At 40.8% G+C, this 58,787-nt stretch overlaps 1 long non-coding RNA gene across 4 annotated transcripts; it reads left to right on the top strand.

Moving 5' to 3' along the window:
* The first annotated feature begins 22,732 nt into the window (after positions 1-22,732).
* LOC142026726 (uncharacterized) lies at positions 22,733-44,841 on the top strand. 4 transcript variants are annotated; one of them, XR_012648900.1, is made up of 5 exons: positions 22,733-22,818; positions 23,611-23,658; positions 25,095-25,157; positions 39,267-39,344; positions 43,163-44,841. It is a non-coding gene; the product is annotated as an uncharacterized LOC142026726 (long non-coding RNA). The 4 variants fall into 4 exon arrangements; XR_012648899.1 differs by lacking the exon at positions 22,733-22,818 and adding an exon at positions 22,874-23,209; XR_012648898.1 differs by lacking the exon at positions 22,733-22,818 and adding an exon at positions 23,330-23,506.
* The last annotated feature ends 13,946 nt before the right edge of the window (positions 44,842-58,787 follow it).

The following is a 58,787-nucleotide window of genomic DNA, read 5'->3' as shown; positions in this document are numbered from 1 at the left end:
TAAAAATAATGGCATCTTTTGGGTAGGAAAGATCAATATAATGTAATTGTGCACATCAGTAAAAATTGTGCCATATTGCACATTGTAGTGTAGTGAATTCAAGTGAAAAGTACTTGTTTTTCAAGATAGGACATTTAGTGAGGGAAACTGTAGTGATACTTTTGAACTAGAAAACATAATGTATAGGTGTTTTGCTAACCATTTCCTCATATTTGAGAAATGAGTGAACATGTTACAAGAATATCCCTTTTTGGAATGATCAAATGCTTCAATGTGAATGATGCTGAGCCAAGCACATGGAAGGGTGTAGCATAACTCTGCAGATGTTAGGGTGGGATACTGACATGCAACATATGAACACACGACATGATCTTGTGAGCACGAGTTTGGGATAGCTGTAAAAGGGGCAAATGGCTATGTTGCAGTGGACCTAGCCAGATAACTAGACACATGATCACCTAATGTTGGTTTTGTTAAAAAATAGCCTTTTCAGTCTTTGCTCTCAGCCTACCCAACATGTTCCAGAAAGTGCAAACTGCATCTCCTTGTCCCATACAGAAGTGTGTCAAATAAGAAGGACTTGGTGGGAGCTAGTGTCTAGCTCCCAGTTTCCACTGGGAGAGTATTTTCTCATGGATTCAGTAACAGTCTGTCTAGACAAGGTGGTACTGGGAATGTACTGAATATGTATCTCTACCAACAATCTTAACGGTCTTCTCTTCAAAGGGAGATGCTCACTTTTTGAACAGTTCTGGCAACCAGTCAGCCCCACAACACACAAGCAGTGTGTTGGCATCACAGATAGCTGCAACACCCATCTCCGGCTTTTCCTGTGATGAGCCTGTTTGCCAGCAGGCATCGTCCCTGAATTGATTCTGGACACTTCTGTATTTCTCTGTCGCCTAGTGCCAGCCGGAAGGTTGATGCCTGCCAATGTATACCATGATGATTTTTCTCTTAGTAAAAAAAAAAGAAAACATAAGTATCAAGAGATAGTGTTTTTCATCTGCTGATAATAACTGTGGCTGCAATACAGAGTTTATATGTTGGCCTGTGTACATTTCTGCTATCTTTAACTGATGATAAGGGCACAATTAGGGGTTAAATATTAAAAAAATCCCTAGTTAACAGATAATGATTAAAAATCCAGGTGTTTAGTCCCACAGAAACCTCTGCCTGGAAACTGTGCTTCACTTCACAGAATATTTCCAAGGATGATGCTAAGTGTTATATGCAGCTCCTAGTGCCATACACCTTTTATATTTTGGGTATTAGGAATGCATGCATGGTATTTATCTATCATATGTGAGCAAGAAAATAATATCTTGTCCACCTGGGAGTACTAGGGCCATTGGCTAAGGAGTATGAATAATTAGGTGTTTTTTAGTTCAGCAAAAATTAAGACTGACTCCTCCCAATTAATTTTTATTGCTTTCCTCCCCTGCCTTCTCACTGTTCTTAGCCCCTAATATGTTTGCTTAGTTTAGATTGGAAGTGTTATCTTTTTCAGTCTCTTACAGAAAATAATAAATAGGAGTAAAGGGTTAGATTCATGCTGTTGCTTCCCACTTCCAGTAGTAGGAAAGCTACTTCAACTCTTGCCTCTGTCAGGTTTATTTTCCCCTCTGCCTTCCAGAATAACATCTCAACATTCATTTGTTATGGCTTAGTGAGTACTTGCTTGTAACATGCACAGTGGGAACAGGAGAGGTGGAGGGATGCCTGCTTAGGTGTTGGTTGGGGGGAGGCTTAGGTTGGTCAATGTCTGGACGTCAGCTGGACCTGCTCTAGTCTGTGTTTACTTACTGAAGTAAGGACAGTTCCAAACCATACACACTGACGGTTCAGCATCCCCAAACATGCTGTAGCATGCTCTTTGAGACATTTTCTGGGGGGGAGAAGACCAGAAAATCAAGTCTCTCTCTCCCACATCCTAACTCACCATCAGGCTGTGCCCTCTTTCATGGTGAAGTTAATGCTGAAAATATGGGTTTCTTTTATTGCATGGAAAGTATTTGCTGAAATGGGCACATATCCGTGTAAGGTTCAGGGTGACTGAAGTGCCATATTTTGGTGAATAAACTCTGTGTACATGGACTGCACTCAGCTGAAGTCATGTGACTCTCTCGGTCGACACAGGTTCAGCTGCTCCACTGCCTGCGAGAAAACTGTCCCCTTCCACAGGGCCCTCCCCTGATGGGGAGATGGACAGTGCTGGGGTGCTTCATCCTGTTTTCCCCAAGATCCAACCTGCAGATATGAATCAGAAGTAAGACCTTCCTCAGGTTCTCGCTAGGACCTGCTGACCTTGATCAGTCCCAGACACATCATACTTCTCCACAGGAACTGTGAAATGGCCTTCTGCTCCTGAGAGATACCTCTGCTCCTGGAGGAGCCCACAAGTGGTGGTGGCCCTTACTCAGGTCAGTTAGATGTCACTTTGGCATTCTTTCATGTACATCTATAAATCTGTGTGTACTGAGTGAGGAGCACATTTTAACACTGCATCCCAGCAAAGGCCTCCAGAATTAAAAAGTTTCACATAAATTGTGGTGACTTCTGAAATGTTTTTACTCTTCTTTTACTCATTCCTTTTCTGTTGCCTCTTTTCCCCCCACTGCACCTTCTGCACACCTGGCTGTTGAAACCAGACACACATAAGTGCAGATATGTTTAATTCTGTCTAGACAAGCACCCTATTAAGCTGGGCTGGGGCAGCAGTTGCCATAGTGATGAAACAACTAAAGTCTTGTAGCTGAAAACAAGGTAGCAGGAGATTCATACTTCACAATATAGTGGCAACGTCAGAGCGAACCTACAGGATGAGAAACGGCAACTCTGTGTTAACTATTAGCAGAAGAGCCATAAATAGAAAGTGATACAGTTGATTAAGAACTAGACCTTTCTATTTCACAACAAAGGTGAAAAACCTGAGTTTTGAAATAAGAGCCTCAAAACTGCTCCTGAATGCAAAGATGACTAAGTTTGCAGTATTTCAGTTTCTGTTTGGTATAAAGCATAACCTTATATCATATGCTGCTTTTACTTTAACATTTGAAGTTAATGCTGAAGTTTTAGCTTAACAGGTGGTAGTTTTTCACTGTTAGAAGGGCCCAGAAAACCCTTTCTGGTTTTCACACCATTTCTGACTGAAACAGCGATGCTGGCGAATTGCTGGGGCAGGCTCCAAGAGAAACCACGAGATTTTTCTCACTGCAACAAAGATTCAAGTGAAAAAACTTTCTCCTTTTCACTCTATTGCGTAATGCAAAGACAAAACCACCTCTCATTTCTCATGGAAGAAGTTAAGCTACAGCAATCTGTTTGAGGGCTGCCAAGGGGAAGGGGAAGTGGCCTTGAAGCAGCAGCACATCATGCCTGCTCTTGCTCCCCAGCCGTCCCTGCTGTGGTGGTGCCTGGGACACAGCACTGCTGCAGCCCCACCATGGCTCACAACCCCCTCTTGCACCATGCATGGTGGCATGGGGTCCATTATAAACCCTGTTTGGTTGTAAAAGAAATCAAGCATGACGTTCACGTGGCATGTTTCCTATACAAATTGTTCTTATTTTCATCTGAAATTCCTGAAATATGCTTCATTGAAGAGAAAAATATTACAACAGAATTGTGTTTGGAGGTAATAAAGCAAGGAATTAGCATTTCAGATGGTATTATGGCATGCTTATGAGTTCCTTTTCTCTTCATCCCTTTTGCATAATATTTTATCAGACTGTTAGACGTTGCTAAGCTCTGTATTTTAATGTATACGTTAATGTACACGAGCCTGTGAGCTCTAAGACATGGAGAAAATATTTTCCTGATAGAACAAGTTGAAACAAATATTAAATTACCACATTTAGTCTTAGTCTCAAATTTTTCATCTATAGAGTGGAACTTTTCTCCATTTCAGAGACAGGCAGATGTGGGCTCGCAGATTTCAGGAGCAATAATGCACATGGAAGCCCAGATGTCTTAAACTCCTCTTACTGAGGTGTACACTTGACCTCAATACTGTTTGTTTACTTCAAAGGGAGGTGAATAAGCTGACCATTTCTGGAAGTTTCACTTCAAAGGGGAATCATAGGGGTTATAAATCACCTGAAAATTCCAGGAAACAGACTGACTAACAGATTGGGCTAGACTATTCAGTCATAATTATATTTACAAATACTTTAGAACTAAAAGATTAAAAATTAGCAAAAGTAAAGATGCTTATTAGTATATATGGATAAAATACCAGTATTTTCCCAACCACAAATCTAGTTTTATTAAAGTTTGGTTGTTGATTGGGATGAAGTGCATACCATTAGAGATTACTGTTTCCACCCATTTCTCATGTTAACTTTTGACCAGGGTCAAAAGTTTGCTATTTTTGCTGTACATTTGAGATGGCTTGTAGGTATAGTGAGATGTGTAGAAAGTACCGTAGCTGATTGTAGCAAAGGCAGCATTTTTGCCAGTACGCCCTGAACCAGGTCCCTAAGGAGTATAACTTGTACCACTCAAAAAACTTTTGCGACCGGATAACTGAATCTGTAAAATCCTTCTGTTCCCACAACACTGTTGATGAGGTATGTACGTTTTCCTGGCTCCCTGACAATGTACTTACCTGGCTAAAAGTTGCTGGTGTGGCCCACATATCAAAACTGAATACATACAGAGAGAACTGAGACTTGGCACTCTTGCTCAGATACACTGCTATAGGGTTAGGCAAATGTGGAAGTTAAGGGCATTGTCCTCAGGAGTGTGTTAAAGAAATTATTGTCAGTGCTCCTACTGAACTGTAAATACCCAGGTTAGTAACTTCATAACGTACGTGGGCATTTTGCTGTTACTGAGGATGTATCCATCTACTCTGCAAGAATGAGCTTCTTAAACACTGCAGTATCTACTGCTATTATTTCCAATAAATGCCCCTGTTCACGGATTAGCTCCATCATTATGAATAGTGACCACTGCGGGGGTGACTTCTGTATTATGTACTTACAGCATACATCAAACCCTTATTTTCAAGGCCCCATGGACTCTGGTTTTTTTGAAGCTGTTCACAAGCTGATTTTGTGCAAAATGAGAAATGTCTACGTAAAGGCCTCAGTTTTGACCTATGCTAAGAATTTTCCAAACTCATAAAAACTGCTAGGTCCTTATGCATGCCCCTGATTTCAGCATATTACTAAATTTCAACAAATTTTGCCACAGTAGTATTTTAGGTACACTTGGTTGGTCAATATATTTATATGTATATTTCTCAGTATATGTGCATTTACCAAAGAACTTCTGTTTTGTCAGTGTGTTTGACTTACCTTTGCTGGAATTTATAGTCTTTTAAATGATTCTTCTCTGGCTTCTAAGATTCAGATTCTAATTTATTAGAGCCTAAACTTTCTAAATTAGTTTGAATCTTTTCTCAGCAGAAGTGGAAATAGAAGCAATACATTTTCATTAACCTTTCATAATACAATTACAAAAGTTTCTACATAATTTCTACAAAGTTTCTACAAAGTCTTTATTCAAAAATATTATTGATAAAGGAATCATTATTTTCCCCAACCTACACTATTTTCAGCTAGGTTTTGCATCTGCTATTTCCTGTTTTGGAAATCAGTTTATTTTGCTTGCAGTTCTGTAAGAGAGGAGAAGAAGTCTCTCAAGTACATAAAATGTAATGATTGCTAAAAGTCTCATCCCAAGTTATTGAAGTCAACAAGAATCTGGCCAGCTTAAATGAGTTTGGATTAGGTCCAAGATGAAATGCAAATGATTCACTAACTGAAGAGGTCCACAGCTTTACTGAGTGCCTTTATGAGTACTGGGAAAGGCACTGTAGTTCCTGTGTATTCCTATAGTACCGATTGGTTTATCCCAACACCAATACTACTGCCAGAATTGGTATGTAATAAACTCTTAAGACAAGTTTTTCTGGATTGTTTCATTTAGCACTGATTGGTTCTCAGAGGAGAGGAAAAGAAACAGGAATTTACTTCAGGGAAACACAGGTATAATATACACTTTCAAATATTTATGGTGGCTTCATGTAAATCAATGATTATGACTGAGACCTTGTATGCTTCCTAAAAACTTATGTGCCTTGTTCTACATAGAATACCTTATGTATCTTTCCATTGACTTTTCTCGTAAAAGTCTATTCAATGTGTGATTTTTGTCCTTTACTCTAGTGGACAGCTGGAAATGTATTCAACCTTCTATTCACCACCACCTCCTGGCCATTTGAGTCCAACCTGTCCATCTTTTTTTGCATTCTGGAAAGGACAACCCAGAAAGAGAGCAGTGGAGATACTGATAGATTGTGAACACTTCTCTTTCAGTTCAGGAAGGAAGGCAGTCCATGTAATGGTAGATGCCTCAGAAATAACACTCGCCAGCTGTGGCATCCTTCCCTTTTTCTCCAGGACACTTTCCCACTCTTTTATGCTTTTCCATCCTGCCCTTAAATATCTCTGTCAGTTGATAATAAGAAATAGGGAAATAATCAGTGTTCTGGTTTCCTGAAAAATTTAAGACAAGAAATGAAGAGAGAAATTGGGAGAAGAAGGAGCAGAGGAAAATGGCAGAGAAATGAACCTCCAGGGTTATTGAGTCTAGCCTTTTGCTGTGACAGGTATCACAACATATAATCTCTTTCTGAAATGTATAAAATTCTGTATTCAATGTTGGTGATGCCCTTTACTTCCACCACTTCTTCTGTGGAAGATGTTGTTCCAGAAATTTGTGTTCATTCCTAGCACATGTCTGGCTACATCTTCTCCAGCTTGCCATTTGCCATCCCAGAGAGTGTCCCAAGCAGACCAGCTGCGATCAGCACTTCTCCACTGGAGTGAAAATGCTGTCCTTTGATGCAAATGGCCTCCTATCTCCTGCTAGCTCTGTCTCTGCAACCTTGATCTCCATTCTTGGCTCATTCTGAAGGTGAGCTGTCCCATTAATAGCTACATACTCCTTGAAGTCACAACAGTGAGCTTTTCCAAAAATGTATTTAATCTATAGAAAAAACTCTGAAAATCATCTTTCTCTGCCACCTGCTTACAGATGGCTAATGCTATCTGCTATGGTTAACAATGGTTCTAGCATGATTCCAGTTTTTATTTTTTATCTAGAGCAGCTCCAAAAAGATCAGTTCTCTCCTCTGACATTAAAACTAGTGTCTATCTCTTCTGCAGTGTGATGGGTTTGTTGTTGCACTCCACAGTCTTGGAACAACACAAACAACTGAAGGTCCTCAAGTTGACTAAAAATGCTTCAGAAGCTTGCAGATCACACAGCCTTCAGATAACATGTGTTAGTATGAGCTCAGTAGTAAAATTTATGGCATGGTGTAATATTGCTTGACAAAATATCTTTTCCTTTATCAGCTGATAGAAGTGTGAGTTCTCCTGCTGTTGCTGCCACATTGGAATTATGATTCTGACACTGTTGGTTTCATTTTCCCATTGTAAAAAGCATATGATGTCTTAGGGCTGAGTAAACAATCAAATAAGAAATGGAGCCAGGTTCTTCCCAGTGGTGCATGGGAAGAGGATAAGAAACAGCGGGCATGAGTTTAAATGAGTGGTTCAGATTAGACTAAAGAAAAAACTTTTTCCCCATGAGGGCAATCAAGCAGTGGCAGAGCTCACCCAGAGAGGTTGTGTAGTGTCTGTCCTTGGAGAGTTTCAAGCCCTGACTGGACAAGGCCCTGAGTGACCCTGTCTGACCTCAGACACTCACCCTGCTTTGAGCAGGAGGATGGACTAGAGACCTCCTGAGGCCCCTTCCAGCCTGAATTATTTTGCAATTATGTGATCCGATATAAAAATAACCAGAGAGGTTGCCACAATTTCACGGCTATGAAAGAATCACCTGCTACCAGCAAACAGATCCACTCTCCCTGCTAGGCTTGTAAGATAAATGTTTAATTAGAGGTGCCTCACACCATTCCCTGATGGATACATTATGAAGATGCTATCCAGATATGAAGTAAAGCAGTTTGCATGGCATGATCATTCTGTTATCGACATACACACAGTCTGCTTGTGAATATTTCTCTTCTGGGAGAAAAGAGCAAACAGACCTTGGTCATCATCCTACAGGCAAGAAACACATAGGCAAGGAAAAGTTTCTGAAGGAATCAAAACTTGCAGAAATTCAGATCTCGCAGAAATTCAGACTTGTGAATTATAACATGGAGGAGGAAATACAGGCCACTGAATCTAAGAGGTAGAGAAACCCAGAAGTCCGCTCCAGACAACAGGTGAACTGCTGTGGTAAACACTGTCTGAAGCCTTCATTTCTTTTCAAAACCTCATTAATGGCAAAATACATTGCAGTACAGTGAGACAGCTGCAGAAGTGCACTAAGGTGACCATTTCTGGATAAGGCAGTCTCTTGGCTCATAAACACAATGAAGCATTTAAAGTCACCATGGTTACCTTCGAATTCAAGCTATAGTTATATTCCAGTAAAATCCTGGGTCTGCAAACCACTCTGAGATAAGAATAATGAGCCCTTTATTAGTTGGGCAGATATACATCACTCTACCTATCAGGTTGTTGGACTTCCATTTGAGCTAAGCAGCTTGCAGCTGAGCACCTGTCATTCTGAGGCAGTTGGAAAGCAGAAACCTTGAGTTGTTTCGCTAAAGATGAAACTAAATTGAAAACTTGATTGAAAGCCCTGTTGAGTTCAGCTGATGCTGAATCAAGCTGCCAGACAAGACTGCCACTATAATGAAAGTACTGTAGGCCAAACCACCCAGTACTTTCCCCCCAGCCATATATTAAATCCAGGTTCAATGAGGAATTTGAGGGGTGCATCTGTGACAAATCAGTCCATACTTAATTAGTATGAACTGTGATGTATTTTAGAAAAAACACGCTCTTGTGAAGTGTTACCTTATATGGTTACAACCTGTACAGAGAAAAGTCAGGTGGAAAAGCTAAGAGTTCAGTTAGTTTGTTTAAAAATAAAAGTATTAAGATATTCTTTACTATTTTTTTTCACACTTTATTTTCTTAGATGCAGAATGTTTCAAATCAAAATGGATAGGATTGTTTTTTCAAGTACAGTTTTGCCAAGCAACTTTGAAAAATACTACCCAGAACCTCTGAACAACCCTAGAAAGAATCTGACTCTCAAAGAAATGTAACTATACTGTTACTAGTTTCAACTTTTAACTTGGGATTTAAAGTAATTAAATGATAATTTTTATATTGTGGTAGGTTTGAAGTCTGAATGTTCCTTACAAATCTATGACTTAACACACCATTTTTCTTGGTCATCCTAAAGACATCTAACAGAGAAAGCATGGTTGTTAAACACATAAAATGAGATTTTAATCTATACAATCTATCTTTAAATTGCTGTTGTGTGGGAGTACAAAGTCTGAACTGGGCCATTAGCCTTTTCCAGGGTAACAGACTATGGTCATGTAAATTCAGGATTATCACTTCACCATAGGATCAAGCAGCAGAATCTGAACAGTGATGAAAAGCACTTATTTATAACCAAATATTAGCAGTAAAAGTGAAAGGAAAACATACAATAGTACGTATTGTCTGTTTAATTTAAAGTTTTGAAACAATGCCTTTATTATGATAATGCAATGTTTCATGATACATAGTAGAGTAACAGAAGAGAACAATGAGACAGTCAGGATCCATTATGGAAGACAATACAAAAGCAAAAGGCACATGGTTACATGGCCCTCCATACTGCTGATGGAGTGTCACAGCACTGCCCCGAAGGGACTTTCTCAGTTTGTCTGTATTGCTTTTTAGTCCACCACTTTCCAATTGTGTCAGGAAATGCGAAAGCCAGTTACTCCTGATTGCAAGCACTGAGTGAAATAATATCAATTATGGACTAAGCTGATCCAAGTCTTTCATGCAGTTGTCAACCTTGTGTCAGATGATAGTCTAGCTAGATTCAGGAAGAGTAACCTACTGAAGACCTCCATAACCTATGGTTAAATACTGGACTTCACTGCTTGGTTTATTTTTTTCTTCCTTCTCTCTCTTCACCCTCCTTGCCTTTCAAACTTCCTCTTTTTTCCCAGGAGAACAGAAGTTCCTTAAAATGTGGCGCTTTGGCCTTAGGTACAAACATGACCAAATACAGATGAACAGTTAATTTCTCATAGGTCAGTCAAAGGGAGACTTGTACATTCTTACCAAGCTGTACTGATTTGCAGACCTGTACCAAATCAAAAATGCCAGACATCATGTGGATAAATGGAGTCAGTATCTACACCAGTTTTCAGGTGAGAGAAAAGTATCCAATTAAAATAACACAGAACACTTTAATCATATAGAAGATATTGAAACAACTCACTATATTCAGTGGCAGCTCTTCAATACAGTCTTTGCATTCTGTCTTGGTGCAATATATCACAGAATCACAGAAGGGGTATCTCCCAAGGATGGAGAACCCACCACCTCCCTGGGCAACCTGTGCCAGTGTTCAGTCACCCTCACAGTGAAAGGGTGTTTCCTGATGTTCAGAGGGAACCTCCTGTGTTTAGCTCTGTGCCCACTGCCTCTGGTCCTGTCACTGGGCACCACTGACAAGAGCCTGGCTCCGTCCTCCTTGAACCCTCCCTGCAGGTGTTGATATACATTGATAAGATCCATCCCGATCCTTGTCTCCTCCAGGCTGAGCAACACCAGCTCTCTCAGCCTTTTTTCATAGGAGAGGTGCTCCAGTTCCTTCATCATCTTGGTAGCCCATCACTGAACTCTCTCCAGTATGTCTGTGTCTGTCTTGTACTGGGGAGCCCAGCAGCAGACACAGAACTCCAGGTGTGGCCTCACCAATGCTGAGCAGAGGGGAAGGATCACCTCCCTCAACCTGCTGGCAATACTCCTCCTAATGCAGCCCAGGACACCATTGGCCTTTGTTGCAAGGGCATGTTGGTGGCTTATGTTCAACTTGGACCCAGGTGCTTTTCTGCCAAGCTGCTTTCCAGCCGGGCAGCCCCCAGCATGTACTGGTGCCTGGGGTTGTTCCTCCCCAGGTGCAGGACTTTGCGCTTCCCCTTGTTGAGCTGCGTGAGGTTCCTGTTGGCCCATTTCTCCATCCTGTCCAGGTCCCTCTGGACAGCAGCAGGACCCTCTGGCATATCAGCCCCTCCTCCCAGTTTGGTGTCATCAGCAAACTTGCTGAGGGTGCACTCTGCCCCATCATCCAGCTCATTAATTAAAATGTTAAACAGTATAATATTACAGAGCACTATAATATTATGTGTGACTGAATGTAACCCTTCAAACCTCAGCTTTGCTTATTCACTTCAGCGGTCACCAGCCATTCTTTACCTCAGTAAAGGCACTGAGCCAAAATTCTTCAGACTCAATTCTATTGTGTAAGTGTTTTATCAAAAGATCAACTTGATCAATTTGAAATACTTTTCAAAGTATTTCAGCGGTGAGTTCAGTTACCACATGCTTTCTTTGAAGAAAATAATAAAAGTGCACTAAGTTAGACAACACAAAGGAAAACATGCTACTCTAAGTGTCAGGGTCATTCCACAGTTACATCACTGACGTTACTACAGTAGAGCATGAGCACAGTGCCAGAACTGCACCCTTACAATAAACTGCGTTACCAATGTAATTACAGAGAAAAATGAAGAGCACTACTTATTTTTAGAAATAAACATGTAAACATTTTCTCAGTATGATATTAACATCTTAGTCTTCACATTGTTTCTGATACTTATGCATTGTAGTGTCAATAAAGAGCAGATCAGATGAAAATCTTTCCTTTTTTTGACAGCTGGAGGTCAGATTTTAAAACAGAGGGGGAACAAACAAAAATCAGCAAATAACAAAAGGATGTGACAGGGACCTTACTAAGTAGCTAGTTCAGTATTAAGCTATAAAGTGGACTCTTCAAGATTATATATGGCATTCTAAGGTCCTAAAATCAATAAATGGTTGGGCATGGAATCAGCTGGCGCCCTAGGGACAAAAGAAAAATGATACAAAGGTTGGTTTAAAGGACCAAAATACAATAGCAGCGAAAAGAACTATTATGTTCAAACATCTGAACCTCTTACATTACACAGGCTATAAGACTTGCCTGAATTAGTACCACATTTACGTTCATAACTAGACTCCTGCACTATAGCAACTTGCACACCAGATGCTGGGACTGGGTTCGGTTAGCCAGTTTGCTGTAAGGGTGAGTGGCCTTACTGGTCACATAAGGAGAGGTAAGCAGGGCTTCTTCACCCACTCCTCCAGGATTCCTTGCATTTCCTCTCATCAGTGTGACAGAACAGCCTAGTGGAAAGCTGCCATCTTTTTCCTCCAGCAGTTGCTGCTTTCTGGTAGGCACGGTGAATTTGGCAGTCTACCAACACCACCTCGGTCAGCTGTACTGCAAGTTTTCTGCTTCCAACAGGCATTAAGAGTAGATGGTGAGCTTGTCTGTGTAACCCAGGTGTGTCAGTAGCTGAGCTCTCTGAGGTGAAGTCTCTTACATCAACCCACACTAATATTTAAATAGAATACCCAGCATCTTCCTTGAGACTCTCCTGATTAAGGTTTAGACAGAGCAGTGACTGTCATCAAAGTGGCTTAATCCTGTATCTCTTTGTCAACACTGGAGAATGATGAGGTGCAGCACTGATCACTCTGCTTGGCTGATGTTATGCATCCCTGTGTTATGCACCCCTCCTTGAAAACTTTAATTGCAGCTCTTCTAGTTCTAGATACAAAATCTCTGATCTATGTTAAGCAGTGAAAGGCCAATAGCCACATAGCCTTTCAGTACATACCCATTTATTTGTGCACAATTACATTTTGATTGCTAGCAGTTAGCTGGGGTTTCATCCAGGCCATGGGGATTTTGAATTTCTCTCACTTTTTAATCAAACCATTATAAGTGCCCAGTCAAACACCAAACAGCAGTCATTGCATCAATTTTATTTGCTTTATCAGCCAAACCTGTAGTCTCAGTCAAACAGCTATATCAAGTTACCATATGCAAGATAACACTTTACCTCTCTGGCAGTGTAGATAGACCTTGAAGTGAGTGTCAGTCACGTATGCTTTAGAAATTCATAAAGTGCCCAACAGTTAATTAGAATCAGGATCGTAAATCCTTCATCAGACACAATTGGGTCAAGATGTGCACTGGTTTTCAAAGACAGAAAAAACCCGTAGTTTTTAATGAAGTGAAGAAGGATGGTATGTGTTCATTGCCTTTACAAATCAACTCACTTTGTAGGTGTGTAACTTCAGACCCTCTCATTGTGATCTCCACTGGTTACTTCACTTTAGAAAACTGCTTTTCTGTTTAAACAGGTGTTCCCATGTTGGCCTCCTAGCAGAGCAGCTTGTCCTTCTCTGCACAATCCTTCAAGGAGAAGCTGGTGGCAGCCATGCCCATAGCCTCTGGCAGTTCTCCACTGCTTCAAGTCCCCCGTGTGCTGCCTGTCCCCCCTTCACTGGCAGCACAGGAATCAAGAAAGCACCTTTGGACAACACAGGAAAATCCACAACAAAAAACTTTCACTCTTAATTACTAGCTTGTGTCTCTGTGGATCTGCCTTTGTTTTTTAAAATATAAATTATGATTAAAACTAGCTATTTACAAAACCATAGAAGTGAAGGGCAGCACAGCTTCATGGAGTCCACAGCTGGACTGAAAATTCTGCATCAACCTCTTAGTGGAGATTAGTAATTATTTTTTCATTACAAGCCTGATCTTGTTTCTTCTGTGCAGTCTCTGACACAAGACGCATTTCCTGAAGAAAGGTTGGAAATTAATTTGACAAGACATTTTTGAGTTCTAGGACTTTGAATGGAAGTATGTTTTTAATTTGGGAGAAAGTCTAATATTTTTGAAGTTTTTTTTTTTTAAAGGGCTTACAGTTTTCAAATGTGTTTCTTATTAGTTCTTCATAAAAGTAACACTCAGCATAACTTTAAAATTCTGGAACCCTTCACTATTGCTGATGGAGAGGGTCCTGCTCTGAGTATACATTTTTGCAAATGATGCAAACTCTGTGATGTGATCATAGAGTGTTCACAAAGATAGAACACTTGTCAGACATGCTATATATGAATGACTGAGTGGGGCCAAAGCAGGAAATTTCACATCATTAACAGCCAACATTTAACTTGAATCTTTCCTACTACTTGTCAAATATTATTCCACAGTTCTGAGGCCGTTTTTTTGCACTTCCATCCTAAACTTTCTCATACAGGTGTTTTGTTTGCTTTTTTTTTTTAAAAAGTGGAAGTTCCCCTCAGCTGTGTAATTTTCTTTTGATAGTGGTAAATTACAAGCTTTGAGCACTCATCAGAGTTTAGATTTGCTTCTACAACAGCTCTACATAACGGCAGAGTACCCTTGCTGAGTTAATAAAAACAACACCAAAAGGACCATCATGAACAAAGCTCTTTTTAAGTGCTGCCAGATACAAACCAAGAAAGCTTCCACCAAAAGCCACTTGAAATGCATTATTAACTTGTTAATAGCAAGCAACCATTGCCGTCTGCAGAGGTGACTACACTCTGGATTGTAATGTGCAGCTGCCTAGGCATACAATGACCTTCTGTCCCCAGTCCTCCACCTCCTGCACATGGTTTAAATACTTCAGTTGCAGCTGTTCAAGAGGAGGAAGAGCTAGTTCTAAGAAGAACAAACCACAATTATCCTCAATAAAAATAATGCGCGGTTAAAAATAAGCCAATAGAATGAAGGAAGCAGCATATTGTATTTTTATGGTTATTGTTGTAACGTTAAGTATGAAAGAGTGATTGCAGTCTTTTGGTCTCAGATCAAAAGTCCGTTTAGCCCAGCACTGCTTCTGGTAGTGGCAAAGCAGGTGTGGAGGGAGGACAACACACATACAAAAAACCCATGTCTGATAATCTACATCGGATATCTGGTAGGTGCCAGGTGGGGTAATTACCTCTCCAGGGACAGAACTGGATTTTCATTCATCAGTGTAAAATATGGCATCACTGAACCGATCTGCTAAATCTAGGAAGGACTTTGTCATTAGGAATTTTTTGTTGTTGTTGTTACAAAAGCATAGTTTCTTTTTATAACATGTTGGGATTGCTGAATCACAGGCAACCCAAGTAGTAAAATAGAGTTCTGCGAACACACACACACAGAGACACACACACACAGAGACACACAGAGACACACAAAAAGAAAGTATCTTTAAGGAAGCAGCTCCGTCCACCAATTTAAAAGGGATCTTTTTTCTTCTAACTTTAATCTTTTACTGCCTGGTTGTTTGGTCACTATTATGAGAACTACCAGGAAAAAAGAGAGAATTATTAGATGAAGTCCATTAGATATAATGGACTGAAGCTTACTCTCTTCAAAATGAATGGGACGTGTTTTTGGTGAAGAGTCGTGACTCTTTCCTGCAGAGTAAAACAACATAGCTTTAAGTGAAGTTCCAGATATACCCTGCAGGCATTTGAAAGAGGAAAAAAGTAAACAATGATACAGTTTGTGATAGAAAGCATAGTGCAATGCTTTGAAATAAATTAAAAAAGGAGTATTGTGAGGCAATCAAATTCTGACCATCTCTTTCTGTAGTGAGGAATTTATAACTCATTATGGTTAAAGGGAAAATATAATTTTTGGTTTTAGGCCTATGAAGCTAGCCAAAAAAAATGTAATTAATTCCATACCCATCACTTCCTCAGCTTCACATTTTCTTGATACAAGTCCTGAAAAACTCTAAAGGAAATGTTATGGCCTATAATACAGGATTAAGGGGTCCCTGAGCTGTAGCAATTTCACTTATTCCCTAGGTACTGTTGGGTACATTGGTGGATTTTTTTCCCTTTATATACTCCCCAAACACAAATATTTATGTTTGTGTCTGACCCAAACTGTGCTGCCTTTTATAATTGCTTTTACAGACCCTGCTTTACAGGTCTGGGTGCAGAAATTCCAGGGATATTTAATTGTTTTCTAATACAATCACATTATTGTTGTTGTAATACAGTGTGCCCAGACAGTGTAAACTCTCAGCGTGATTGGAAGTGGTGAACCTGAGTGTCTTTGTGCTTAATCTAGAATGAAATTTCCTTGACTGAATGTATTTACTTCCATTGTAGTGAGCAAAAAAAAATCAAAATCCAGACATTTGAAAATAAGCTGACAGAATTGATTCAAATCAAACTCCTGTCTTCTAATCCTGCTTTTCAAGAATTGGTGAACTAGCAACAATTGATCCTCTGTTCTTGCATTCTAGTCAAATTAAACTTAATCTTAAACTCACCTTTATAGCTAAATTTAAGTTGGGCTTAAACTCATCAAGTGTTGACTAAGATAATCTTGCAGGTTCTCACTAAATTGCTGAGCATAATTGAATACATGGCCTGTAATAGAAGAACTGTAGTTTGCATTTTTAATTAAATGAATTCTCATGGATTTAAAATAAGCATACTCTGTTTATGCTGATATTGCTTTGAATATTCTGGCAATCCAGCTGTACAACTGAAGGATTTACTGATTTTACAGGAAAACACAAGGCCAAGGTCAAGCCAAGTTCTAAACATTGAGTCATGCAATTCTTGGTTACTATGCAAGGTTTCTTCAAAATTTAATCCACTGGCCATGAATACGTCTTTTGATCTATCAGTGTTTAGTATTTTGGTGGAAATATTTTGTATGATTGGAGCTGGTAATAATAAAAATGTCCCTCCCAGAAGTAAAAAGCATATGCTCTGAAAAGACAAATTAGACAGACAAACAGATTCTAGGTTTTGTTAAGTGATTCACTAATTCACATAATTGTCCGTATCTGCATTTTGGGTCCGACTCTACAATAGCAACCCTAACTTCCTGTAAAACCTATGGGAATTGTGAACCCTGATTAGGGAATCATTATCCTGTTTTACTCAAACATAAGAATTAGGAGGTAATCGATGGACTTGTCGGGTAGGAGATATAAAATGAGACACAGCATTTTTTTTTCATACAGAACAAATAGGCACAATTTTTAAGAGCCAGTCTGACAACTGCTACAATTTAAACATGACTAGGGTTTGCTGGAGTTTACCAGATCACAGAGGCAGCATGTTTCAAGGGAGCACCCTTGAATTAGGATGCAGGAAGAGCATATGCAGGGGAAGAGTACCAGGCAAGCAGGCCATTGTAGGCCCCTTTTTTGCGCCTTGTTCTGCAAGTGCAAAGCAGGACTTTAGCTGAACTCTTAGGCCCATACTTGTACTGTGGCTGCTGTTTTCCAAGTGCACGACTGCAAAGCTGGAAATCATGAATTGCTATTGACTGAAATGAAATGAACACAGTCAGTACCGGTATCTTTTTGTTCCCTTCTATAGCAGTTCTTTTTACCATTTACTGTTGCTTTTTGAGCTCTGCTCACTTCACTGTGTCTCAGGGCTGAAATGCGCTCCATTTTTACATTTTTTTCTCTCTGTAGCCACAAATCATGATCATACTGCTTTTTCTTCTACAAGATTCTCAAATTATTTCTCTGTCTGGTCTAAGGGAAAAAAACACTTTACCCCAGTCCATACCAAAATCCCCTTGAATTTTAATGGATCTAGAAATTCACATTAACTTTGATATGCTTAACCACAGCAGGGTACTTAACCGTATACATTTAGGTAGCTTCATTGAACTCAAGGGGACTAATCTAACTGTACAGACCTTGCCACAATTTTCCTTCCATTGGTATATTTTTAAAGTATTCTGCATATTTTACATCTTCCTGTCAAGTGTTCAGTGTTAGTCATTATTGCAGAGGAATTGCAGCAGGTGAACCAATAATCCATTCTGGAAGTGTGACGAACTTCAGTTTGTTAAAAGTGAGCATGTTCATATAGCAGCTGATGTGTTCTTCCATCCAAGCTGTCCTCTGTTGGAGCACCAGCAAAAAATCCTTAACATTTGGTTTATTTAATGACAAACTGATCTTAATTGGAAATCTTCCAGACAAGTCAGTTTCATCAGTTATTTATGCATAGCTCATTTTGTTTGGTAATAAAAATAAATGAAAACAAAATTCTCATAGATTTGGAGATAAGCGGGAAAAAGAAACCCTCTGAATCCAGCCCCCAGCCCCCAGGAAACTAAACTGGAAAAGGAACCCACAGTTTACGTCCTCTTAAAAAGTCAGTTAATAGTCTTCCCCTCTAACTTTAATCTAGTTGCCACAAAAACATCACACATAATTTCTTACATCTATTTTATAATCTACATTGCTCCCATAATGGCTATGAAGATCTGTTGAAGTTTTTTTTATGCAGCAATGCACTTTCTTCCTTGAATTAATTTATTGATGAATAGAACTTAAGGGTAGGAATAGTGCAAGAGGCAGAAGAATTTGGAAGAAAGGAAAGCTGTCATTATATGCTGTATCTTTATGCCTACATGGCAAGTTTCTTTCCGGCGCTATGTGGTGCTTTTAGGATATATCCATGAAAGTGCTGCAGTGGTGCAGATATCATTAATGGAAGCTGCATATTCACAAAAGCTGCAAACAAGTGTAACCAAATTTGGGGTTTTGGATGGCTTTACGATGAGCTGCATGTACAACTTGGCTCCAGTTGCCAAACCATCAGCTTCACCCAGCATCTCACGTGCCTTCCTCCCACCTTATTTCAGGTGCTCTAGGCAATCCACAACCAATGCTTTACATGAGCAGGCAGGCTCTACCTCTGGCAGGCTTGAATCCAACTCATTTCCAGACCAGAGCCTTGTTAGTTTCACATTTTGCGCACCATGTTGGAATTGGATGGCTGAAGGATGGAGGTGAGAAGATGAGTGGGAATTGTGGCCTATAGTGTAGGATACAGCTTCTTTGCTCCCTGTCAGAACTGCGAAGGACAACTTCAGATTTTATGCCTATTAACTGCAAGCTATGGAGCTTCCCAGCTGCTGATTTATTAACAGTAAATCTTTGTTCTGATGCTTTTACCTTCCCCTCAGCTGTAAGGGCCTGTTCTGCTTTGTCTGCTTTGCAAGCCCATTTTAGGCTATTTGTATAATCATAATGCTTTTTAGGTCAGGGCTTTATCCATTTTAGGGTTTATAAGTCAGGCCAAAGAGAGAAATAAAGGGAAAAAGAATCAAAGGAAATGGTCACAGATGAGAGGGAGCAAAAGGAACAAACTTTTCCTCCCCATCTATAATTGACTGCAGAACAAAATCAGACTGGTTTAGGTAACCACAGGGTATGAAATCGGGCTTGGGGTTAAACCTATTTTCCTGAAGACAGCAGGACAATTTACCTGAATGCTACGTTTGTAATAATGAAGCTTTTTGTGAGTGATTAGAGACTAAAAGAGGGAAGGCTGTCACTGGACTCACAGTCAGGCTGAAGGTCCCAGCTGCAGGTGCAAAAAGATTTCCACTTCCTCACAATGAAGCATTTTAGAAAGAGCAATATTTCTCCCTAATAGGCTGGTCACCTATTGGTGTTTCTCAGCATCCTAATGCTCTTACCACTTTAACAAAGACATGATCAAAAAATGTATTCCTTTTGATGTATTTCTTGAGTAATAATTTCAGTAAAGTGTTTTTCAATGATATTTTCAGTTCAATCTTAACAGTTTTCTTGAATTGGTTCTTAACCTTTCCTGGCTTCCACCTCATTGCCTAGGGTCAACGTCCTCCATGTTAGGCTTTTGTCTCACAAACCTTGGACATGTAATTACATTTCAAGAACCAAGAGTGGCAGAACCTCTCCTGTCCCACAGTGGGGCCAAACTGCCTCCTTCTTTTCTCCCTTTTATTCCTCTTACCAGCTAAACCTTCATTTCCTAGTTTCCATCAGAGCTGCTAATGGAAGCTGGCTGAGGGAAAGGAAATTCAAGACACTACAGCAAAACTAAAAAGTGCAGACTTTGAGCAGATCCTAGCAACTTAGCTTGTCAAAGGCAACAAACAGGTAGGACTTTCCAGATACAGTCAAGTACAAACAGCACAGCACCTTAGCTGGGGTAAGAAACCAAGTCACTGAGAAGAAAATGAAGACTTTAAGGGCTCAGATGGAGGTTTACGCCCATCCACAACCATTCTTGGTGGTTCTGGTAGGAACTTTAGGCTGTGGGTAAGTTCTCAAACGGGGAGCGGAGGCGGGAGTATATATGGAGAAAGGACTACAGGGGCTGGGCACACAGGTCTTCGAGGCAGCAGGGGAGGGAGAAAGACACTGCAGTTGCAGCTGGGAGCTCATCTCTCTCCTCCCCACAACTTTTCAGGAAATGCCATGTAAAATGCAACAAGCTTTACACTAGCTTTGGCATGTTCAGTCCAGTTCAGCATTTGTCATCAATACCCCCTGCTCCCGACCCCTGGTAATGTAGTTAGCATAACTAACGCCATTTTATAGGGCAAGCAGCCATTCTTGGTGACTGAGGGGGGTCCCATATTCATTCCTTTCCCCTCTATATCAGGCCCTGAAGGTCCTGTGAAGCAAGCAGACAAACTAAACAAATTCCTTTTTCCCCTCCCTACCAGCCTCAAGGTTCCTGGGCGCCAGGGCAATTACTCCTTCTTTACTGGCCTTGAAGGTCCCAGGCACCCAGCCAACCCCGTGGTCATGATGACCCTATCACAGAACAGGGAAGCGTAACAGCACCCAGAACACTGACCATAAAATCAAGCAGTTACAAGCCCTAAGTGGGGAACTTGGGCTGGAGCTGCTGCTGGAGAGTGAGACAGGGACCCTCCGGCGGCCAGGGATGCCTCCATCATCATCTGCTTCCTCCGAGGACTGAGTGACTCATATTCTTTTATATGATTTTTGAGTCTAGATTGTGATTGTTATATTGATGCAGAAAACCACGTATTAAGATCTGACTAGATCTACAGAGGGTCCAGGTGATTAGAGGTCATAAGTTAAGTTAGGATCTAGGTGATGAGAAATTATACATTGTATTATAAATTCTGAATTATGCTACTTACGGATTGTACTATATTGATTCTGCTTGTAGAAACCTTGTGCCATCCTAATCATAATATCCTGCTAAGAATATAAAGCTTTAATTGTAACTATGACTTAGTGCCATCATCATTCTGCCAAGGATCCCTAAAAGAACCTGTCTGTCCCATCAGTGTCAGGTGATAGCATTGCCCACTTCAGCTTCTTGGGGGCTTCATTAATGCAAGCTTCCTACCTCCTGCACAGTTATGTCTTTGGTATCTAGTTTCATTCCCCAGTGCCAAACCTCTAGAAGTGGTGAATCTCGTTACACTTCACCAGCTAGGACACATACGCTGCAGGTCAGAAGATACACCTAAGCCAAACGGAACCCACTGCGCTTTACCTGAGCGTGTGCCGTGAAGGGCTGCTACCTGCACTGGGCCACTATTCGTTATTCAGCAAGAGTGTCACTACCTCAAGATACAGTTTAAATGTACAGCCTCTAATGCGCTGTGGAGAACAGACAGGAGCAGTAGTAACTATGTATTTCTGAGGCTAACGATCTGACCCTAATGCACTAAAGTTAGAATTACTATTGTAGCCTACCAGAGGTTTAAGTATTGGTGGCTGCTTACGTCCCACATTTTCCCCCTTCCAGCTGCCGAATTTTCCTTAAGGTGACAGGCTTGCAAATCATTCCCAGAGATGTAGTAGCTGTTCGGGAAGGTGCAGAGACATGCTAGCAAGCTGATTCCACTCAGCAAATGGAAGTCCTATGTGGACCACAGAAAAGTGCAGTTTCTTGGGGAGTTAAATGAAAGTGGATTTGAAAAACAAGGTTAATTGCTCAAAACCTAGGTAGGCCTAATGGAGAAGGCTTAATCTTCTGTTAGCCCGAAGCATGCAAGATTTCACACCATTTTAATCACCCTTTCCTCGGACATTTGAACCTTGAGGAAGGTACCCACGCACGCTGCAGGGTAACAGGGAACCCACTTCTCACCTCTCGCTTCTCTATTTTGGCCATATATCCCCGTGTAGCATTTTAGGGAGAGACACCGTGCAGCGGCGTGCAGTCTCTGCCGCTCTCCATCTACGTGCCGTATCTACGCCGCAACATTCCCCCCCCGTGCCTTTGAAGCGGGGGTCTTCACGCAGTCTTTTGTGTCGCGACGTTGCACTGGGCTATTTCGGTCCCTCGCCCTGTGCCCCTGCGCTCAGAACCGGGGCCGCTTACAATTACCGTACGAACTTACACCGCCCCTGCAGAGCCCGCGGGATCCCTCCCCGACTGACCGCGCTCGGCCCGGCAAAAACGGGTGTGCGGGCCGCCGCCGGACTGTGCCTCTGCCCGTCCCGCAGGTACGCGGGGGCCGGGGAGGCTGCCCTCGCAGTGCTTTGCGGGCCCCTGCACTGCGGGGCGAGTCCGTGCTGCGTCCACGCAGCGTCCCCGCCAAACGTCCCCGCGGGCGGTGCCTGAGCCAGCCCTTGCCGCGGGGCCGGCGGCACCTGCGGGGCCGCGGCCGCCACCGCTCTCCCCTCCCGCCGGCCCGCACCTCCGCCTGGCGGCCGGCCGCCCCGCGCTCTCTCCCGCCTTCCGCTGCGCCCCTCGGAGCGCGGTAGCCCGGCTGCCGCGGCGGCCCGCCGCACCCGACCCCCCCGCAGCCGCCCCGCTCCCGCCCTTCCCCGCGCCGCGCACCGGCCCGGCGAGCTGCCGGCGCTGCCGCGGCGAGCAGGTCGGCGGGCGAGCGAGGCCCGGTCGGCCGCCTTCGCTCCCGGCGGCCCCTCGCCCGCCCGTGTGGCGGCGCGGCGCCCCCTCCTCCCCGCCCACCCGCCATCTTCCTCCCTCCCAGACAGGCGCAGGCGAGGCGAAGCGGCGGGCGGCTGCCTCCGTCTCCCGCCCCTTCTCCTCAGATGCCCTTTGCTGCCGCTGCAGGGTTATTATTACAGTACGTGGCCGCTCCCTCCCCCGCCCCTCCGCGCCGCGCCGCTCCGCGCCGCTGGCCGGGCGCCGCCGCTGTGCAGCGCCTTGGCCTCGCTCCGCGCCTGGCCGCCGCCCAGGCCCGCGCCGCGCTGCCGCGAGGCGAGGGGGGCCGCCGGGCCTCCGCGCGCGCGGGCGGCGCGGGGACAGTAACGGCCGCGCGCCAACGGCTAACGGCTCCCCGCCCGCCCCGTCGCTCCCCTCAGCCCGGGGCGGGGGTTGGGGGAAACGGCGGCGGCGCGTCCGCGGCCCTGCGCCTCGGGGGCCGCCGCCACCGACCCCCGGCCCCGGCGCTGCCCGGCGGAGCGCGGCCTGGCGACGGAGCGGCCGCTGCCCTGGCTGCCAGACAGCGGGGGGACGTAGGGCTCGGGATTATTGCAGACTAAGCAGTCTGGCGCTGCAGCAGCGGGCGGGGGGGAGGCGGGCGGGAGCGGGCGGGCAGGCAGGGGGTGTGTGTATGTGTAAGGAGGGGACGGGAGGGGAGGGGGGAGAGCTGGCAGCCAGCCAGCTACCATCAGAATTAGCTCATTGTTCAATATAACCGGCACTGGCAACCAAAATCCAGCCCGAGAGAGAGGGGGAGAGAGAGAGAGAGACTTTCCCCCAGCCACCCCCACCCCTTTTTCTTTTTTCTCCAAGGCTGCACTTTGGAAGAGGTGCAGTCATTCTTCCCCACACCCCCTACCCTCTCTCCACTCCCCCAACTATAAATTCCCCTCTGTAGCATGCTGCCCTTTTTTAATCCACATTTGTGTTTCAGATCATGTAGAAAGGACAGAAAGTGAGCAGGGAGCGGGGGCTTTTGTCTGTAAGTATATGCAATTCCAATCCACAGAATTTTATTTTTTTTATTATTAATCCTCTCTCTCTCTCTCTTTCTCTTTGTTTCTTTTCATTTCCTTTTGTCCTTAGCTGGACTTTGCTGCAGCTTGCCTTTCCCCCTCTCGGTGCACATTTCCAAACAGGCTTTCTTAAAGAAGATGAGAAAACGTGCAGTATATGTATTTAACTCTTTGTCTTTATGCTTTAAGGCTGGATTTCTAGGCTGGGGATTTTTCTGCACACATGCAAGGGGAGATGAGAAGTGGTTGTCTAAAACTGCTTCATTTTTCTCGCTTTTGCACTCAGCGAACACCAAAATGCATTTTTGAACCTAATGCACTTAGCTTTTTTAGCATGCATGCAAGGATCTAGGATTGGTTTTTATCTCTTTTCTTCTCCCTTGTAAAACGAATCTCCCTCTTCTCCGCCCTGACACTGGATTCCTCTCAGGCTGCTGGGGTTTATTTTTAGAAAGCAGTCATTCTTGCAACAGCCTTCTGCATTTTTGCATGTGCAGCAGTTAAATTTTGGGTGGTTCTTTTGAGAAAAAAAACAAAACCAACCGTATTTTGGTGAACATTTAGTGATGTGCTTTCTTTCAATCGTTTCTGTGTACATTTATAGGTATATGCGTTCGCAGTTTTAAATCCAATATGTATGTGTGTGTTTGTGTGTAAACATATGACTCATACCTAATTACATTTCATACATACACACTATAGGTAAGAAATATGTAATCAATAGAAGAGAACTTTAATTTTTGTCACTATATGAAAACAGATAAAGGAGGTAGGCTACAAATTCAGTCAATTAAGAGAGTGGTAATTTAAGGTACCATTTAAATGAGGAAGGACCTACTCTCTCTTTTTTCCTCTCCCTATTTAAAATGGGGGGGGGGGGGGTGTGGAACAGAGAGAGCGAAAACTGGAGGTTATGTAATGCAGTGTCATTTCCAAAAATACCCACTCTCTGGGCCATTACATTGTGAAAGCCTGACACTGTTATACTTGTTTCTTGATTGCAAAAAACCACACTTTGTTGTATGCCTGGGAACAATGGACCACCTTTACAGTAAGCATAGGGTGACGGGGTTTTGTCCTCTTGACTGATTTTTAGGTGTGTTAACCATTAGGTATAGTGCTATTCAGAGATGTACCAAGTGCTAAGAATAGCATAGGGTTCTGCAAATCCAGGTACCAGGGATTCCTTTGTCCTATATTTAAGCCTACAGACCACTGAAGTGCAGAGACGCATGACATATAAGTATACATGTGGTTAGAATAATTTGCATGACTTTTAACCGCTGAAGCTTATACTTGGCTCACCCACTGTTATGCTGGCAAAAAAATAACTATTAAATAATGTGACAGTTGGAATTACTTTTTTTTTCTTCATTTTTTATTTTTTTTAAATTGTTTTCAGATTGTTCTCCTTGTGCTACTTGAGAGAAACTGCAATCCCAAGACTTAACAGAATCTAAAAATGGTAAGAATTAGTTGCTTTAGCAAAGAATTAGTATTTTTTTGTATAAATACAAACCTTCTTTCCCCATCCCCAACACTCATTTATAAACATGACCTTTATAAGACATACTTTCTGAGGCTATGAGGATTTGCCATACAATGACTGATGTACTCTGAAAATGTCCGTATGTCGGATCTTTGATTTTCTTTCATTTTTTGAATAAAAATCTGAAATCATCTTTGTGCAGTAAGGCTTGTTTAATTGAAACAAGAAGTATTTAGGTTACTATGAAAAATACACATCATAACACATGTAGGAGTACATGCAGACAAAAAAATATCCAATAATTTCAGCCCTGTCACCTTCCTCCCCAAAAGAAGAAATAGGTCATTGCACTTAGTAAGTGAAGCAGATTTAATGTTAGTCTGTCAGGGAAGTACCTAAGATGCAAACTAAATTTTCTTAATATTTGGTATTTTTTTCAGAAGGTTAGCCTTTCTTTGTGATACAAATCTGTTCCAGAAAAAAAGGCTAGGCCTCAGCCTAACTGAACTTACAGGCACTTAGTTGGAATGTATTTATTGAACAATATTCAACAATAACCCATTTACTTCAGTGCTAATTGCGTTTCTATTTTTACTGATTAAAGCCCATTTGTCATACTGAGATACTACTACTGACAATTACCTAATTTTAAGGATGAAATATTATACATCTAAATATTCTTTAAATATGGTATTCTCTGAGAAGGACTGTCTCAGAATCAGCAGGACAAAGAAAATTGGTTTTTACAGAAAAAGTACATAAAATAGGCAGAATTAGTTTAGATGCTGTGTAGTGATATAGCATTCTTGACTGAAGATGCAGCTATCACTGAAGCATGTCTGAATACATGTACTGACATAAATGTGATATATTTGGGGTGCTACATGATAATAACATGGTCAAAAATCTGTTAATTTGCATGGGGCAATAGCTCATCTGAAGAAGCGTTGCATAGGGTGTACATTAGCACAGAATATTTTCCAAAGTGTGAGGTTCTCAGGGACATATTCTTCTTAAGATAGGGTTAAATTAATTGCATTAATTAAATTATCCTTGTCTGGTTCTTTGGGGTTGTTTTGATTTGAGGGAGGAGGATCAAAGGATGTTTAAAATAAGCTAATATGTAAGTAAAGCATTTTTTCTTTTTGGCTCCTTGTTTTATATCATTCCTGTCTGCAAAAATAAACTTGCAAATTCTGGAGTTTTAGTCTATTCTGGAACCTACTTTTCATCAAAATGCTTTGCTCATCTGTGTATAAATGAATAGTTGGGGGTGGGGAATTAAAAGGGAAATGATTCACTTAAACTGTGAATAGAAACCATGTTAAAATACATTTTGTTCACACAATTGTAGAATATTGGATAAGGGAACTGTTTTCCTACCAACACCAAGGTGACAATCAGCCCACATTTTTAGATGGTGTGCAGGCTGTTATGTGCAATATATGCCTATCTATGGAACAAAAGATTATTTTAGGTTTAGTTAGGCATAAAATAGCCGCTGATTTTTACCAGCAGATGATTCTATAAATCTAGCAAGATGCCTATAGTAGTCAATGAAATCAGTTTTGTAAAGCCACTCTCCAGGCCAGAATATAAAATACCACTTAGAACTACTGAAATGCAGAAAATAAAATGTAGTTACACACCTTAGTCTAGTCCTATTGTTTGTTTTGCAGTGTAACATAAATAAAAATCTCCTTTGGCTTTTTTTGAAAATTTTTTTATTTGTTATGAAAAGGCCTAATTCCACTTTTTTTGTGACTGCTGATCAGAATTTCAATGTAAGAAAGACTAGGTTTTGCCCCAGCTTGCAAGGTTGCTTAAGAAGTGATACTTGGCAGAATCTCTTCCCCTACCACCACTCTTTTTTTTCCTTTCTTTCACTTTTGGCACAGTAACACCAAATATAATTTTAAGTCAGACCACTGTCATACTTTCCTTGCAGTGGTGGACAACTTGTCTTTGACATGTTTCTTGTACTTATTGCAAGTGTCTCATTAGCCATTCTAATTTGCAGGAAGAATTCTTTACATATCAACACTTTCTACACTGAAATACAGGATTGTAAAAGCGCTTACTTTGTTTTCAATATAACAGCATATGCAAAGGCTCTATTCTGCTCTTGCTGCTCAGTGAAAATTTAGCTGTTACATTTCAGCAGACTGAACTAAACCTTAAAAAATGGGGAAAAATGGCCTGCTTATTCCTTTGCTAAACTGAAAGTTCATCAATTATTTACTTAAGCTTACAGTGAAATTAAGAGTGACTAGAATAAACTTGTTGAGTGAGAACAAATGAATTCTTGGTTTAACTTCACTGTCTTACCTTCTTAGTTTCTTAATGTTCTCATTCCATAAAAAGTTTCTTAAACTACTTACAAGTAAAAGCAAATAACTTAGCAGGTTAGTTTTCAATGCTGCTTCTCCTTTTCCTAGACTTGGAATTAGGATTTCCTCATACGTGGTTAATTAATCTTTCTTGGAGCTGTATAATAATATCATCATCATCAATAATTTAAAGAGAAATAGAAAGGCAGAAGAGTGTACTTTCTATTCTTCTTATAATTTTAACTTATAGACATTTTGAGCCATCTTATACAAGAAGACCTGCCATTTGGGGATCTGTCCTTACTTGTATATAATATATTTCCTTAAGTGACCGCCTAAAGGAAGAAAGAACCTTTCATATTTATGTGCGATGTATAAAATCCTAAGGTGATTTCATTTGCTCTTTTCATTTGAAATGCTAGAATTTCTGTATGCCACCTTCATGGAAATTGCTGTTTGTCATAAAATACAAATTTAGATTCTAGTGCTAATTAAGGGGAAAAAAAAGGTTTAACTAAAAAGAAAAAAAAATTTGTTTTTAAATTGATGTGGCCTGTGTGATCCAGTCATTGACATAAAGGATCTTGTCAGAAGAGCAAGAGTAAGGAAGTCTTAATTCCAGTTTTCCGTGACCTCAAAGAAGACTTCCAGCAAAACCAGGAAAAGGGGTTTTTTTAATGGTAAATGTTTGTTTTTAAAGAAAGAAATCAAACAGGCATTTTAGACACTTGACAAAGTAGTCTGTTTGTTTGCTTCTAAAGCACAGAGGTGTGTCCTTTTCTCCTGCTCACATTGCAGTTCATTGCTGGACTTCAAGTTCAATTCCAAGAGTTTGCAGTGCAGATGCTGAGGAATTTAAACTAATAACACTAATAAAAGTTTGTATCAGTGAACAGCTACATCCTTGATAATTTAGTTTTGACCTACCTCAAAACAAATGAAAGATATTCTAGAGCAGCTCATTAATTTGCTTCTGACTTACCACAATTAGATGGCTTTCTTAAGCAGTAGTGGTGTGGAATCTCTAGGCTAGGTATTGTACAGTATAGCTGTGTCATCCAAAGCAAAAAAGGCCCCAGAAGGAGGTCATTTGGGCTGAACACTTCCTGTAGTGTATCTTTGCCTGAACTGGATCAGTTCTGAGGTTATTCTATCACTTGCATTCTCTGCATTTTGTAGTCTTGGGGAAAAAAGATAAAAATGGGATGATAACCCTTCAGAGAGAAACTGTTGGGTGAAAAGCTTTTCTTCATTAAGCAGAGAGAAAGAAGTTAAAAATTGCATTTGGTTGAAGAGAAAAAAAAAATCACCATCCCACCACTTCTTTTGCAGTTCATAGGGAAGTATACCATCATTTAAGTTAGATGAAGATACTTACAAGGCAAAGCTTACATTTAAGATTTCATCCCAGTTTAGCCATTATAAACCTTTTTCCAGTGAGTTATATGCAGGTATCTTTACACATCCTGTAATTTTCTTTGTCTATAAAATGACTTCACCTTAGCAGGAGAAACTGTTCATAACCTTAGGATTGTCTGTGGAGAATGGAGCCTGGGATTGGTCTGGCAGAGGCAGGCATTTTTTGGAACATTTTATATGCTCTGAGAGGTAAGAAGAATGAGATACTAGGACGACACGTTATGTCCAGCCTAATACTAGATACACACTGGACAAATGCAGCCCCTGGTCTGACATGAGAAAACTCATACTTCAGGTCTGGTACTGCAACTGGAATCTCCTTTATGGTGGTTCAGAACTGCATGGGAGCTGCAGGACTATATCAGATCCTCTTCTGTTCATGTGTAGCCATGGACAGAATTTGGTCAAGAGAAGTAATTGAGAGGGATGAAAGCTAAGCAGTTTGGGCCATCTGAATGTGTATATCGTGCTTTTTTGTTATGCTTATGTATTGTGCATGAAGAATACATTTGGTGTAGTTTGCTCAACACTACTTGATTCCTGAAAACTTAGGGAGAATTAAAGTCTTTCCAGCTTGCAAAATAAATAAGCAGAAATACAAACTCACTTTTTGGAATACTTCTGTCAAGTCAGCTGTTCAACTGTGCAGAAGAACCACCTTTACTTGTTTGATTATGACTAGAAAACATTGTAGTGGGGTTTAAAAAAAGTAATTTTTGTCCAAAGCTATAGATAGTGTGGATATTTCTGTGGTACACTTCATGTGCACATTAAAAGACAAAAGCTCTGTATATACGTGTTTCTACCCAGTCACGAACATGCATGCTCTGGGTGCTAAAATTTTGTAATTGCAACAGTGTACTTTATCTGAACAGAGCTGTGTTGACACATGGAATTGGAGTTTTACATAATACTTTGTCCAGTACAAACCTTTACTGAAATTTTTTCACAAAGGCTGAATTCTTGGAAAATCAGAAATAAGAATTAATATACAACTTGTAATACTACAGTCATGACATTGATTTTTAAGTCTTGGGATCGAAAGCCTTCACCAACAATCTTTTCTCTTTTTTTTGCATCGGAATACTGCTGCCCCACACCTGAGCTCTGATCCTTGTGTGTATGGCTAAAGAGAGGGGAGAGGGACTACACTTAATAGGCCTAGAACAACTTCATAAACATAATTCAGTTGGTGCCATCGACTGGGACAGGATATTTTAATAAAAATATTTTTAAATATTTGTATTTTGTTTTTATTTCAAATATTTATTCACCTCATTAAACCATATTGGTTGAGGGTGCAATCTGGAAAGGTGCAAAAATGTTCTTTTCAAAGGTTTAATGTAGAATGATACTATGAATCACTGTTTGAGTGTTACATGAAATTCAATTTAGACTGCTGCTCTGGCAAATTCATGGTAGCACTGCTGACTGAATCCCTATGTAGATGTTCCTGGGAGGATTCGTGATGTTTCCTTCTGTAAATACTGCATTTAAAAAAAAACAAAACCACCTTCAGAACAGGTAGCATTTTCTCATCCTGCAGAAAGAAGTGTTTCTGGATTAATTCTGTTAACACTAACCTTACTGTCTGTCTACTAGTGTAGCATACCTGTGTGGGAGTAAGTTGAAAAAAGTTAAAAGAAATTTGTGTATTCTCACTGAAGGTGGTATAAGCCTTGGCTTAATATGTACCTTATCAGAAAGAACTCCTGAATTCTTACAGTGCTGATGTTTAGAAGGCACACATTGGCACCACAGAGCTACTCAAAAGTCAGAGAGGAACAGATCTTCCTTCTTTGTTTTAACATGACTGTATCTGTGATAAATTGCCATCATGAAACAGTATGAGTTTAAATAACTCTATTCCTGTTGGCAGAAGAAAATCCTGTGGAAATATTGGTAAATGTCCTTACCCTTAATTTCTCAGCTGAGTGGTTATATAAGGCAATATGAACAAAACCCAGAAACAAATTTGGCAGGAAAAATTATTTTCCTGTGTGTCTCCTCATTAGGTGAGTACCAGAGCCCACAGATATTTTATTACTTTCAGTCTACAGAACATACACGATACAGTTTGTGGTTTTGTATTGGAGTAGCAGTTAAGCTACATTAAATGGTACTAGATGTTGGTAGTATGGTGGCTGCAGGTAAATGCAAGCACCTGTTACAGTATCATCAGCTATGGTTGTTACATCCCTTATAATGAGGTAAGTACTGGCTGTACAATGTGGTTCTGTCTCCCATTTCCAAGAGTACCACTGGGGCTTTTAATACTTGCCTGAAATCTGCTGGTTGGGCAAGAGGTTGGCGTCTCATGAGGGAAAAGGCTCTCGTGGCTGGGCTCTGCAGGAAAGCAGTCGGCAGAGGCAGTGAGCTTGTCGCCACTTGGAGAACAACATCGCTTGTTGGATTTCTGGTCATCTTTCTGGTATGTGTGAGAAATTTAAACAAAATTTATCAAACAAACAGAACAGTTTTAGTCCAAAGCACTGTATTAAGTCTTCTGTAAGTTATGGCATTCAGGCCGTTAATGTAGAAAATTTATAGGAAATTAAAAAATTTGGGGATTCAGCTTGGTGTATACATTTTGTATACCCCAAAATTGGAAGGAGGGAACTGGGAGAGCACACAGGAGAAGCATTATTCTGGGCTGTTCTTATTCTTTTGTAAGGATTCCCCTACTGGCCACCAGCTGTTCTTGCTGGTCTTTCCCTTGAGATCAAAACTCGGTGGGGCAAGGAGACCGAGATAAATGGACCTTTTGGTCAGCCTGTGACCATGCTGCTTTTCTTCCTCCTCTGTTGTTCCAGTAATTTGCCAGTGTTGGGTATGAAACTACTGAAGAACTTAACAATGCAGCCTTTGGTCCTGAATTTTGCTGCCATGCTGTGTGTTCACCTGACTTTGTAGCAAGAGACTTGTTTTTGCATCTTGTTCTGCAGGTACCATTAGGTGTAGATACAGATAGTTACTAATTAAACTTTTCATTACCTTATTGCAGTTGAAGAGTAAATTACAAACTCCTATCTGAAAACTCAAGTACTATTTTAATTCTCAGGCTTGCTACTGTTGATTTTCTGTGTGTGCATGTTAAGTAAAATAACAAAAGCTACCATTGTAGTGCAGAGGCAAACAAAATGTAATGGAAAAGGTGCTGGGTTGCACTGGGTTTTGAGTTTGGTTTTCTGGAGGGCTCATTTAGTTATTTCAATTTCTATAACGTTTTACAGTTTCAGAGTCCATGCACAGAAATTTACTGGTGGAACAAAGTAGTTTGCAGCCATTTTATTGCTTAATGGAACTTCTCATATAATATACATTTGTTTCTTATTATTGTTCTGGAATAATTGCATTTCTTTTCCTTTCAAGGAGTGTGATACTCTAGTGATGAGTATCTTTGTTAAATTCATGAATTCAGTCAGAAGTAGAACATTTATGACAGCATTCACAGTGTACCACTTGATTTCTTTTTCTCTTACTCTTCATATGCGTGGTAAATATTAACAATGCTTTGCAAAGGGTTTTGCATATTAATGAATTAAAAAAGCAGCATGAGAGCACTTGTAGCACACAAGCTAAATTCATCCTGACTAGTGCAGAAAAGTGCAAATTGATCTCTCTGCCTAAAAATTGCATTATGCTCAGGTGGTGCGGGGAGGATTCCTCTCCAGGGGAAAAGAAAGTGTTTTCTATAACTAACCTCATTCAATCATGTATGCCAGAAGACAGCTAAATTTTCTGTTGAGGGTTCTTACCAGCTAAAGCATTTGGCAGGAGTGTGCTGACTATGTACTCAAGCTTAGATTAGCTTGTGTTTTCCCCCTCATCAATGACATACTCGCTCAGTTTTGGAGGCCAGTAGTCACATAAGACACTGGGAAAGATGTGCCTGCTCCGAGTGCTTGGTATCTACCAGCATCCTTTCTTGCAGCAAGGGGCTCTGCAGTAGTAGAGCCCGTTAGTCTTAAAAGCATGTTTTAGCAAATTTTGCACAGGCACTCAGATAATTTTCTTACATATGTCATGGGATGCTGCAAGTACAGGTATAAAAGGTGCAACCTGTATAGTATGGATGAGGACAGGATTGAATTCTTTGAAGAAGCTGATACAGCTGAGCCAAGGTATGAGACTACATAGGAGCAGACACTTCAGTGTAACCTGGAGAATAGATGCTTTATGACGAATAAAATAAACAATAGATGAATATGAGAAGTTTTGTACTTAAAATCTAGAAAAACTGCTTCCAAGGTCACTTCCTTATGTTGTGTGGGGAAGGAGAAGATGACATCCTATTCTGTGAAATTGACAGAAATTGAAGAAGTGATGAACAAGGACTGCAAAAAACCCCTAATGAATAAACTTGCTAATTCATGTGCAGCATAGAGAGGGGGATGCAAGGAAAAGCATACTTGTCTCATTTAGGCTTTTTCATCTCTATGTGGTTGTGAGTTTGAGTCATCAGATGGGGAGGAATAAAAAGCAGCAGTAATATCTTCCCCATGAAAAGGCAGAGCCAGCAAAGGATGCTGATGCACAGAAGTCAAAGGCAAGTTCAGGTATGCTGTTGTCCTGCCATGTTCTGCTGATATACTGCCATATATTAATTATTACTGTAATGGCAGGTAAAGTCTCACCAAAAAGGTGGGCCACTTGGAGCAATCCCAGCTAGGAGGAGAATGATTGTATAATTCTTCATTAGTTCTCTCAAACCATTTATCTACATTTATCTGCTGTGTGGAATTAACCAAGTGAAATGATTGTAAATGATTCCTGCCCCCCCCCCCCCCCCCCCCCAATGATTTCTGAATGTTCATGGCACTGATGTGGAAAGCAGGACTGATCAAAAAACCTGCTGCCCTGACAGTATACTGAAAATGTGAAGACAGGTTGTTGGGGGTAACTGTCACTGTACCTCAACCAGAAGCTCAGACTTGTGATGCAGCGCCATGCAAAAAAAAATGATCAAGTTCACAAAATTGGCAGGCCTCACACCTGCTAAACGACATGTTCACAGTATATTTAGATAATTAAGCTAAGGTAATTAAGTTGTATTTTAACTTGGGGAAGTTGTTTCTGATGTTTCAATAGTGAAAGCTTCCTCGCTGAGCCTGTTTCAGAGTCAGCCTATCACAACAGTAGCATCCTGTTTGATCGTGAGTACAGCTTCTTAAATGTAACAAAGGTTCATCAATACTTCACCGACTCTTTGAAATGAGGAGCAATGACCCCTTTTGATGTAGCCCTGTCATTGCCCTCTCCAGAAGATTTAGAAGAAAAAGCTGATTGATAGCAGACTGCCACCCAACTAAACTCTTGAGAAGCAGCAACCATCCAGCTGACAGTTGCTGTATTTATTAAATCCTGCATGCTAGGTGTGGAACATGGTGGACATTAATATTATATGCTTTAATAATGTTCCCCTCACAGTGTTAAAAATAAAATGCTGCAGATGGGAGCATTAGTTTACCACTTGCACTGAAGTAAATGCATTTATCCTAGCACAAGCTTTCCTTCCAGCTTTGTTTAAAATGAACTAGGTTTTTTTTAACAGTGATTTATTTGGTGTTCAAGAAATGGTGCAGTAAGATTTTCTGTTTATGCATCTGGATTGTGATAGTGGGCTGTTGGTTACAAAGAAAACTTTTTACTGCACTGGGAAGCATTTGGGGATTGAGAAGTGCATGGTAGAATGTGCTGGGAAAAGTCACTACAGCTGAAACCAGCTGGTAACTAAGATACTTTTAAAGAAACTGCAAAGTTATAACTGTTTCAACTTAGCAGGCAACTATGTTATAATTTTTTTTGCAAAAGAAAGTGCATCAAGACTCAGTTTGGAAAGAAAATCTGCTAGACGCTTTCAGTGATGCTGAGACTAACTGCAAAGGAAGTAATCTACAACTTTTCCCTCTAGGAGCCTTAATACCATTGATCTATGTCATTGCAACACAGAGCAATGGTGGTGAAAAATCCCTGAACTACTTTAAAGAAATATAGGTACAGAAATGAGGAGCAGCATTCCCTCCTGTCTATACAGCCCATCCCCAGGAGAGCACAGTAGGAAGATGGCCTGTCTCTGTTCTGAATTAGACACTACAGACACACAGGGTCTTCGGTCCTTACAACTGCACAAGTGTAGTTTTAGTGCTGAGCATGCCCCTTCTCTTCAACACATACCTCTATCATGTTACTCCCCTGTTCCTCAGCACATGGCCATCTGTGTCTGCATTTAGAGTGCTAATCCATATAGTAAAGCTTTTCCTTTTATTTTCTTTTTTCCTCTCCTAGGTAGGTTAGCGCAGAATTACTGGAGATGGTCACCTTTTATTTGAAATTAGTAATTTCTAGAGTACTTCTCATGATTTCCTTTTTGTTTTGTGCCTCCCCCCCCCCCCCCCCCAAATTGGTTTATATGATAAAGAAGTCATCTGAAACTTCTCAAAAGGTGGTTGCTGATGTACTCAGATCAGTTGGTCTTCTTCATTAAGCTTGTAGTTTGGAAACTGAGACTACGGTTGGATTCAACTTCTGTAAGTCTTGAATGAGTCTTGATGAACAGGAATTCAGTTGTAGTCCACACGGAAAAAAAAAAAAAAAAAAAGAGAAAAAGTAAGTCTGGGGGCTTTCTTGCTTGTTTCTTAACTATAAAAACCTTGGGAATACTTAACAGGAGTGTGCTAATTTTACCAAGTTTAGCATGCCTTAAATCTGGGGGTTTTTTTTCCTCTTGATGGATGTATCTGAATGTTTGAAAGATGCTTTTAGTGAGTAGGAATGAAGAGTGGGTAGCAAGAAATTAATTTTAGCTTTTGATGTGACTGATACACTAGCTGTAGTCCAGCTCTGTTAAAATTATTTTATGTACCTGTTTTAAAGCTGGGCAAAAGTTTGTTCTCCCCTACTACTGCTCTTAAAGAGGACATGGCTTAAAATGTAAGAAGAGGCATTAGAGTTTTGAAGTGTGGTTAAACAGAGCCTTTGCAATAGCAAAAAAGAAGTTTCTCCATTTGTTGGGCAGAGGACAAAAGAAGAGTCTACTCTAGAAATCCTTCTGGTTTAAAAAAAAAAAAAAAAGTAAGTAGTTCTGGAGTCTGGATGTTGTAAAAGCTGATAAATAGACTGGGCATTTATTTTCCTCCACCTTTGCTTTTTCTAATTTTTAATCTTAATTTTTATTATCTGTATCTTTTCAAGAGGATGGATGATAAAGAATTGAAAACATATTCTTCATAGATCATAATTCCTTATTTCAAGTTGACCTTGATGTTTCAGGCAGAATTACTTGTTGTTGTAGAACATTATCTCAGACAGCACTTCCCAGATCAGTGAGTTTCTTTCCCCCTGACTTCTCAAAGTAGTTTTGTGTATCACATGTTCTGCCAGGAAGGCAGGCTTCCAAGGGTAGTAATGCTGTTAGTCAGATATTTAGGGGTGATCCACTCTGATAATTTATGGACAAAGTTTACTAGCTTGATTTTTTTCCTAATGATTATCAAATACCGAGCCTATTAATTTCAGTCAGCATACTATTCTTATGCATTGTGTAGACTTGCAGTAAATTTAGTTTTCAGTCCATCCTAAAGTTCAGTAATTCTGTTCTGAATCCTGATACTTTGGTTATGTAAGCCAAGCCTGTACTCACATAATAGTCACGCAGGAAGTACTAAGAAATTAAAATATGGTGTGTATCAATGGGAGCATTTATTTAGAAGAGTTTGCTAACAGCTGGAATGTTGTAAGCCTTACATCCTATTCTGCAATGGAGCATTGCTCTGCATTTTTTGTCTCTCTATAGCTCATCTTGCAACATTGATATCAGTTGTTTTGAGCTAGCGTAATTGACTAAAAGTTCTTGCTGTGTTTTTCTCACACCCTAGTTATGAGTATATTTGAATATCTAACTAGTTTCTGCATTTTATAAAGCATATAGCACAGCAAGACATCCTCCTTCCCCCCCCCCCCCCCCCCCCCCCCAGTGGATTGTAGTAAGTCCTGAATGGACATTTCTGCACTGGCATCTTTTTTTCCATTCCAGAATCTTCCTCCACTTAGCCAGGATCCAAACTATGATTCCCTGGCCTTTCAGCATTGCTCACAAGGCAGATACTTACAAGTCCTTTGGCTGCCCATTCAGGACTTTAGTACCGTTATAGCAAAACAGTTACTGCATGTGGAGTAGGTCCACATGATCATTATCTACCAATATTGGCCACAGTTGTTGTTTTTGAAGAGATATTAAGAAAACAGGACATTACTAAATTTTTCTCCACAGAAAATTACTGTGAAAGATAGCTGCAGGCTTGTGTAGGGTTTTTTGGTGGTGGTGGTGGGTTTTGGTGGGTTGTTTTGGTTTGGTTTGGTTTTTTGTTTGTTTGTTTGTTTGGTTGGTTTTTTTTTAACCCGGAGCATAGTTGTGAGTATATCTTACAATTTACACCTTTTTCCTCCTGTCCCATTCCCAACATCCACCCTCAGACTGCAGTCCTTCTAAATTCTTATGAATTTAAGTTGAGGATCCTTTATTTGTCATTTACCTGCAGGTGCTTATTTTATTTCTATTAAATTATTAATAGGGATGACAAGGCCTATAGGCTAACCTGAATACATCTCAGACTCCATGGAAAATATAGAAGCTCATATTCATCATAATGAGTAATACTGCATTCTGATGCTTATTCTTTCCTCCTACAGGAAAATACACATTTTTGTGTACTCTGCTGGTTTTCAGTATGCCTTCCTGTGGTAGAGCTGAAGAGCTATCATTGTTTCCCACCATGAGTCTTCATACAAAAAATATGACTATATAATAAAATCAAGGCATAGTTGCAGGCTATAATCAACAGGAGAGCTCAGGGGTTACTTGGTATCTTTCATTCAAGTGTCTCACATATTCAACATGAACATTAACTGATGAGTTCACAGAGTGCCCTGTGCTGCGTATTAGTTATTCTACATCAGCTATATCCAGAGACCTTAACTGGCTTGTCTGAGATCATATAGTAATCTAAAATACAACATAAAATCTGATGCTTTAATCAGTAGAAAGCACCATAGTTTGTACTGCAGAAAAATCACTGGAGAATGTATCAGAGCAGGCACTGCTGTAGGCTCTGTGTTTTAAATTTCCCAGCTTTGTTTCCTACTTTATAGCAGAGTTCAGGATTTTCTCTTGGAAAGATGATTCAAGTAATCTGGTAGTTTCTCCAAGCTACATCTAGTCCAGTTGTGACAACTAGTAGTCAACACATAACTCCACAGAAATTAAAACATTCCTCAGGTTTCAATATGAATACAATAGTAAACAGGTGAGTAAAGCTGGTCCACCAGGAGTTTAAGTGGCAAGGCAAGTTTTGATTCCCAAAGTGCAAACAAATTTGAATGGCGTAATTTATAATGTTCAGCTCAAAACATTGACAGTTTGACATTCAGGCATTGTGCAGAGAGTTCAATTCACAAAACCCAAAGGTCTGGGAGGCAGACCCAGCAGGAAAATAAATCTAAGATCTTCAAGCGTGGTATGCAATTTGAACCTGACCACTTCAAATGCTCTGATCTTCATCCTGAAGTTGAGGAACTGAAGGACAGAAGGTTTCCAGCTCAGATTCACCATAACTGAGATGTATTAGCCTGGCATTTATTCACTCTAGCTTCCCACTGTAGTCAGCGGCTGGCTTTGGATCTTACCCATTTTCCATAGGAAAATTTTCCTATAGCAGTCATAGGCCAGTACCTTAACCATTAAATCCTGCAGCCAGCTATTTTACTGTATGTCTTTTATAATGTTTTGGAATTCCTTTAATATCTAAAATAGAGGGTGCTAACACAGAATTATAACTGTGTCAATGATCTTAGAAAGTAATAAGTTCTAGTTCACAGTTCATTGTGAAAGGATTATCAAAGGTGTGTTGCCCTTGTCTCCTGCAGTCATCAGCAAAGGTAATAAACTTCATTAAATAGTCTTTCACCAGTGACTTCTGGCAGAAAAGAATGGGAATGTGGTCTCACAATATCCTCAGTAAGTTTATTAGTACAGACATGCTCTTATACAGAATTTCTTAGAGATTTTAAAAAATCCATCCTATGGTCTTTTTAAAAAGCCTGTTGAACGCAGATTGCCATAAACAATATAGCTGAAATACTCTAGGGACAGATCTTGTTGTCATGGGTACTCAAAAATATATGCTGAGCATAAAATGCAGCTTCATCTTGGGGCCAAGCTCAACTGACATTAGCCTCTTGGTTTTAGTAATGTGATCTGTCACATGAACACCATTTGATTGCATTTAATGAATCTGTCTTTGTTAGTAAGAAATTGTATATATTTATGTCACTACAGGTTTGTCAACCAAGGTTAATGATTTGGGTAAGCCAGAAAATCTTTCCAACCAGCCGAGGGGATGGGGGATTTCCAAAGGTAAAGCTATTTATGTAATTTCTTTCATCTAATAAGCAGTTTACTAAGGTGAAAGTTTCCTGAAAAAAAAAAAACCACAAACCAAAACAAACCACTGAAAGTTCAATGGATTTTATTTTATGACTGCTTCAAGAGAGTAGCCAGATTTCAGATTTCATCATGAGTCTCATGGTATTCTGTTTTTCTTAAAGCCTTGGCTTCTTGAGACAGGCAGTTAACTGAAGATTTCAGCTTTCATTTTAAAATTATGTTTTTAGCCCTCAGGTTTGCAAAAAATGTGTACTCTTGCTGGCTACATACAAGAAGGAGAACATACTAATTTTCAAGGCATATTTCTTAAGCCTGTCTCGTGATTTTACAAGCTTGACATCTGAGTTTTGAATGCTTGATTTTGGCAATTCTCTCTTAGTAATGCAGATGAAAAAGTCGATGATAATGCAGGAGGAGGAAGGAGGTGGTGTTGTTTTTCTTTTCCTTTTGTTAGGTTTTCTGCTTGTGCTTTACCTGACTTGAGTAACAAGCATTCAAAGCATGGCAGTTTTCATCAGAGTTTTACAAGAAGTACCCCAACATAATGCAGAAGATGTGGCTTGTCAGACAAGATTCATAAGATTTTGGTTTTTTACCATTACTGGTTTCATAAATGTGAAACTGGGTATGAAAATTGAGTAAGAAAATATAACAGTTACTCAGAAGCACAGAATGTACATGTTTTATTTTCATATTCCCTTTCATTACTGACTCAAAATCCGGAAAAAAAAAGAAAAAAAAAAAAAAGCAAAGCAGGTAAGTAAAGGACAGAGCACATGGAAAAATGTTTTGATTAAGTTTCAATTACTATCTAGACTCCAGTTCCCTGCTAACAAGACTCTGCTATTCCATCTGGATAACACTATATTTTCCACAATTTTTCTTCATAAAGGAAGTTCTAAAATTTATAGCTGGGCTATTTGCAGTCTGCTATTTGCAGACTCATGTGCCAGCATGCCAATCTTTAAATTAACATGTATGGCAGTACTGCCATTCTTAACATTCAAAGTATTTCAAAAGTTCAGCTGAGTAGGGTGATAGCAATGCCAGACTATGATGAATGTGCTATATATGCTCACACATATATTAAATGAATTTGCTAATTTTATGAATCAGCTGTGTGTTAACTAGATGATTTTTATTCAAAATTTTAATTTAACAGCTTTTATTAGGTTGTCATTCATCATTAAACAAAGTTGCTCCTGAAACACAGGAATGAAGCTGTGAACTATGTGCAGCGTAGTCAGTAACAATGCTGCATTATATTGGATTTATGAGTAGCCATGTTTTTTTGCTGTACATAGCTTAAAAAAAGTTTGTCAAGAGGGATAAATGTCTTCCAGCTAGTCAAAAAATATTATAGTTTTTTTCCTTTGAAGTGATTGGATTCCTGCTTTATACATACAATGACTTTTTCCTAGCCTTTATGTAATTCTTCAAAAGATTTGGCATATGCTTACAAGGACCAGTTTTTAGAGCTAGCTCCAAATTTTATTTCACAATTGATCTTCAAAAGCAACTTGAATATTAGCTGCACACAATCCAGCTTCCAGCAGAGTATCAGACTTAACAGAAACTGGGTGTCTTTGGAATCTAATTTTTTTCATCTGTCCTATAAAATTAATCAGGGTAAGTTGCTGAAGAAGACTGCAGAAAGTGTTTAGTCCTTCAGCTCAACAGTTTTATGTACTCAGTGCTAAACAGCTTGAACTACTTAAAGAATAAAGTAAAATTAATAGATTTTTTGAAACTCTTATTTCAGTTAAAAGTGTTTTTTTGTTTTCATGCAACCAACAAATGTAAAAGGATACATTTCTTAAAGACAATTTATTTCCAGACCTAGAACGGTCACATGGGACTTTTTATCTTATGATTGTATGGCACAATTTCAGGACTGGGATTGTTTTCACAGCTGAAAAGGAACTGCCCAACACAATGCTTTTGGAAATTTGCCCAGACCTTTGGTCTGTGTGGTGTGCCTGTTTGCATGTGTAAGTTTCTAGTTTTCTTCTCATATCCTGTAATGATACACAAGTAGCAAATTTAGTCAACAAAAAAGCAAAATATTACCACGAGGATGGAATTTTCTAGAGTCCTGTGAGAAAATATGTTTGTACAGTCACTAAAATTTAGAAGTTATTTTTTCATTCTGAAATTGTCTCTTGCAAAATCCCCAGTTTGGCTCTATCAAAGGCAAAGTATGTTTCTACTCCTACTTCTTCCCCTGGGTTGCAGAGCCCTTCTGCATATGTACTGACCAAAGTCTGCCCAGTTTCTCCATTTCTTGATGCCCCAAGGGGAGAGGGCACCTTTTTCCCCTAGGAAAGGATTTTACTCTTATGTTCAGCCTGAAAACTGCTCCTGGCTGCATGCAGTGCAGAACCCTGGGAGGAGTTCATCTACCTGAAAGCAGAATTTGTCCTGTAAACTGTGATAAAGACAGTGGGAGAGCCACGGGGTGGCTTCCTTCCCAGCACAAGTAGATGCAGCAAATATGGACATTCCAGTGAAAATTATGGCTCTGAAGCGCGAAGAAAGGAAAATTGCTGAAAATTGCACTTTGTTGGTAGTTGTGAGACTGCTATGTGTTTAATTCCTAATTCAGAAATTCACAACTCTCACATCAGAAAAATTGAACTTGGAGAAGACAATTTCAATTTCTTAAACAAACTAGAAACATTCTGCTTATATGACAAACATTTCCTAAGCAACAAAAGCAATAAAACACCTTTACAATTCTGATCTCTTAAACACAAAACCCACAGATTCTTTCCACAAATTACAATATATTACTAGCTAAACAAATTCTTTTTGTTTAAGATCCCATGGTGACATAGCATCAGCAAAGTACTTTAAGCAGTACTTTAGGCTTCCTTCTGAGGCTTAAACTGAAACACATATTTAAATGCTTTGCTGAACAGGCATAGACTTCAGCCAGTGAATGGTTAAGGGTGGCTAACGAAAACCTATCTGAGGCAGCTGGCTGATATGGCACACCACCTCCTTACTCTTCCAGAGACAAGTAACACACTAGAGTGTGTTTAGAGTGCTCTTTTCAATGAAGTACTATAGGAAAGTTACTTACTAGCGTACGCTAGCCGCTTAAGCTGTAAGGTGTTTAAAAGATAAGAGGTCTAAGATGTAAAAGGTTCTCTTAATAATAAGATGATCTTTCATAACTGTGTGTCTGCCTTCTGTGCTTCACGTGTGTAAAACAGGTAATTGCTTGTTTTCAGCCATATTTGTATGTCAGAACTCCTGCACATACAGCACCTGCAGGTGCCGTTTCAGACCTGAGCTGTCCAAGCTATTATGAAAGGCACAGAAATGGCTTGGTTTGGCAGGAACGAGAAAAATAATTCTGAGAAGTAGTGTAAGGATGTATGGCTGCTGGTGAGCTGCAGAAATGGTTGTTACTCCATAGGTTCTTCCCCTGTAACTTTGCTGGCATGGTTGGGCTTTCCCCAGCTGCAACAAATGTCCAAATTCTCCAGTTCAGCAGTGGAGGACAGTTGTTGGCTCAACGCTTTCACATTTTGGGTGCTGGGGCGCACTTATTCATCCCCAGTGAAGAGTTTTCCTCAGATGCTGCAAGGCTTGCCTGGTTTTTAAACAATCTTTTGCTCTCTAATGGCATTAGTGTTTATAGTTGATTTAGCCATGTTTAGTAGATGTTTACTTCTGAACTAAAGCTAGGGAACTATGGAAATCTTAGGGTGGGAGAAAGGAGGACTCCACTGGACAGACTTCATCAAAGCACAGCTAATACTGTTTTCTGCTCTCTGCAGGGAAGTCTCCCCATCTCGAAGGAAATAAACCGCAAGAAGAAAAGTGAGGTAGAAGGGGCATGCCTGGTTCCAGTAGATGGCTATGGACACCATTTCACCCAAATCAATCACATCTGCTCTTTTTAGTCATAATTTCTTCATTTGTATTACATATGGTGTATGGGTTTGATGAGGTCATGGTGTCATATATTGGGAATTGTTTCTGTGTAAATCATTAAGTGTAAGAAGAAACTATGGGACTCTGAGCCTTGCTTTAGAGAATAACAGTGGACAAACGTGTACCATAAAAAATAGTTTTTAACATTCTGACTCAAGTGAAAGCTCTCAGAATTTCACACTGTGAATCCATGTTTACAAACATTACAGGTGGGCCCTCAGGCCTGGTTCTACCACAGCAATATGTTCCACTACTCAAACTCCACTGCTCACACATAACCGGTAAACAGTTCTCTCCATTTCCACCATAGCAAACTGCTTCTTGCAGAGGCTGAGAGTCCCCCCTTTTTTTTTTCATGTAGATGTAACAAGCCTAGTAGTTTATTTTCATCGATTGTCTGTATATCTATATTTTATCCATGTACTCTTTTGATGTATAGAAGTAGTATGAAACTCATGGTTTCCTTGTGGTAAGTGATCGTGATGCTGCCACGGGATTTGAGACACTGATGAATGGTGCTATTTTGGACTTTAAATATGCTCCTTGGCAAGGTAGCTCTGATGGAGTTATTTTTTATTTCCATGTTCTGAGAAGGTGTTGGTACTTTGTTTTTCTGAATGTTGTTCTTTAGACTGGACTGACTTGTTTACTTGTGTCTTCAGTGTGGCTTTCTTATTCAGTGCTGTAGGTGAGTAACTACTTATAGTGTACAAGTGAGGAACTGATTCTGTATCAGGGTCCACTCACAAACATGCAGTTATAGTGGGAGCAATCACAAAACTGTAATTTAAGTAAAATCTCCTTTCTGACTCCTATCCACCTGATGTATAGACGAGCAATAATTTTCCACCAACCTCTCAAAATCTCTTTTGATTTTTGTCTTTTTTTTTAAAGCCTTTTTTTAAAGAAGGGACAAGTTTTAATGTCCACTTCAAATCCATAAAATAGGGGATATAGTAAGAAAAACACAGCAAATTTCTGGGAGGAGAAGTCCTAAAGGGGAAAGAGTACATTTCCACAGTATTGTCAACATGTGGACTTTACATTTTTGTTCTTGCTCCCAGACTACTATCAATACAAAACAACACAAAACACAAAACTAAACAGTATCATCTACTCATGGAGTGTTGTTGTGTTAGACACAGTCTGAAAGCCCACCTTAATTTTTTATATAACTGTCTTTTAGCTCTTCCTTTCACAGGGCAGGCCTTGTTCTGAACTGGTTTAGCTTCTGACTGTTAAATACCAATGCATGCAATGCACTTCTAGATTTCTTTCTTTTCTCCACCTGCTGTATGCCTTTTCTTGTACATTTTATTTTCCAATAGATTAGATACATCTACTGTGCTGTATATAGAGCAAGAAGTAATATTCAGCAGTTGTGGCATTTATGTATAGTTGCAGTTGTGTACTGCTGAAAACGCAGGCTTTTGTAACAATGTGATCTTTAATGATGCACTACAAGTACCCAATGTATTTTAGCTATTTTAGTAGGATTTGTTCAATAAATATGCAAGCTCTAAGGGTAGCTGTCATGTCTCTTTTTTCCTTGTTAAAATAAGGGGAGGGCTCCTTTTCTGTTTGTTTGCACCTGTTCTTTACGTGACTTCTGAGGGTTTGGGGGGGCATATCTGGTGAAGTAAAAGGTGATTCCTTTTGTTGTCTGCTAAACAATAGCTATTAAGATAACCTAAATGCCAGACCTGGATCTGGGAAATGATAGCTGCTGGACAATGGTAGTCATGTACTTCGCTTTCAAGATTGCTGAGTGGCTGGGTCAGACGTGACACTTGATGCCATTTTTAGTAATCCCAGGAGGAGACTGTGGGGCTGTGCATGGCAATACAATATATTTCATTTTCCACCTCTGATAAACTGAATTAAACAGCCATTTTCCTAGTGTCTGTAATATAGTTTAAATGAATGTTGATACAGTCTTCTGTTTAAAAATACTTTTATTGGGAGAAAAAGTAATATCCTCATTTCTAAGTTTTAGAACATATATTGGTTTCATTTTAGCATAGAAAACAGATAGAGCAGCATTTTTTTAAAATCACAAGCAGTGATCAACCAATTAATACTAGATGTAGGTCTGCCCGTGAAGTTTTCCAGTCATGAGACAAAACGAGTGCAATTCCATATGCCCTGACTGTCTATCCCACCAAGTGAATTTGCACAGCGATTGAGTTTGGTTTGAAGACTTCGGTCGTATCACAGAAAACTGAGCATGCACACACAGCACCTGATCCAAATGGCCACTGATCTCACCATAGGAAACACAACAGACAGCAATGAATTTGGGTTAGAGCTAACTGTCTGATTTGAAAGCATTTTTATCTTATCTATCTGTAGTATATGTATATATGTATAGACTTTATATATTTATATCTACACATCTATATACATATGTGAATGATGAGAAACAGTTAATAGAATTACAGTAATGATTAATTGATTTTATTCTTTTAACCTGTGGGCCACTGGCTTTGGGAATTAAGTGAACCATTTCTAAAAGAGATATGAAAGGTGATTAAAAGGCCTTTAAATCCCAATCCTATTATTAGTAATACTTAAATTTGCTGCACCAGAAAAGCTTTTAAAGCTGAAATATTTAAAACAGTTGCACACTGCTTTGGAACTTGCAGCTGCTGAAATAATGATTGCTTGACCTCCGGCACTGGTTTTTAATCTTCACAGCAACATGCCACATTTTAATAAAGACATAAGGATCTGTGGCTTCGGGTCTTTGATTAAACTACAAAAACTGAAAAGTCATTCTTGAATACCAGAAATAACAGGCCTTTTTGTTAACAATAAACACAAAACACTTCTTACTGTATAAAACAACTTATAATATGCTAACATTCTAGAGACTGAAATTTGCCAAAGATTATTTCATATACATTATGATTAATAGAAGCTTCCTAAACAGGCAAAGGTGACATACGCCTTTGCATCAGCAATAGTGGCTGTGCCACATATGTAGCCTCAGCTTCATAAGATTAAAAAAAAAGACAAAAAAGTTACAGAGTGACCGTACCTAAAAAACAACGGTATGGCCATTTTAAGGAATGCCCCTAGGATTTCGTACACATCTTTCCTGTAACACTCCATGAATCCTTATTAGACATCTGTTGAAGAAACTATACGGTTTGACTGTCTGAGACATTAGCTGCATGCACCACAGGTTTGCTCCTGTCTGGTGTACACATGATACCCCCTCGTGCATACAAGGGGTTGGGGTGAGCGGTGTCCTCAGCACCCCTACATCAGGGCCTGGGGCTGGGAGCCGGGGGATGAGGCTGGGAATCTCTCCCAGCTGTATGCTGGATGCAGCCACAGCACAACTGAACTTTGCTATATTAAGAGCAAAGGTGAAAGAAGTTCTGCTGCTTTGGGATGGCAACATTTAATTTTGTCCTTGAGCTGCATCTGAGAATCAGCAGCATAAAAGCTGATCTAGAGAGGTGGTGGTAGGGCAAGGGTGGGAAATGGAGCAGGTTGGTGTTTCTCAGGTTGGAGGGGAGGCTTCCTGTAGCTGAAAAGTTGATTAAAACAATTGGAAAAAAAGCAGTGAATGTGTCTCACAGTCAGTTGATGCAACACAGCATGATAAGCCACCTTTTTAACCCCCTCGTTAAATAATTATTTGTGCAACAGAAAAGCTAGTGAGAATATTTTTAAAGCATCATGGCCAAGTAGGTTGATTTAAGAAACATTGGTTCTAACTGCAAACCTTGTAATAACATATCATTGAGTACCTGGCAAATCAATCTTCGTCCCTCAGCAAAACAAACAAGAAAAAACCAAAGATGAATTCTACAAAATAGGACTAATAATGGATACCTGTTTTTCACTAAGCATTTTAAGCTATGCAGATAAAATCACTAATTAGGAACTAGCTATTGTTACCAATGAGCATCACATTTTAAATGAGAAGTAGGGCAGAACAGCATGTGTTATCAGTTAAATTTCAGTACTAAAAAAGCCTGCATTGTTAATTACCAAATGAAGAAAACATTAACCCTTACACCTTGGAGTTTATGCTGCCAACAACATCCTGAGGAGGTGGGTTAAAAAAACTGATTCATATTCATACGTTTATTCAGTGGGAGTTAGCTGAATTCTGTCTGCATGCATATAAAGCCTATGTAAAAGAACAGTAACAGTTTTAAATCAATATTACTTTAATGCCAGACTCCAGTTAAATTTCCACTATTAAAGCTGTATTACCACATTACAAAAGAAAAAAACCACAATATTCCAGATAAGAAGTTCAAACTCAAAAAACAAATTTAAATAGAACGAAAACGAGCCCACAACTGTCTCTGCAACATCATGTTCCTGTGAGAAAAAAAGCAAACATGATACTGGAATAACCTGGAGTAAAACCACCAAGCCAAGTGAGGTAATAATGTAGCACTGCTCAGCATTAGCAAGGCTACAGCTGGAATAAGACATCCTACCTGGGCACCCCAGCTCAGAGGAGATGGGTGCACAGTGGCAAGAGTCCAGGGGAATGCAGCAAGCACGGTGTGAATGTCGGCAGAGACTGTGGCTGATGGGGAGTAACTGAAAGAAATGGGTTGGTTTAGTCTGAAGTGAAGTTAATGAACTGCTCTTTGTGGGGGTAGAGTGAGATAGAGTAGTCTTCAGTGTCATAAAAGAGGTTAAGGTAATACCTAGAAATTTGGAAAAGTCTTTCAAAGGTGGAAGGATAGGAATGTGCTTGAGTAGGGTGCCAAGGGAAAGGCTCTCAATGTTTATCTTCTGAGATCTTTCAGAACACATTGGCAAATACCTGTTATTATTTGTATTACCTGTAACTCAAAGCCAGATGATCCCATCATGAAATAATGATAGACTAGAATCAGGAATTTCTGCCTTTTTATGGCTTCCTAAAAACTTCCGTGGCAAACACAGTGTGGGCTCATACATTTCCAAAACCATCCACACAAGACTTGCATTCCCCACTTACCTTTTACTCATGCTGCGGACTGTGTCCAAGGGGGCTATGATCTATGTGCTAAGGCATGAGACCCCTTCCTGTGGTCCCTCACATCCCTGTTTTCCAAGATTCATTTGAGTTCCAGTGAAGTAAAAGACAGAAATACAGGAAATTACATGGGCTTTGCTGCTCCAGCCATGAAAACATGGGTAATTTACACTCTCCCTGAGAGAAAGGAAAGACCAGGAGAAAAAAAAAAGAAACATGGAGAGAATATAGCAAGCAATTAAGGGGAAATAGGAAATTCAGAAGTTATGCCTCTCTGAGCTAGACCTCAAAAGGTGCAAGGTTTGCAGAGACAAAACATGAGTGTTACACTCCAATCTGCAATAGATATTTTCCTTTTCAGACACAGAGCTCTGAAACATCTTGTTGAAAACACACAGGAAGCAAACTTGACTTTAGAGGACAATCGTTCATAGGTTTTCTCCCCACATTTTGTGAGTGGGGAGCTGCAGGATTGGAGGCAGGCTGGCAGCCCCACTGGGGAAAAATGTTTCAGGAGATGATATTCTTGGCCAGCTGTGTGGGGAGCAGGGGCATGCCTTGATGCCTCAGCTGTGCCTGCTTAGCCCAACTTGGGCCTCAAGACCCTGGCATTGCCTCTGCCTGGAGACATGCCTGTCAACATTCACACAGTGGCCACCACAGTTAGACCCCATGACTCTTGTCCCAGGCTAAGTGGGGGAACATGGTAAAACACAGCAGACATGCTGTAGTTTGCATCCTCCTGAAGAAAGAGTCCAATATTTGGATTCTCAAATACTGCCTACCTACGTTGCAGAATAAAGAAGAATATACATCCTGCATTTATAGTTTAATTGCTATGTAAACATAACCTAAAATCCTCAGGTAACCTACTAGCATACTGACAATCCTGGCTGCCTAAACCTATTCATCTAAAATGTTTTGTAAGTGCATCCAGAGCTCTGAGCTACCATCTGTCTGTCAGGGTAGGGCCAGAGCTCAAAGTGCTGTGTAGGCTGTTGTAAATTATCTCAGGAAGCAGTGTCACTGCAAAATCAATGCTGCTTAAAAAAAAAAGTCAAAAGGATGCTCATGGTCTTTGTGTATTCATTTCTACCTTGCCCTTTCTGTTACTGCCTGTGTTAGCTTGATCCCGCTTGTCAATTTGTAACATTTCAGAGCAGTTAACTCTATTCCCGCTCTGAAGGCTCAAATTTGGTGTTTTAGTTGGGGGTTTAAAGACCTCACCCTGTATGTCACTTGGAGAATGCTGTTTTTCAAAGCTCTCAACTCCTTGTGACTCATCTAATATTTTCCAGCTGCTGATTCCAGAGGAAGAGATGTGAACCAACAGCTGATGTTTTACACAAAGAAAGAGTATCCTGTTTGCACAGCACTGTTTCAAATTCATATTGCACGTGTCCAAAGTTAAACCCATGAATCTGTCCAGACAGATAATTGTATTATTGGTAAACTTACTTTAAGTAACTTAGAACAGATCCTGAAAGTTTCAAGAAGTCACAACACTAGGGATTTCTTTCTTCCAAGACACATCCTCAGGATAAAAGTGCTGAGCAGGTTTCTCGTGCGTCTTTTCCCATATTCGCAGGTGGCTTTTGCAGTCTCGAGTCTTCAGTTCATCTCAACAGATTCCCATTAACAAATATAAGAACCGAGAAAGCTCTTTGTGCTGTGATATCTCCTCTCAACAACTCATCTTCCCAAAAGCTGCATTTCTTAGCTGGAAATTTCAGTGTGTTTTAAGGTCCTAATAAAATTCTCTGTACCCATTCACTCAAGACTTACCATTGACCATCCAACTTTCTACAACGAAGCTACAGGACAGCAAGTCCTAGAGGCTGCTAAATTTAGGACTAAATTGCCACAGGTTTACAGCTCTATCTAGATTTACTTTCCCACCAGTTATGCAGTCAGTTGCATCACTGACTGTACTGACAGCTGCTGGAGTTAAGTGTGTTAGCAGACTGTCAAAGCAGCCTGGCCTCTGGAGGTTTCATTTCCCTGTGACTCATTTTGGCTTGGTCACTTTTTCCTCACTACTGTTTGCTCAGAGGTGAGTTTCTACCCATGAGTCACTAGCGCAACTGTAGAGCCCCGTCTGGTGAAGTCCCCCAGGAGGCTCAGGAGCTGTAATATTTCCGGCACAGACTTCAATCGGCCATTCAAAACCACCTGTAGCCTCTAACAAATTAGCAGTCCATTTGTATTTTTTTCCAAGCCCAACAAATTCTCAAAGTTTCCTTGGTAGCCCACCCAAGCTGGCAGTGATGTTCACAGGAAGGTTGTGTGAGGACAGGGCTGTATGGCACAAAAAAAAAAAAAAAAAAATCCAAAAAAAGACAAGGGGGAGGGTATAAAAAGGATTCCTGAACATTGTGTTTGTAAATAAACAGCAGTAAGTTATCAGTAAGTTAACCGTAGCAGCAGGAAACGTTTCTGTCAGATTCTGGAAAGTTAACCATGGCAGGAAACAGTTATGTAAAGTGCAAAATTGCTACTATTTAGAAGTGTACTTTGATCAACAAAGTGAGAAAAGATGTATTTCATGCTTTTCACTCTGAAATACAGGAATTTGAGCAATTTGAGCAAGTTCTTCCAGTGGGGAGCCCTGAGTTAGCAGACTTGCAATCTGCTGTAACTGTTAAAGCTCACAGCATTGCCAGATCGCACATGAGAGGCAGAAATAGGGCACTCTTCCCTGACTTTCATTTGCTGTTTGTCCTTTTACTGAAGGATCTGAACATCTAAAGTCAGAAGGAAGGAGCTGGGCACTGGCAGGGGAGGGCACAGTTGCGCACCCCTCCTCCCATCTTGCCAAAGCCCAATGCTACACCTCTCCACTTTCCCAGTTCCCTCTGCCCAAAGGGTCTCGAAGAAGCAAGCTTTACTGACAGGAGCCCACATCTAGCAGCTGTGTGAGTTAAATAACCCACTCACATCCCCTAGGCGTATGACAATACAGCACACAATGTCCTGAGGCTGGGGAGAGGATTTCTGAAGGAAAATGAGAGGAGTGGGGTTACCCCAGTCCCTGAAAGCAAGATTGGCAAAGATCTGGAAGGTAGGGAATGACTCTCTGTGATACAAAAGAGGGACCTTAATCAAATCCTTTTCTACAATTAATGGTATCTATCCTAATTTCAAAGAAATTAGGTAGAAGTAGAATCCAAGAACACTACGTACCTAAATTACATGCCAAAACACCGGGGTTGTTGAAACGGTAAGCCATCCGTCTGATCTCACACAACTGTAAATCCTGAGCTGTTCCACTGGTGTTCCTAGGCTGGATAAACAAGATCAAAACCAGGTTCACAGGGTTAACCCAAATCTTTTTGATGCACATGTGAAGCAGACATTTCAGCTGAGTGATTGAAACAGCGTAGTTCAGCTCTCACAGTCTGGGAAGTGTCACTGACCATGTTTTACAGACACATAGGCTTTGAGCAGAAGGGTGCAACTGTGCTCAGTGCAGGCGAGTTTCCCTCAGCTGGGCTCTGGCCATGCACACCACCTCTGCTCTTCTACACCCCTTGGGCTGCTGAAAGGTGACCCTCAAGTTTTCTCTGCTTTCTGGAGTGCTTGGCTGCTACTGACCAGACATTAAATCTCTTAATTAAGTGCTGCCACCACTCTAATCGTTAACAGGTTTCCTTTATTATCAAGGTGATTGTGCTGTGAAGTTCCCTCATCAGAGACTGTACTGCTCTGGTGTGGCGGAACACATGAAGCACAGCTCATCTTCTGCTGGGGCACCCTGGGACCTGTAAGCCTAAACCACACTTAATCAGCTATTGGGCAATTTTTGGACAGGGAATAATTTTGGTCTGTCTTAGGGATTATGGCCCAGGGAAAGGAGTCATAGCAGGTTTCCTGAAAACTCTTTTTTTTTCCCAACTGCTTTAATGGGCTTTGCACTGCTCTAATGTGCTTGAGAGGTGAAGGCAACCTGAGGCTGGCATCAGAAAGGGTTCTTTGTTCTGCTGGGCCACAAGAAAGGCACAAGGGGGACACAATTCTCTTCTCCTGTAGTAATTCCTGCCTGGGCCCTAGTGCAAAGTCAATCCCCTTTTATTTTATGCTCCTGCCTGTTGTATTTGTAAACACTAATCTCAGAAATGCAAACAGCAAAAGAAGTTATGTATCCTGATGAAAACAGACAACACCTTGTTTGCAGATGGTGCAGTAACATCTTGTCCAATAGCAGGTAAGGTTTGTTCCTACTTCTGAGAATCATGCAACCTTCTTTTTAATTTCAGACTGGTACATGTGAACTCAATTTAGAAAGCTGGGCTTTCTTATATCTCGTGGAATTACACATGAAGCATCAAACCTCTTCCCACAAACCCCACGATCACACCATCCCCATAAGCATAAATTCTCTCTTGAGATCATATAGTGCCTTTAAGTAACTGGATTTTTAATGACTGGTAGAATATTTACCTATGTCCTCCCCGCCCCCCCCCCCCCTTTGGAGAGTAATATACTGTTTTCTGGTTGACCTTAAAGCCTTAAACTCCAGAAAACACTAAGAAATGCGTTAGATTAGGAATACCATGCAAAACCAAGAAAAACATTTCCCCAGAGGCCTCACAGCAGTAACAAACTATTGGAGATAGGCAGAGATATTAATTTCACAACACGTAATTTCAATACTCTAACTCATATAATAAAAGCATTCAATCATTTTTGACACTATAATGAACAAAACTATCTATACACAGCATGCTAGGTATATCTGAGGCAAAATATGTGTTTAAAATAGACCATGTTGCTACATTTTATGTAGAAGATTTTTAGCACTATTATTCTTAAAGTGAACTACCAGAAGCAGGGTGGTGAACATCATACTCCTGCACTTCAGGAAACCCCCTCTGAGGCAATGCAGACAGCGGGCCAGAGTTTTGCTGGATTATAAATAACCAGATTTGGCCTGGCTCTCTTGTGGATTATGCAAGTTCAGTGTGGAAGAGGAAAGCGGATTAAGGGCCTCATGTTGCCTATTTCTGAGCCAGGAGTTTGCTTTTACAATAGAGGCAGGAGGCAAAGGAGCAGGACAGGAATGACTGCTGTCCCCCTGGGAGTGGGCAGAAAGGTGAACAGCAGTAGACACCTCCCAATTTCCTATGCACCACAACCAATTCCTGTGCTACAGAACAGATCCTTCTTGATAATTTGGGATCTTAGAGGGCACAAGCTAGCATGCTGTACCCTCAGTATGCCAGTGTGTCAAAGTAACTCACAGCCACAACAGGTCCCTTTTATTTGCACCTGAGAGACGAGTGACTTCTGAAATGGCTCTGGGTAGCAATCGGCTTCTTGCAGTATTTTGGAGGTGTGTGTTTGTCGCGAATTGGGGCTGCGCTATTCACCTTCGATCTGGCGGGCCTCAACTTGTACTACCCCAAAGTACACTATTTGCATGCCAAGCCTGTGCTATAAACTGATTTTCTGATTTCATTCCTATTTCCAGAATGATATGTGGATGCTACTGGAAATAAAGCAAACAAAAAGGAAGTAGTACGTCAGAGAAATGACGTTATCCAGTGCACTCAGAACTCCCTTATCTTCTACTAGTTGCTAAAAATATCTTTCTTTTCTTTTTTCCTACGAAACAAAGTAACATATGTCACTGTCTTGGACCATAGCATTTGTGGGAGTATGAGCCTCATGTGCCAATCTGAACAGTCATGTATGTCCACTACGGTGCTATTTTCTTGATTTATTGCTGTATTCTCCAGCACTCATAAGAAAAAGTAAAGAGAAAACCTAATTGTGAATGAGCTACGCGTCCCAGCTTGATATCCGACACACACAGTGCTCTCTGACCATTCATGAAAATTATTGACTCTAGTAAAAGCAAGCAGTTGTAAAACCAGAGTTAAAATCCCCGAGGGAGAAAGTTAATGGCTCCACCAGAAGAACCTATTCCCCAGCACCAGCACGCCCATGCCACTTGCTGCAGAAGAGCCAGGAGGACGCGCGGCGGTGCCGGCGGCGGTGGCTGCTGCTGCCGCCGCTGCACCGAGCCCCGGGACAGCCGGAGGCCTGTCCGCTAACAGGTACAGACGTTGTGAGAGGTGGGTCTGCTTAAGTCCTGCGCAGCCATAGTTCCGGATACACCAGCAGAAAAAGCTGCTTTTGAAAATGTAGCTTTAGCTTTTCTGTGCCTCCTTTTTACAGATGGAAGCAGAGACAATACTGATTATTAGGTTGTGTAATGTGAGAAGCTGCAGGGTTCTCTGAGAGCAAGTTAAAAGTGTGTGCTAAAAATAGCCCAAAAGCCAGAGCGTGACACTAAAAAAATATGGGGAACTGGTCAAGTTCACTAATTTCTTACACAAATGTTGGAGCTCCATATTGGAGCATACTTTTTGGCACTCCAAACGTGTAACCCCCCACCTCACCCTGCGTCCTGCTGCTTCATGGCCCATTTTTGTTACAAGTCCTCTATAAAATGCCACCTTCATCCTTCACAGCAGTGCTGCAGGGACACATTAGTGACTGTGAAACACTGAAGGCATGGTGATCTAATTCACGGAAGTATGAAAGATGCATGCAACGGTTGCCGATATTCTTTTCTACACGCTATTACTACAATGATTCAAAAGACTGATTACAGATGCTTCCAATCTCTACAATTATGAAATACCTGCTATAGCTAACAGTACTTGCCTCAGCCCACAAGTCTTCCCTGAATTATATTCCTTTATTCTAGTGGTAACATTTTCTAGGTTCATCAAGAGTTCTTCCTCCTCCCTGTATGTTCAGCCCTGATTTATTTATCAGGAACATCTACACATTTGTTGTATACATTTTGGTTTTTGTTGCTTTTTGAGTCTACTCTTAATGTAACATATTCCCTCACCACTTAAAGAGTTTAAGTTACTCACAGCTTTCCAAGACGTCATTGCAAAAATCCTATCATAGCCTTTAATAACAATAGTCACTACTGCTAGTCAAAACTCAGAGTAATTACACTGACTAATGTAACCAAGTCTTTCTATGCCTTTGTTATTCTCCCTGGGTGAGTTGCTTGCTAACAGCCTAAGAGCCTGTTCTTATTGCTGGTCCTGAGGTATAGGATTTGGCTGTTGTTTTATCCCATGTCTGGTAGTCTATTCCTTAAAATCATTTGGATAGGCTGATCTCTGTCTAGAGTCAGCAATGCCTTGCAACACAAGTTTCCAAATCCTGCTCTACACTGCAGGGTATTGTGCAGAGGCCTGTACTTTAAGCTGTACAAGCTAAGAGAAGTTTGTCTTAGCCAATTAGATTAACTGACCAGCAAAACTTTTAAGAGAAAATACTGAAAGTTTGAAAATTTAAGACAAAAGGATCTACTGATATTATACAAACCATTTTTTAACAGTCAGCAAGGATTCACTGAGAACAAAATCACGTCCAACCAATCTCATTTCCTCCACATTAAGGTAAAAAGCTCGTGAATAAACAATAGAAGCCATAAATCTTGCCTTTCATTATGTTTTTTACATTGGTGGAAGTACGATCTTTTTCTAAGTAAACTAGGCAAACTAGGTCAGAATGAAATACTGTTGGGTGGGAGCAAAATTGGAGAACCATACCAGAAAAGTGCTTAGCCATTTACTACAAAACACAGGCATAGATTAAGTCCTTGTCTTTGTGCAAAACATTTTCAGCAACTAGGATATTGAACTAGGAAGCAATTTTAGGCACTGAGCTAAAGGTACAGGCAGTGGCACTGGTGAACATCATGAACACTTAAAATTATCTTAAAAAATTGATCTCTTTTCTTTTTAAGCAGGTGGTGGTCAATAAGAAGAAGGTACTACATGAAGACAATGTCACCCAGTGCTTAGGCAGATAGCCAAATTTTGGGGTAGTACTTCTTTAGATGAGGATCTGGGGGTCATAGTGGATCTGAAGATAGCAGGAGTTAATCTGCTGCTGTTGCTAGAAAAGCAAACACGGTACTAGAATATATAAATAGAGGCATAACCTACAGGGCTCATACAGTCCTTGTGCTACTCCAGTCAGCATTTGCAAAACCTCAGATGAACCACTGTATCCAGTTTTGGGCAAGGCACTTCCTGCAAGATGGGGAGCAGCTGGAGGGAGTCCACAAGAGAGCAGTGAGAATAACCAGAGGTATAGAAAATGTGCTCAGTGAGGAAAGAATGAAAGAAATAGGACTGTTTAATTTAATGTGAGCAGAACATGACAATGCTCCCGAAGTATTCAAAAGGCAGCTGCAAAGGGGCAGGGGAAAAATCTTGTTTCCTGGTCCATGAGAGTCAGGGCAGGAAACAAAGAGCCTAAATCCTGGTGGGGGCTTTTCATTTAATGTTAGGAAGTGTTTTCTAACAGCTTGGCCACTGCTGCAGAACATCTTGGAAAATCTCAGATACACTCAAAAAAATTGCACAAATTCCTCCCAGTAGTATCACAGCCGTGCAGATAGTTCCTACTGCTGCAGAAGGCTGAACCTCTTGGGAGACCTTTCCAGACTAATAATCACCAACAAACATTTTCATTTCATATATAGGAGACAAAAAAAAAGGAACAGGTGAAAAATAGGTGCAAAATTTTAGACCCTACTGGTAAATAAAGGGAGGGACGAGATTGTGCAGTCCTCCATTCCACTTTGCAGTAATTTAAACAATACTTAGTGACAAACATAGAATGGCTGAAGAATTAATGGTCTAAAACTTTTGATTTTAATATATCCTGGTTCCAGCTGCTCTGTCTCCTGGGATCTTCATGTTCACCCCAACACCCCTGCACCTTCCTGGTCTCAGTGTCCAGAAGAGAAGGACATTGGTCACCTGGGCTAAGAAAGGGGAGCATGGTCTGCATACGTTTCTTCCATGTGCACTTTTGCACCCTTTGATTGTGCAGCCCAGCCCTGATGGGCTCAGGCTATTAGGAACCAGGTAGCCCCAGTCAGCAAGCCACATCTTCCGTGCTCACTCCGGGCAGAAGAAACACCACAGCTTGGGCTCAGAAGGACAGCAGCGGATGCCTGCCCTGGTGCAGCGGCTCCATGCCTGATGCAAGCCGGCAAATGCCTGCCCAGGATGCTTGGCAGGGAGGGCGCAGGCTGGCTGCAACATAAGGCCAACGGGGAGATCTGCAAGGCTACTTTGGAGGTGGTGGCTGGCAATGCTTGCCTGGACCCTGGCAGCGGCACCCTGCCCCCACAAAAGTGCCCCCTCCGAGCCCCGCTCCCCCTTGCCTCTCACTCTTTGTCAGCACAGCCACAGCTACACGTGGTGCTGTGGGATGCTGTACAGAGCCCAGCTGGGCTGAGCGGGACTAGTGAGCTCATGGGCTGAGCTGGGTTTCTCTCACTAGTGTGTTGGTAATGGGTAGAGAAGCTGCTCCTCTCGTCCCCTCTTAGGTATGTGTACTTTGCTGTCGCTGCCCAGGCATAAATGCAAGATCTCTAAGAACTGCCGCCTAACACGTCTTAACTGGGTTTTCACTTCAAATGGGAAATTTGAGTTGTTTTTAATAATATCTGTAAGAACAAGATTTGATAGGCCTTTTTTTTTTCCTTATAGCAATCTCTCTCTACCTAAATGGAAGAACAGTAACAGGAATGCAATACCATATTAATAAACCAAAGGCTTCAATGCTTTATACTTCAAATATTTTTATCCTTTTCTTTCTCTTTCTGTACCCTATTTAAAACATTTAATGTATTTTTAAGTGCACTGGTTTCTATGGGTATAAGCAGGCTAGTATGTAAAACTCTGAACCATGACTGTTTGCTTGTCGCACTCTGATGGGGCTGTGCTAAAACTAATAGTTTCATGGCTGCATGTAACCTAATAACAGCATCAGAAGAAGCAGTTGCAGCCTCTAGCTTCTGGCCTGCTGACCCTACAATTTAATTGATGGTAAGATGCACTAACTGTAGCAAATGTGAGGGGGAAGGCAGAGAGCGAAACACAACTGACGCGATCAGACTTGCTACATCCAGATTCTATTATTACTACAACCTACAGTTTTTATGTTGTTTCAATGACGATTTTAATTTTTCACTTTAGCTTACTGCCTTAAGAAAATGATTAATTAAAAATATGGAATTTAGTTTCTTTTAAGACACCTACTCAGATAATAAGTCAGTTTCCCCCTCTCAAATGGTCTGACAGATGCCCTGCCAAGAAGCACAGGCAGTTCCCCGCCTCCACCCTTCAGCCTGGACCACCTGTGGTTTCCTGCACGTGCAAGAAAGATGAGCACGGACCAAACTGCAGCTCACGGTGCTGGGCTGAGCATGGCCCCAGATGCCCCCAAGGGTTACCTGCTCCAGGTCCCTTCTGCTTGACCCTGCCAGCCACCCCTACTCCCTGGGGCTTACTGAGGTACCTAGTGAAAGCCACATTTTAGGGTTTTTTCCAATTACTTCTGCAGCATGAGACCATGCAAGAACTCACAACAGGGACACACGTATGGGCTAGGTGCTTATGACTGCAGCGAACAGGTGA

Source organism: Buteo buteo, chromosome Z (genome assembly GCF_964188355.1).
Source record: "Buteo buteo chromosome Z, bButBut1.hap1.1, whole genome shotgun sequence".
NCBI lineage: Eukaryota > Metazoa > Chordata > Aves > Accipitriformes > Accipitridae > Buteo > Buteo buteo.
Note: the sequence above shows the minus strand (reverse complement) of the source record. Positions and strands in the feature narration are given on the sequence as shown.